The sequence below is a fragment of the Nuphar pumila genome, chromosome 2 (assembly GCF_984573655.1).
Source record: "Nuphar pumila chromosome 2, dmNupPumi1.hap1.1, whole genome shotgun sequence".
Taxonomy (NCBI): Eukaryota; Viridiplantae; Streptophyta; class Magnoliopsida; order Nymphaeales; family Nymphaeaceae; genus Nuphar; species Nuphar pumila.
In genome coordinates, this window is record NC_143250.1 from 101,589,642 (window position 1) to 101,661,730 (window position 72,089).

The 72,089-nt window shown below is 37.6% G+C and overlaps 1 protein-coding gene across 4 annotated transcripts; it reads left to right on the forward strand.

Annotated features, from left to right (window-relative positions):
* The first annotated feature begins 17,516 nt into the window (after positions 1 to 17,516).
* LOC149846419 (E3 ubiquitin-protein ligase MIEL1-like) lies at positions 17,517 to 50,406 on the forward strand. 4 transcript variants are annotated; one of them, XM_089996348.1, is made up of 13 exons: positions 17,517 to 17,578; positions 17,689 to 17,752; positions 17,891 to 17,978; positions 18,152 to 18,208; positions 18,327 to 18,359; positions 18,440 to 18,517; positions 18,681 to 18,724; positions 18,813 to 18,853; positions 23,215 to 23,297; positions 23,496 to 23,587; positions 23,692 to 23,761; positions 49,359 to 49,502; positions 50,169 to 50,406. In XM_089996348.1, the coding sequence occupies exons 2-13, from the start codon at positions 17,718 to 17,720 to the stop codon at positions 50,292 to 50,294; spliced, it is 891 nt and encodes a 296-aa protein (XP_089852474.1). In that variant the 5' UTR covers positions 17,517 to 17,578; positions 17,689 to 17,717; the 3' UTR covers positions 50,295 to 50,406. The 4 variants fall into 4 exon arrangements, with proteins under 4 accessions (XP_089852474.1, XP_089852476.1, XP_089852473.1 ...); XM_089996347.1 differs by having other exon boundaries at positions 17,547 to 17,752; XM_089996349.1 differs by having other exon boundaries at positions 17,559 to 17,752; positions 49,461 to 49,502.
* Positions 50,407 to 72,089: the final 21,683 nt, after the last annotated feature.

Consider the following 72,089-nt stretch of genomic DNA (forward strand, 5'->3'; position numbering starts at 1 on the left):
TCTTGTCGAAGTGATTTCTCCCTAACCGGAGATCATATTTACAATCTGTAAAAAGTGGCATTCTCGTCTACATATCTAGTTTCTTTTGTATGATTTTGGTGATTTTTGAAGTATGTCTGCTATTTATTTTTAACCCGAAATCAGAACATGATTTTCTTGAACTATTATGCATTGGCCAGAATCAAGTGCATCTTGCTGGAATCGTATCTCCCTAACCAGAGATGCTTTTCCCAATCTATAAAAAGAGTTATCTTTATTGAAATGTCTAGTTTGTTTTTGTTAAATTTTATAAATTTTTATTACTATTTGATATCTTATTCTGGTATGACACCGTGATATGTACAGAATATCATGTTTAATATCTTGTTTCTTTTTTTTATTTAATATTTATTTCCAAAATAATCATAAAAATTTATTTTTTGATTGCATGATATTTTTAGGGTTGTTAGCAATGTCCATGTCGATTTTCATGATTTTTAGAGGTCATTTGATATGTTATTTAGTTGTTTCTTAAAAACTGGAATCCCGCAGAGTCTTGTTTTGCTGAAATACGGGAAAATTTAATCTTTTTCATTTATTATTTTCATGACTTCTTTTCATGTTTTTTTATTTTGATCATGTTTTTAATTTTTTCAGGGTGCTCTTCACCCGATTTGGCATCGTTTTGAATCCATTTGGTCTTCAGATTAAGCATATTTCAAAGATCTTTTCTGAAAAAACCCTAATTTTTAATTTTGTTTTGTAATTAGTGTCAATTTTTAGGGTTATTTTGGTCTTTTTTTCCTCAATTCTGAATTTTTTATTTTGTAATCAGTTTTATTCTTATTGTTTATTTAGTCATACATCATCTTTTATTTTATTTATTTTATTTTATTTTATTTTACAGAAGCATGAAAAAATGTTTATTACGGATAAATATCCCTCAATTTCCAGATATTGTTGGATAAATCCAGAAAAGCCTACATTTTTCTACTAACCTGATTGCTGATTTTGCAGAAAAGTTCAAGATTGTATTTTCTTTATTTTTTCCTCTTTCCTTTCTTTATTTTATTATTCAATTATTCAATGTAAATTGTAATCAAATATAAAAAATAGTAGAAATTTCCTTTTCTACATAGATTAGGGTTGTATTTGCATATAGTTTATTTTTCAATATTAATTGCTATAGTGTGACATTCATATGCATATTTTAAATCCTACAATGGTCAACACGAATGACACATGCACTTTCTTCTAAGAAGTTAATAAACTTAGTGGAGTTCGTATTTGTGACCATAGTCAGAATACGAATGAAACTCAGATTTATCATCTTCTTTTAAGTTACAAACAACTTACACTCTTAGGCTATTTTAAAAAATCATTGCATATTTCTAACACTTTTATTTTAAAAACCTTCATTTTAAGATTTAATTGGATATATTCAAAGCATATTCGTGGTCATAGTCAGGAATATGTAGCGAATTTATTTTGTTCAAATTCTATAAGGTACAAAAATCCCTTTTATACAAAATAAATTTCTGAAACAAAGGGAGATTTTTCAATGATTTTTCTCAAGTCTTTTTTCACAAAAAAATGATAAAATAGCATTTATGCATCACTTAGAATAGGGTTGCATCATTTAGACTAAGGCCACACACCCAGTCTTTCTTCAGAAAATCAATTTTCCAAGATGAATTTTCTTTTCAAAGCAATTCCAACAATTTCAAGCATGCATCATGTTTTCAATCAATATTTTCTAAAAAATCATAGCACATGTACGATTCTTTGTACATTCTAGGATTTAGAATAATTTTTCAGACAGTTAAGCAAGACATAATATTTGATCCTTGGTTCAATTACCCCTGGTTATGGTGTCAAAAACGGTTGAACCTTATACCGATAAGCGAGTCTCATTTCCCAAATTTTCCCATATTTTTTAGAACGGAGGTGAGTATTTCAAAATCTTTTTCAAAGGGTCAGTTTGACTTGTAAAAGTAAAAAATTTCAATGATAACAAACCCTATAAAAATTATTTATAGAAATAATAAAACAAATAGGAAAACGTCAGATTTGCCCTTATTTCTACAGAAAAGGGTTCTCTAGAAATCCAGTTTGAGAAAAATAGCCAAATAAAATATCAAATGATTCCCTAAAATTTTAAAAATTGATATGTAGACCCCTAACAACTCTGGAAACATTGTAGAATCAAAGGAAAATTTTTACTGAATATCCAAGAAGAAATATTGAATTAAAAAGTGGAGACCAATTACAATTTTAAAAACATGTTACAGAACAGGATATTCTGCAACCCACCTTGGTTTTGGGTCAAAATAAAATATCAAACATGCATAAAAAATTATCAAAATTCTATAAAATAAACTAGACATGCAGACGGAAAGATCCCTTTTTACAGATCTGAAAAATCATCTTCGGTTAGGGAGATATGACTCTTACAAGTTGAACCTGATAATGAACGTTGTCATAATGATGTAGAAGGACAGGTTCTGGGTTTTGTATAAAATAAAATAGCAAATCGATATAAAAAATTATCAAAATCACCAAAAATAGACTAGACATGTAGACAAAGAGATTCCTTTTTAAAGATTTGAAAAATCATCTTCGGTTGGGGAGATATGATTCTGACAAGTTGACCTAGGTTCTGCACAGTGTTTTGACAGTGTAGAAAACAAGTTTCAAATTTTATTTTTGAAAACACCTCAAACAACATGATAAAAATATGAAATTTGGCAATAATCTTGTAAACATATGCATAAACATCTCCTAAAAATTTCAGCTTGAAATAATAAAGATTAATATACGAAACGTCAATGCTAAGAGGAAGACTAGAATCAAATATCTCAATGCTTGAGTTATTAAACATGATAAACCTAATTTATGCATGCATAAGCAATAAAAATGTGAGATCAAGCATCCTTGATCATCCATGAATGTGCAGATGATGAAAAACAAAATAAACAATGCATAAATAAATAAAATAATACAGCAAAGCATGAATTATATTTGCTATAGCCGATTGAAAGAGGGATTCAACCTATGAGAGGTTGAATCTCCATCTCCTTGTTGGTTGAGGTAAAATCCAGCAACTAAGATCAAAATATATGAAAAAAATATGAAAACAATATGAAAACAAGAGTTTATCTGCAGCTAAATGGATTATTGATGCCACATGAGGATCAAATAAAAAGGAAGAAGAAAAGAGCGAAAGAGAGGGGCGACACCATGGAAAAAAGAAAGAAGACAAGAAAAAAAATAAACAAGAGAGAAAGAGAGATTTTTTTTTTACCTTGGGCTAGAGGAGGAAGGGGGACTGAGAGTTTTAGAGAGAGGAAGAGAGTACGTTGGGGAGAGAGCCTTTTAGATCCTCCTCAGCCTAGCCCCTTCATGCCTTTTTATAAGGCTTGCATTATCAAAGAAAAGAAAGAAAAAGATTGGAAGAAGGAAATAATGGAAGAAGAAGAAAAAGGCAAGTAAGAGAGGAGGAATGAAAAGAGTGAGAGAGAGGAGGTCGACCCCCTTGTGGGTCCCTTCTACCCTCCTGGCTGGCCTAAAATAAATAAAGGAATAAGAGAAAAAAAAAAGAATCTTGGAAATTTTGAAGGTTTAGGAAAAAGAAAGTAAGAAAAATAGAAGAAATTTTTTAGAAAGTTTTGAGAACTTAAAAAAAACAATAGTAAAAGAAGGAAAAGAAAAATGGAAAAAGAAGGGAGGGTTGACCTCCTTAGTGGGGTCCACTTTGAATTATTTTTTATTTTTATTTTTAGTTTAAATAAGATGATATAAAGAAAATGCTAAAATAAAAAATAAAAATTTAAAGCACTTACTAAAATAAAATTATAATACAAGGAAAAAGGAAATTATAAGCTAGAATCCTATAGATGTGGCACCACCTAGGTATGCCCCATCTAGGTTGGATTGGATCTAAGATCCATCTTGGATCCGAGATCCGAATTAATAGGCAGGTTTGGGTATGGACTTAGTACACATAATTTTTTTTTTAAAAAAAGGTATTTGAAATACCAAATCTTGAAATGTGAAAGCACTAGATTTAAAATGTCCTTTTCAATCAATGTTGAATCTAGGTTAAGGATTGGATCGAAAGGAAAATTCGAATTCGGATCTGGATCTGAAGCTTCAAATGACAGATGGATTTGGATCTCAGCCGATGAGCTCGATCCATGCTCGAAAATGGTAGACAGATCCAGGATCAATGATAAACTTGCCAAAATGGATCCTGACATGATAAACAAATGAAATGGATCTTGGATCAAGTGGATCCTGGATCAAAAATAAAATTAGAAAGTGAATCCTGAATATCAAATGATTGGATCATGGATATCTGATGAGATGATCCAGGTTCAGAAAACAAGATTGGACTCTCGATATAGATAACAAAGTGAATTGGATAAAAGATCTAGATCCAAAATAGAAAATGGATAATGGATAGCAGATCCAATACTGGATCGAATCTGATATCAAATATCCAAATTAAAACTTGGTTTGGATCTCGGATATAGACAAAATATCAGATAACAGAAATTGATCCGAGTCCAAGCTAGAAAATACCCCTGGCTTAGAAATGGGCTAAAATGTCCCTCTGAATAGAAATGATTTTTCCCTGTAGGGTGAAGAGTGACACTTGGAAAGTGAGGTTTGAACTGGTTTGAACTGGTTTGAACAGGGTTGAACTGGATTATAAGGTTTCTAAACTTAGGTGAACTAAGAAAATACTGTCTTAAGTGGATTCCCAGACCAGATGATTGAAAACAGACACAATTCTAAGAGAAATTGTGAGAAATTCACTCTTGAGTGAAGTGAGTAACGAGAGTGTACTGGGTTTGAGCTAAAATCAAAGTCACTTGTACTAAGATGAACTAATTCTGGAGCTTAAACAAGCTGAATCTTAGCTAGGGTTAGCTCAAATGAGCTGAATTGAGCTAAAATGAACTCCAAAAATGTGGAAAAGAGGTTTAAACTAAGACTGAACAACTTGAACTCTTGATGAGCTCATGTTAAACACAGAAGAATAGAATCTACTGGAATTGACTAACTCTGAGACAATTAGCTTGAATTTGAGCTAGAAATGAGCTCATTTCATGTGAAATAAATCAAATTTAGCTGAAATAAATAGAGTCTACTCATCGTGAGCTCAGAGGAGCTAGAAATGACTTACATTCTAATTCTTCTGAACTTAAAATGAGCTTGGTTGGGTCTAACTGATAGAGAATCCAGGGTTACCTAGGGGTAACATGATAATTTTACTAGTAAAGAGTTGTGGGTGGGGGAGGGGGGGGGGGTGAAATGACACCTAAACTGAAATGGACCTAGGGGTTAGACCCCTACACTGTGTAACAGGGGTTGGCATCTGTGAAAGGGGGTGTCTAGAAATTAACCTGAAAATTTTGAGGTGTTTACAGATATGAATCAAATCATGCTATATGTGATGAAGATGGTAAAAAAAACTAACTACAATGCATGTCATGATCCTAAACACTACGAAGATGGGGGAGAAGAGGTTTACCTACACTGTTCACCTCCGATGGGCGGGTTGAGTAGAAGAAGTGGCTTTTCCATTGCAATCACATGAACCTCCAATCTCTTCGATGATAGGGGTAAGAAGAACCGACGATGATGAGGTTTAGAAGAAAGAATGAGAAAGAAGAAGAAGAGGAAAGAAAACTGGCTTGAGAAGAGAAAGGGAAAAAAGAGGAGGAAGAAGAGGTAGATAGGAGAGAGAAGGGGGGTGCAACTCTCAAGAGGAAAAAATGCCTCTTCTAGCTCTAACAATCCTTTTTATAATGAGTATTTAGGTCTAATTAGGTTTTTAGAAGATTTTTTAAAAAGAGTTTATAAAAAAATTTAATATTTCAAAAGACTTCTCTTTCTAAAAACTATTTTCTAAAAACTTAATTAGTTTTGCAAGAATACTCAAAAGAGACTCAATTTTCTCAAATTACAATTTGATGAAAAATGATGAGACCCTTAGCAAACCAGCATTTTTAAACATTTATCGCATATGATCATGCATGAAAATGTATGAAATTATGCATGATCAATAGGTTTCACATGCTATTCTCTAGGATTCACTTATGTATTGAATATATTTGTATTGGTGAAGGAGCAGATAGATAGGTGTGTTTTAGAGAACTTAGTTTGTGATTTCTATTTTTGCTAATTACGTGAATTAAATTAGGATTTTGTTATTTGAACTATTATTATTTGGTTTAGTAAAGTAGTTTAGAGTATTGTTGAGCTGTTTATACAAATTACATATTCATCTTAGTGTGTAATTTGTGATTTTTGTTGCACACTTAGATTAGATAGGCTAGAAAAATCACGTATAGTTGGGCTATACATCGGGTTTACTCAGTGTATGCAAGAACGACGAGCTTTAGGAACACCCCTTCATCTGTTTGATCCAGAACTGGAGCACATCTTGAGGAGATCTAGAAGTCAGAATCAAATGGGAGATTAGATGGAGCAACAAAATGAGACCCATCCTTTGAGGGAATACTTTATTCCCAACCAATATATATAGGCATCTATAATCAGAAGACCTAAAATCGGAGTGCCTCAATATGAGATAAAGGTCAACATTATTCAAATGTTATCATCATTCTATGGCCTATCTCATGAAGATCCCTATCGATATCTTGATGAATTTCTCGAAATATGTTCAACGGTCCGAATCAACAACTTCACAGACGATGCCATGAAGATGAAACTTTTTATGTTGTCTTTGAAGAACAAGGCAAATCATTGGTTCAAGACCTTGAACTCTTGACAAATTGAGACATGGGATCAATTGTAGTAGGAGTTCCTGAGGAAGTACTTTCCCATCGACCGCACTAATCAGTTCAGGCGAGCCATCACCAGTTTTGTAGAGATGGAGGGTGAGAAATTCCATGAGAGATGGGAACGTCTGAAGGACTTGCTTAGGAAGTACCCACATCATCAGGTGTCTAGGTGGCAAATGGCTTAGAGCTTTTACGATGGTCTGTTCGAGAGGAACTGACAGATGATTGATTTGTCATGCGGTGACACTTTTATGTTGAAGAGTGAAGATGAGGCATGGAGGTTACTTGACACATTAGCAGAGAACTCCCTTCATCATACGTCATCTTCTTCATCGACTCATGCTAAGAGGGTCACACCGAGTGGCCCAAAGAAGGGTGTGATACTAAAGGTGAGTCCTACTGATGCATTTCAGAGTAAAGTTGATATGCTTACACATAAGTTGGACCAACTTCTAGCAGGACCATCCTACCAGCTGACGATGTGTGCCCTATGCTCTAGTCCAGCACATCATGTCACTGAGTGCCCTTTGGCATCTCAGTATCCTGAATTTGTTGCCAATCAAGTTCAGGCAGCTCAAGGTTTTGGTCGGCCTCAGAATGATCCGTATTCGACTACATACAATCCAGGCTGGCAAAACCATCCAAATTTCTCATGGAAAAATCCACAGCTATACCAATCAAGCCCATCCATGCCGCAAACCAGACTTCATCAACATACACTGACTTTCTAGAGGCCCTCATACCCACAGTCTTCTCCTACGTATACCTCAGCACCTCCTCTAGAGCAATAATATCAGTCATCTTTCGAGGAGAGACTTCTGCGAGTTGTTGAAGACATGAAAGCAGCAAATGACAAGACCTTGCAGAGGTATGATCAAGTCATTAGTTCCCATACATATTCTCTAGCTAGGTTAGAGACTCAAATGGGATAGTTAGTTGAGACCGTGAGTAGAAGACTTGAGGGGACCTTGCCTAGTCAACCTTTGAAGAATCCAAAGGGCAAGGAGCCTGAGATGGGCAGTTTGTTCGTGTCTGATGAGGAAAGTCATCAAGCCAAAGCAATCATGGCCTTACAAAGTGGGCAAGAATATCATGCAGCAGAACCAAGTCAGCCAGAAGAGGAGCCAGAGTAGGATGAGCCATCTATTTAAGCTCCTTCGTCTTTAGTTCCAGCTTGCAGATTGTCCAAGCCGTCATCACATCAGGGAAGAGGTGATAATTCTCAACAGGAGAAGAGTCAGAGTTTGTTCCTAAACCACCCTACCCTGGAGCGTTAAAGACTTCTACAGGTTTAGCAAAGCAGAATGTTAAGATGCAAGACAGTTGGAGACTTTTAGGAATGTTTAGATCAACTTGCCCCTTCAAGATGCCATCAAGCAGGTCCCAACCTATGCAAAAATTTTGAAGGGAATATGCACTCAAAAGAGAAAATCGAGGAGTAAAGTTCCTACCAAAGTCCTTCTCACTAAGCAGGTGAGTCACGCACTTCAGCATCAGACTCCACCTAAACTCAAGGACCCTAGAGCTCCCATCATTTCATGTATCATATGAGATATCCAGATTGAGCACACATTGCTAGATTTAGGTGTGAGTGTTAGTATTTTGTCAGGATACTTCTATGACTCATTTAGTCTAGGTGAGTTGAGATCGACCCCCATAACCCTCCAGCTAGCAAATCGTTCAGTGATGATCCCATAAGGCATTCTTGAGGATATGCTAGTGAAGGTAGATGAGTTTTACTTTCCAATCGATTTTGTGGTCCTAGACATGGAGGGGGTGGATGCGCAGAGGCAGACTCCTATCATTTTGGGCAAGCCATTCTTAGCAACGGTCAACGCTTGCATCAACTGTAGAATCAGAGTAATGGATCTATCATTTGGCAATAAGAAGGTAAAGTTGAACATTTTCAATGCCACAATGGGCCCGGTAGGTGATTCAACGTGTTTTCAAGCGGATTTGATTAAGGAAATCCTTGAGGAGGCGCCAGAAGATTTCTTGATGTCTAAGTTCATTTCATAGTACAATCTAGGAGAAGATAGTGAAGATTTAGAGGTAAATAGATTAGGTAACGGGTTATCTCTAGGTAGCAATTTCCCACGGAGGGGTAATTTCGAAACCCTTTCCCTGTTGGCTGAGAAGTCGACACCTAGTTCCATTGAGTCTCCACCTGACCTTGAGCTTAAGCTTCTGCCTAGCACGCTTAAGAATGCTTTCTTGGGAGCATGTGAGACTCTGTCGGTGATCATTTCTGCGCATCTCTTAGCAAAACAAGAGAAGAAGCTTTTGGAGGTGTTGTGCACAAATAAAGAGGCCATAGGATGGAAAATTACTGATCTTAGAGGGATTGATCCCTCTTTTTGCATGCCCTGTATCCATACCGAAGAGGGATGCGGCCAATTAGAGCACATGCAAAAGAGGCTAAATCCCAACATGAAGAAAGTTGAGAAGAAAGAGGTTGTTAAGTGGCTTGATGTTGGTATTATTTATCTTATTTTTTATAGTCAGTGGGTCAGTCCTGTGCAAGTAGTGCTGAAAAAGTCAGGACTCACTATGGTGAAAAACGAAATAGGAAAAGATATCATGATGCATACTACCACTAGTTGGAGGGTTTGCAGAGATTATAAGAAACTTAATTAGGCAATAAGAAAGGATCACTTTTCGCTTTCTTTCATTGATTAGATCCTCAAGAAATTGATCGGACAAAGTTATTTTTGTTTATTGGATGGCTACTCCGTCTACAACCAAGTGGTGGTCCACCCTGACAACCAAGAAAAGACAACATTTACCTGTCCTTTTGACACCTTTGTGTTTCGTCACATGTCGTTCGGGCTTTGCAATGTCATGATCACTTTTTAGAGGTGCATGATGTCTATATTCTCAGATATGATTAAGGATGTCATGGAGGTATTTATGGATGATTTTTCAGTTTATGGCTCTTTATTTGAAGATTATCTCAAGAAGCTTGTTTGTGTTCTTCAGAGATATAGGGAGACAAATCTTGTCCTCAGTTGGAAGAAGAGCCACTTCATGGTTCGGGAAGGCATTGTGCTCGATCATATTATTTCTGAGTGTGGCATTGAGGTTGATCATGCAAAAGTAGAGTTGATTTCATGATTAACTCCACAGACGATTGTGAAGCAGGTGCAGTCATTTCTAGGGCATGTTGTTTTTTACGGGCAGTTTATTAAGGACTTAAGCAAGATCTCGAGACCGCTATGTGCATTATTGGCAAAAGATCATCCCTTTGTATCTGATGAGAATTGTCTTTATGCATTTGAGACTCTGAAGAAAGCCTTCATTTCCGCTCCTATTCTTCGTTCTCCAGACTGGTCACTACCCTTTGAGATTATGTGTGACACATCCGATTATGCCAGTGGAGCTATTGTGGGGCAACATATAGACAAAAATCCATATGTTATCTATTATGCGAGCATGTCTCTGTTTGATGCTCAACTGAACTATACGACGACAGAGAAAGAGCTTATCATTGTAGTGTTTGCCTTGGAGAGGTTTTGCTCCTATCTATTGGGTTCTAAGGTGATCGTTTACTCAGACCATGCAGTCTTGCGCTATCTTTTGAGTAAAAAGGACACCAAACCCAGACTCATTAAGTGGATTATGTTGTTGCAAGAATTTGATCTTGAAATTCAAGACAAGAAAGGTAGTGAAAATGTAGCGACAGACCATCTGTCGAGGCTAGTCATGGAGACATTTGTTAATCAGTTACTGATTAGTGACTCATTTCCTGATAAGCAAATAATTGTGGTCAGGACATTGAAAGTACCTTGGTTTACAAACATTGTTAATTATTTGGTGACCAAGCAACTTCCTGCGCATTGGTTTAAAAATGAAATGGACAATTTTTTATCGCAAGTAAAACATTATTACTGGGATGAACCACAACTTTTTAAGTATTATGTATATCAGGTCATTTGAAGGTGTGTACCATAAGAAGAGTATGAGTTCTTCCTTTTATTCTGCCATTCTCTGGCCTATGGAGGCCATTTTAGCAGTAGGAAGACTGTGGCCAAAGTCCTACAGTTTGGATTCTTTTGGCCGACCCTCCACAGAGATGCACATGATTTATGTAAGTGTCACATTTGTTGCCAGCAGACAGGGAGCATGTCAAGGCGTGATATGATGCCAATGCTTTCTATTTTAATCGTGAAGATCTTTGACATCTAGGGCATCGATTTCATGGGTTTGTTTCTGCCTTCATTTGACAATGTATATATTTTCGTGGCAGTTGATTATGTATCTAAGTGGGTTGAGGCAGTGACCACCAAAATAAAATGATCATAAAGTGGTGCTTAAGTTCATTAAACACAACATTTTCAGTCGCTTTGGTAAGCCACAAGTGATGATAAGTGTTGACAGAAAGCATTTTTGCAATATACAGGTGGCTTCTCTTCTGAGAAAGTACTATGTGCACCACAAGTAAGCCACTCCTTATAACCCTCAGACCAACGAACAGGTCGAGGTATCAAATAAGGAAATAAAGAGAATTTTGGAGAAGACAGTCTGATGTGATAGGAAAGATTGGTCGCAGCTCCTCGATGATGAGTTATGGACTTATCGAACTGCATTTAAGACTCTCATTGATATGTCTCCTTACCGACTTGTTTTTGGTAAGGCATGCCACCTCCCTGTTGAATTAGAACATAGGGCATACTGGGCAATGAAGAAAATGAATTTCAATTTTGCCCAGGCAAAAGAAGAGAGGTGTTTGCAGTTGTCTGAATTAAAGGAACTTAGGAATGAAGCCTACGAGAGTGCAAGAATTTATAAGGCTCTCACCAAATTATTTCACAATAAACTCATCAATCGGAAGGTGTTTGAGCATGTGCAACAAGTGTGGTTATTTAACTCTCGATTGTAGTTATTTCTAGGGAAGTTGAAGTCCAAGTGGGATGGCCCGTACATGGTGAGAAATGTATTTCCTTTTGGATCAATGGAGATCAAATATTCTCTCACCTGCAAAGTGTTCAAAGTAAATGGGCAAAGATTAAAGCCCTACTTTTTGGGGGAGTCATAGTTGGGAGAGTGTGAAGAAATTGCTTTCATTGAGCATTTGGATTGAGTTGGACATCTCTTTGTATTATAGTTAGAGATAGATTAGTCGGATGATTGTTTTTGTTTATTTCATTATTTTTGTTTTTGTTTTTGTTTTTGTTGTTGTTGTTGTTTAATATTTGCCATTTTATCTAATCCTTGGTGCTAGCATGGTGAGTACTTTTACAAAGCATTGAGATTTATTCAGAAGTTTGATGTGAGCCAGTCAACAGATTGACATGACAATGGTGCTGGAGTATGCATAAAACCTTTCACCTCAGCGTGCATCATGGTGGTGCAGGGCGTAGCATGAAGACTTTGGATCATCTGCCTTCATATCAGGTTGTATTGTTCCTGCCTCTTTATTCTTTTTCTTGTTTTCAGCATGCATGTTTTCCATGTAGTTAGGCTTAAGCATGGGGGATTGCTATTGAGGACAACACCACTTAAGCATGGGGGAGCAGTGAAAACATATTCTGTAGAGCAAGTGTAGTTGTTCTAAATCTTCTAAGTTGTTACTCGAGTAGTGGGGATATATACTAGTTGACGTGCCTCATTTTTGCGAAAAGGGTCCTTAGTAATAGGGTCAGGTACTAGTTGACATGTATGTATTCTACTAAAAGGGCAACGAGGAGGTCGGACACTTTGCCTACGCATCGTCAGTGTGGCCTATTGGGTTCGAGCAAGTAAGCCCGAGGGGTGTTTTACACCTGGTGCCCTAAAGCCAACTGGTTTGGGAGCCATTGGCCTAAAGCTCGCTACATGAAACCAGTAGAAAGCCTAATAGATGATGGCATTGCACACGATATAGGCTACATATACTACAAAAGTCTAGGACTTAGTAACTCAAGCTATTAAGGCTGAAAAATCTTTGTATTTGGTACCTAAGGTCATTTGGCCTAAGAGATACCGCCCTAACACTCGCTACAAGGGTTACAAAGTCTGATGATGGATGTAGAGCTCAAATGAAAGAAAAATATTTAAAAAAAGAGAATATATATATATATATATATATATATATATATATATATATATATATATATATATATATATATATATATATATATATATATATATATATATATATATATATATATAAGAGTTTAAAGGAGAAAATTCACTGTTGGATATGAAAAAGAATTAAACTATGTAGAAATCATACAAGTTATGAGAACAAGATGATGACATGAAGGCGTTTGATTTTTTAAAAGGGACATATAGATGATTGCGAATTTTAGAAAGGTTTGAGGGAGATTTTTTTTTTACCATGGAGTGTGGCTTCTTTTCATATGTCATTTCTTACATTTGCATAAAATGTAAGTTAGAATTGATTAACTAGCTAGTTAGTCTTGATGTTGCTCGAGGACTAGCAACATTCAAGTATGGGGGAATTTGATAATGCATGATAGTCTAGGCATCATATGCATGCATTTATCCCCATGTTTATGTTAATCCAGGGGTTAAGGAGCTATGCTCCAAAATTCGACCAATTTAGCATTAAAAGGGTGAAATTATGATTTTTTTCGTGTAACAAAGCAAATCCAGGGAAGATTCAGATCCAGACCCACCTGAAGCTTATTAAATCATGAATCATGGACCATACTAGAGCACGAAACCAAATCCAAGCTCCAAGACCCATCCTCAACTACCAGGGAGCACCTAGGGTCTGTGAGCAAATTAGAGGAGTATTTAAGGCTCTTTGCAAATAATTTTGTAATAAGAATATTTTTAAAAATAAAATAACATTGAATAAAGAAATAGGGGACGTCCCCTAGACTGAAGCTTTTGTCCAAGGTTAAGAGTCCTTCATTGTCATCTTCTTTCTCAAGCTCATACATTTTTGTCATCGCACCAAGGAGCTTTACAGGTGTTTCCCCCGCCGTGGAGTTTTTCGGGCCTCTTCCATCTCCTTCTCCCTTCCATTTCCTTAGTATTTTGTCTTATTGTTGTGACTAATCTTCACATGGTGATTGTATTTTTTGCAGGAAACCACTAAGCTGTGGGGAGATTTCAATGATGCTGTGGAGTTTTTCAGGTATTTCTCTTTCTTTCTTTCGTCACTTTTTCTTCCACCTTCTCGCTTCTCTAAGGCTGCTGGACGTGCAAGGATACATACATCAAGGTGAAAGACGTTGGAGCATCCTCGAACCGTGGACCATCTTCAGACAGACCTGTAGGTCCGTTTCTTTTATTTTCTTTTCTTTCTCTTTATTTTTAGTTTAGATTGAGTCATATTTTCATTCAATTTTATTTTTTCTAGATTACATAGGTCTGATTTTATGTCATTTGGTGATAGATTATGTGCATATTTGATGTTCTATAATAGGTTTTTGGTAGTATAGCATAATAATTTTTTTTATTTCACATCGTATTTAACATAAAACGAATTTTTTTTTAGATAGAGGGGGCCGTCATCTTCTCCAAGTGGGACGACAACCATTGTTGGGTTTTGGTGAGGTTTGCCATTTTAGTTGAGGGTGTTTGAGACTTTAACATTTTAATATTTGAATTTAGGCATTACTATATTTTATTTCATTTTATGTATTAGTTAAGGTTAGAGTGTACATTGTATTTCATTAGCTCTTCATGTTTTTCTTAATTTGATCATTCATTAGATTAATTTTGATAGCATATAGTTTGTCTAAACTAAGTAATGTATTTTATGCATAGTATAGATTAGGGAAGTTGACTTTTGTGAAGATAATCTGGGTATTTAGGAATTGAGCTAGGGTGTTTTAGAAATTATGTTTAGTTGCTATTTTGGTGGAGTCAAAGTAGGAAAGAGGTGGCATTTTCCTTGGAGACGCCAACCTAGAGAAGGCTTTCTTCTTTTTGACTGGAAGAAGGTGATTTCAATTTAAATCACCTTCCTCATTTGTAACTGTATAGGCTTTAGGAAATAAATTTTTTTTCCTTAATTTTTGAATCTAGCCAACTCTGTGGGCCCCAAGGGCTGACATGTTTTCTAGAAAATCCTATCTCCAAGGATGCGTTGTCATGGGCCCCACTTAGTCAGAGATAAGTGAAATATTAGTTAATTTTTTTTCATTTTAGTTAGGATAATATAGCATATGTGTAATTTAATTTGCATAGAGCATTTTTTTTAATTTAGGAAATAATACTTGCATTGCATGGTAATTATTCAAATTATCCTTTCTTTCTTTTTTTCTTTTTTTTTGTGAGTAGGTCCCACATAGGGGGACGACTTAGGCAAATAGTGCTCTCATTTTTAACCTCTTTTTATAGTTAGTCTTTAAATTATTTTCATTGTCATTGTTTAGATTAAAAGTTAAATTGTTTTTGCTTAGAGTTATTCTCCAACAAGGTAGTTAGTGTTAAATTAATGTTAGATTTGGCCAGTGCTCGATGCATCTATATACGCTGAGCAGTTGATCCAAAGTGATCATTGTCTATGCATGTCCATGTGAAATATTATACTATTACAACACTCGTAAGGGTCGTTGTCCCAGAGTTGGTTGTCCACCCAAAAGGGGTGAAACACTCATAAAGTTTATAGATGTTGAGAGCGAGGTCCTGCATGCATATGAATAAAACATAACGGTAGCTCTTTACCACATGAAAATCGGCCCGTGCTTCAAAAACCTGAGTAGGGTTTGGGGTATATGTTCTCTTGGTATAGAATGCACTGGATTGCCTATGCGACACTCAATGTCTTAATAAGAAAGATTATATTGTCAAGCCCTTTTAAGACTTGCACTCACCGTGGCATGACGATGATGGTACCACCTCGAGTGACCTGTATAATGTTATGGACCAAAGAGTTCAGGTGACCTCCCGTCACTCTGAGGTTATGAGGTCAGGTTATCCTTAAGATCTAGGGATTGAACCCCGCTATTGCAATAAAATAATGCATCCGAACCGGCCTGATTGGGGTCTTTAAGAATGAAAACTGTCGCCCCGCTATGGATAAGCCTCTGGGGTATACAAAATACATAGCATAATGAACCCTTAGAACATTGCGTTGATGTCAAAGTCATACTTCTTCCACGTACTAGGGGTGAACGGTTTATATCAAAATAATGCATTAGTTATAGGTTCAACGATGAATGAATGAATGTACATTATTATTACTCATCCATAACCTTGTAAAATGTATTGATATCAGTACACTGTTGGACTGATCAGGCAAATGACCTAAATTGCACAACTAAACTAAGCTCAAGAAACTCTTGCTTTGATTCGTGGGATACCGATACGCTAAGTCATGGATACATGAGTTACATTATTTTCAATTATTGCCTGAAGAGGCTCCTCATGTTTATAAGCTTTATACTTGCTTGAAATGCTTTTCTACCAGAGCAACAATGGTTTTTACCCTGCTTTATAGGGGATAAAGGTACTAAACCTATGATGTGATATGCAAAACAAGGTGGCATCGAGATTTAGGGTTTCTCCAGACTGTGTTAGACATTTTATTTATAAAACCAGTTTTATAGAATATTGTTTTACCAAGTAGTATTGTTTGTAATAAATAACTCATTTTAGTTTGCGTAAATGAAATACTTTGGTGGTCAATGGGTGTTTGGTCACATACTTGTGACTTGCCCATCATCTTCTAAAACTGACGACTAACTATCGTCTATTTCCGCTGCTAATGATCTTATCTAAATTTTGTTGCAAAGAAAAAAAAATCCTAATTTTTTTTACCAAGTTTTGTTTTAAAAATCTGGGGCATTACAATCTCAACTCTTCTTGAAAAAAGTGGTAATGTTTGCTATACTCATGGATAAGGAGCCTTGTATTGAAAAAAATGTAATATTTTTAATTTTTTCGTCTGACCCTCCAATGTGATTTACATATTAAGTTTAAGTTTAGTAGAAACTTACCTTGGATCATGTTTCTCAGACATATATGTACGGAGATTTTACAAAGGTTGAAAAATCAACGGCCTACCAAATTTTCAAACATCAAAAAAATCTATTTTTACATTGAAAAATTATGACATGAGGGTTGATTATTACTAATTTAACTATGTTGGATACATCCGTGAAGTCAGATCTGGTCGAAAAAGCCTCCCTTGTGAGTTCCTACTAAGGGGTACTTACCCACGTGGGTAGCAAATGCTATCTTATTTTTCAAAATAAGCAGCTTTGTAAAATATAATAATTTTAACAATAAAACAATCTTTTCAGAATATTGGTATATTTGTGAATATGAGCCATAGAAATGTCCCAAAATGAACAAAAAAAAACGATGCCAAACCTTTCCAATGCCACCAACAAGCACATACAGGGTTTAGAATATTGGTATATTTGTGACTATGACCCATAGAAATGTCCCAAAATGAAAAGAAAAAAGGGTGCAAAAACCAAACCAAGACCAAGCTGGGTCCAGGTGGTATAAGCAAACGTTACAGGCAAGATTGCCAAATAGTTAACCCTATGACACAGCACATTCAGACCAAGCAAGCCCAATATGGTAATAGAACCACAGGGTTGGGATTTGATTGGGACGTGGGGAGCCCCCATATTTAGCAAAGAAGGTAGCAGTGTATTTTTGCTATTTTTCAAAAAAAATGCTTTTGTTGGGCACTCGCACCTAGGATGAAGTGGGACCCGCCTTGCTTTTACCAATCTCTATTGGTTGGAAACACGGCACCCCCGCCGATTCCCCCTCTCCATTAGAATCTACACAACGATCCGGATCGCCCGTCCATCCCTTGCCATTTCATATCTTGACCTGTTTCTTGCTCTCTCTCTCTCCTTTGTTGGGTTGGGCTTGGGCTCTCTCTCTCTCTCTCTCATTTGATATCGTTTGCTGCTCTGTTAGGTGCGTCTCTCTCTCTCTCATTTGATATCATTTGTGCTTGCTGCACTGTTAGGTGCTTCTCTCTCTCTGTGTGCCAAGACGATGGAGCGTCTGGACTATGGAAAGATGGAATATGGGTACTTTTTCTTTCTTGTCTTTTGATCTAAACCCATCTTGGTTAGTTTAGTTCTTGTGTCAATAGACTGTTTTTTTTTTTATCTAAACCTATCACTTTGTTCTAGTTTTTCCATTGCTGATTGACTCTCTCTCTACAGATGCAAACATTACAGGAGAAGATGCAAGATAAGAGCCCCTTGTTGTAACGAGGTGTTCCCATGCCGGCACTGCCATAACGAGGCTGTGGTGAAATTCTTATGCCCATCATCTTTTTTTTTTGTTTCAACTTCCATTGTTTTGTGGACTGCTTGGAATTCAATAGTTTTCTTGTGTTTGGTGAAGTTGTCTTTTGTTGGTTTTTATTTGGTAAACCAATTTGGGGTAATTGTTTGTTGTTTTGATTCTGTTATGAATCTTAGAGCCATTGGAGCTATGATGGAGCTCCTCATGAACTTGTTAGACGCGATGTTCAGCGGGTTAGTTTCATCTTTTTGATGATTTCTTCCATGCCGATTCATTTGTGAAGCTTGATTGCGCTCACTTTTCTCTTATTGAATTGTTGGACGGGTTGTTCCATTTTCTTGTGATGTGTAGGTCATTTGTGCAGTTTGCAATACTGAGCAAGAGGTGGGTATTCAGCATTTGAAGTACCCCGTTCATGATTTTCTTTTGATGTGTTTTTCACTTAGATGGATTTTCTTGCTCAGGTTTCCCAAGTATGCATAATTTGTGGGATCAATATGGGGGAGTACTTCTGTAAATTTTGTAAATTCTATGATGATGATGTAGGTTCACTCCCTCTCAGTATTTCGTCTCTGCTGTTCAACAACTTCTTTTGTATTCTGAATTTGTATTATTGTTTAACATTTTAGTATTTCTTCTTTCCTAATTACATGACAATTGTGTATCCAATATTCAAATGACTTTTGAATGTCATCTGTGGTGTAGATTTCTAAGGAACAATTTCATTGCGATGATTGTGGCATTTGCAGGTTAGTTGTTGCAAATCTTGAACTTTTGTCTTTTAACCGTCACTAACTTGTGCTCAGACATTAATCAATATTGTGATGATACACACAGAGTGGGAGGGAGTGAGAAATTTTACCACTGCAGGAAATGTGGTACGTTTTCTTCTGTAGGTTACATCCTGACAGAGTTTTACTGCCTGATTTGCAATGTGAACTTTAACTGGCCTTGAGAAGCTTAACTGGAATGTTTTTCTTCCTGGTAATTGGTGCACAAGCACTACTTCAGGTCTTGTGCTCATACCCTCATTAAAATGTAATATTCTGGCTGATTCTGAGGCAGTTATTACACACCCTGTAGGGACTGAACTAATTGTTCTTCGATGCAGTTGCATAAAATCAGTATGGATCTTTATTACTAAAGTGAAAAAAATTTGGGGAAATCGTGTTACACAGGCTGGGTTTTTGTTGTTTTCTTGAAATTCTGAAGTACAATCCTTTTATTGCTTAAGATAATTGCAAAGTAAAATCAGAATACAGAGTCAAGAAAGAATTACTTATATCAGAAATAAATCACTTGATCTCTTGCAAGTTGCAACAAATCTTCAGTTGTCCCACTAGGATCCTAGGTGCTGATCTATGTCACATAGGTGCGGGTGCGGCAATTTAAAAAAACTTGGGTGGGGGGGTGCAGGAAGGATATATATATATATATATATATATATATAATTTTTAACAGTTTTAAGTTAACACTATGTGTATTTGTGTGCATTTATGTATTTATATATATAATATAGATAAAAATGGACTTGATTAGGGTTAACTGAATCTACTTTTCGATAGAAATGGACCTTAGTGTGGTTGACTTCACCTAACATAAAGGAAGCTGTGTCCAAGTGTCGCACCCGCCTGGGTACGGGTGCGGTGCCCTGTTAGAAGAATCCGTGTGACATAGGTGCTGATGAAAACATTTTTTGACTATTTGGTAAACAGTAACAATATGCTATAGAAAGGAGTCTCAAAATTATAAGAAGTCAGATGGCTAGCATCAAACTTAGATGCGACAAAGGGATGGCTTTTTCCATAAAAGGAGGATATGGCTTCAATAGTTCAGATAAGATTAAGACATTGTGAGCTTTGAGTTTTAACAGTTGATGGAGGAAGTAGGGGTCGCTTCTTTCTTTACAAAATATGTATTGTCAAGTGATGTAAACTGGAAATTCTTTCCATGAGAGTTTGATTGATTCTCAATTGAAACATACTTGTGTTATTGCTATGTGAAGGAATATTCCCATAAATATCTTCATCAAAATATGTCTTTTTACTTTTAGACATGTTATCACCAACATATATCTTTTCTAGCAACAATACTTCTCAGCTATGTCACAGGGATTCGGCCAGCCGGGTGCTGCACCCGTGTCGCGTCGACGCGATGCGGGTGCGGCACCCGGTGCCGTCAAACTGACCCTGGGTGCGGTCAATGCACCCAAGGTCATAAATGTCCAATTTTTAGACTTAAAAAAAAGCGCCCGATGAAATGAGCTGGGAGGGGGATTAGGGAAAAAACTTTTTGCCCTCTCCTCCTGACCCTGACCCTGCAACGCTCTTCTCTGTCTCCCGACCCCGACACTGCGCCTCTCTGTCTCCAACCCAGATTCTGAGGTGAGGATTCCGGCAGGTATGTCTCCATTCTCTCTCTCTCAATCTCTCTCTCTCAATCTGTCTCTCTCTCATTCTGACAGCTCGTAGATGGGTCACTTTTTTTTCAGGGCCGTTGATGCCTTAGATGCACGACATCTATGGCTTCCAAAATGAACCACTGAGTCTTTTAGAGTTTTCAATATTTTGGTTTTGAAACACTGTTTCTATATACGTGCCGGTCATCATCATATTCTTATTCAATCCTTTCCAGTTTCCCCCATTTGTGACAGGCGTTTGTTTGCCCAACCCCATGGTTGCCTGAATTTTGTGGAAATGTAGGGAAGCGGTTTTGGGAAGCACAAAATTCGATTTTTTTTTTATAATTTGAGAGAAAAACTATTTCATCCTCGACTGCATATTGACTGGTTTTTGGTTGCTAAAAACCCTTGAGGTCCCCTGACCACTGAGGAGGACACCCAGCTTCACCCTTTAGGCAAGAGATGCCACCCTTGGGTTTCAAACTTGTGATGCTTTTCTGTTGAAACTTATGGTCCATGTCGCGATGACATGCAGTTTAGAGAGCACACAAACCCGACAAGCAATGACACACTGACACGATCCTGTACACATAAAATCCAAATTATTATTATTTAATATCATTTAATACTTTTTAATAACATTTTGAAGGAAAGTGTATTTTTATATATTAAAGTGTCAATAAGCAATTTTTTCATTAAAAATAACAAAAAAAAATGTTTTGAAAGCAGAACAAATTACCTTTTTCCTTTTGGCTCTTAGTTTACCTAGTTGTATTATTCCTGTGAACACAAGTGAAAGATCCTTTTTTTAGTTTTTGTTTATCATATTTTTAGTATTATTCCTGTGAACAAATTATATAATTTTTTAATATATATATATATAATTATACAACTAGGTATATGGTAAAACTTACTGTTAACTGTTAAAAATTATATTTATATATATATATATATATATATATATATATATATATATATCCTCCTGCACCCCCGCACCCAAGTTTTTTTAAAGTGCTGCATTGCCGCACCCGCACCTATGTGAAATAGCTTCTCAGGAGTATGTGTTGGCTAATTCAGATTGACAGCAAGAACATAATGGTATTACTTGCTTTTTTGCATGTTTATTGTCACAGTCTGTCACCTTTTCATCATTTCGGTTTCCTTTAGTGGACCTCACCTTGAGTTGGACATATGTTTGGATGCATATAATGTGTTATTATTTACTCTTTTATTAGAGACATCTTGGTCTCTTTTCATTTTCCTGAACACATGATTTTATTATCATCTTGTATATTTTGCTTCCCCCTGTAAAGGTGATAGCGACCTAGCCCAAGATGTTCCTGTTGTTCATATGTGTGTATTATTATTTAATGCTTTTTCTTAATTGGATCTAGATGTATCCCTAGTATAAACTGGATCTGCTGATCCATGTGAGTGTATGGGGAATATTGGTTAAGGGATATATCAGTCTTTAACATGTAGGAGGGTCAAGGCGGGTAATTAGGAGTGTTAATAAGGGCACTTCGGGCAAAGAACCATACAAAATGCCAACTCAGGGCATTTTGGTTCATTTTGTATTTCAATGCCCATCTAAGGGTAGTTTAGTTAAAGGAGAAGAAATCTCTCCTCTAGATGTGGAATGGTCAAGAGGGACCAACTTGAATTTGAAATTGACCCATCCCTATAAATATTGTGTCGTCATAATTCAAAGGTATGCAATGTACGAATTCTTGAAAGGTTTCTTACCTTCTTGGCCTATTATCTCCTTTAGTAGGATTGGTCTCCTTCTTAGGAAAGAGAAGGCTCCTTGGATTTCCAAGGAGGGGTTTCCCATTCATCTCCTTACCTTCCTTAATTCCCCTCCTACCTCATTCCTAAAACCTTACTAAATTCATTCACCTATCCTCTTTCTTCTCTTCTCACGTAAAGACCTTCCTTCCATTCATGCCTTAGCCTCATACACTTTCCAAAACCCAACCTTCCTTCCCACCTTTCCTTCCATAATCACCCCCTAGGCCACGCCCTTCTCCCTACCGCTTCCTCTCCACCCTTTCACGCACCCCTCACTTCCTCCCACTTTCCATTTTCCTTTTCCCCCACACCTAGACCTATTTCACGCCGTCACCTGGGTATGTGTACGGGTATGAAGGGTACAACACGACAATTTCAAAAAATGTGGGTATGGTAACACGGTTATATATATATATATATATCGCATAAATACAAAATAAATTCAAAATAAACTGAATAAAATCTAAATATATATGCTATATCTAAAATATATATTATATACTGAAAATATAAAGTTATAAACTGAAAATATAATTATAAATTAAATACAAACTTGTATGTATGAAGAGTAAAATGGCGTGTCCAGGTGTCAACACCGACACAGGGATACACATGTCGACAATGATACGGGGGGGAAAATGGAGTGTCCTGGTACCATAGTTTCACGCATCCCATTCCTTCTGTCTCCCAATCCTTTCCTTTCTTCCCTATCCAGCCTTAACACCTCCCTATCAAAGTGTTTTCTTCCCTTCCACTCATCCCACGACCCCACTCAACCCACAATCATCCTTCCCTGCCTTACCCAATCCCATCTCCTATTACTGTCAACCTTGATCCCTTTCACTACCGTCCCTTCTTCCCCATGCAAAACATCCTCACAGTGGAGCGACTTCATTGGGAGCAGCATCATTGTGAGCTGCTGCTAACACAAGGATTGAAAATCTTGCCAAATTGTATATTGAATTTTTTCTAGGAAAAAGAAACTGGAAAAGTGGTTCTACGTTGCCAGTTTTGCTGTTAACATGCCTACACCAACATTTGTTGCAGGATCTTGTTATTCAGTATCATTACGTGACAACCACTCATGTGTGGAGAATTCGACGAGGCACCATTGCCCAGTTTGTTGTGAGGTGCACATTCAATTACTCCATTTTTATTTTCACAGATTTTGTTTTTGCTTGCCACATTCATTCCATACATGGGCTGCTGGGCCCACTTCTATTTTCCCTCTGATGAAGGGTTTATTCAAATTGCAGTATCTCTTTAGCATTTTTCTTTTGCTCCCTCACATAAAATTTAATTTTAATTTTGTGGCTTTCACATTGCAGTATCTATTTGATTCCTTGCTAGATATAACTGTATTGAAGTGTGGGCACACAATGCATGCAGATTGTCTCGTTGAGATGAGGAAACATGAACAGTAAGTTTTTAGAAACATTTCAAGTTTCCACTTTTTAAGGTTGTGTTGCAATATATTTTCATTTTCTTTTGAAATTTTTATTTATGTATTGATTTTGTTGGTAGATACACATGTCCAATATGCTCCAAGACAGTATTTGACATGTCAAGAGTATGGAAGAAGATTGATGATGAGGTATTCATGACTATGACTGGGCTCAAACTTGTTTTGATGATTCATATATATTCATGATTATCACTAGGCTCAAACTTGTTTTGATGATTCGAAATACAATATCTAACTTATTCTTAATATAATTTTTTTATGATTTCCTTTCTTTTAATTTTCTATGTTAATCTAGTTTATTGCTCTGTTTCTTTTTTATGCCTAACAATGCAAATATAATTTTTTTTTATGCTTTATAAGTAAACTTACAAGGCATTCTCATTTATATGACAATACTGCAATACCACATGGTAACAAGCACTGTTGGCGACTGGCGAATCTTTTGTTTGATCATAGGCAAACTTCCAGCTGAATGACTCTTATCATTGTTAAATTTGATAATTGGTCTTTCAACCATATGCATCACTAGTTGGAACATTAAATGCCTTGTATGACATGAAAGCAGTGCTCATAGGGTCTACCTTAAGTTATGGTGATATTTTCTTCTTCTCTTCAGAAATCACAGGAGTTGCCATAGTTGCCCTGTATGAACTTTTACAATAAACATTAATAAGAATTGTGTACAAGAACCAACTCTTTTTGGAAAGACTCGTTACTCTGGAGTAGTTACTGAAACTAACTGTGAAAGTATTTTTGGAATTAAAATAGTATCCATATTCTAAGAGAGCTACTAACCTACATGGACTAGTTATTTAAATGAAGATCATGAGTTAAATGACAAGAAAAATTCAATGGGTATCCAAAGATTAGAACTTGATAGCATAATCATGAAATATGCAAGATCAAGGAAGCGTATTAAAAGAAAGGGAATTTGAAGACAATCTCAAATAAAACACTAATACAAATTTTTAAGATGCTATATCAAGCAGACTGCAAGCAAGGTGGTTAAGGAGTTCATTAGGAGAACATGGTGGTGAACTCTAGGGGGGGAAGGGGCCATGAAAATGTGAAGAATAGTGTAACAAGAAACAGAAAATGCATTATATCTTAAGACTATCTAGAAGGAAGGTATAAAGGTTATGATATACCTAATTTAAAATTATGGTTAGGCATAAAAGGATGAGGGGCATCTATAAGCTCTACCTAGAAAAAGGAAAATGTTAGGAGACTGAGACCATGTAAGGTGTATAAGGTGCATGATGTCTTTTTGCAATCGTTGTAATTTTGAAAAGATTTTTATATGAAAAACATGTGAAAACCAGACATCAAATAATAAAAACCGGTTCTCACTAGTGGATGAGACCGGGTCGAACTCAGGGAACGAGAATATGTTGTATTCAAACACACAAATCTAAACTACTCTTTATTGCCGAATTATTGAAAGATAAAATGTTCAAAAAAGTAAAAACAACTAGCTATTACAACAAATGAATACCCTTCGCAGAGGGCGTAAAGTGCAATATTTACAAACCCAATTAAATGCCTAATTCTAAACTAAAAAGTAAAAATTCTTCTATTCTTGCACTTCGTGTCACGTAATTTCTTCAGCTCCACTCCCTTGCAATCCTGCACAAATCAAACGAAACACGAGCAGTACCAGAAAAAGAAGAAATAGAATATACTAACTAAATGCTAAGAATACGAAAGAAATCATTAAAGAAATCTAAATGACAATTTTAAATGCAAATGATATATTTTTTATTTTTATTAATTCAAACTAACTAATTGGAAAGTAATTGACAATGCTAATTATCTTTCTTAACTAAACTATTTTTAATATCAAAATGACTAAGTAATCTAACAATGAGTGAATCAATGAACTAAGTAATCTACTATCAACACACTAAGTAATCTAAGTATTAAGTAATATCTAAAAAAAATTCAGCAAAGCATTATCATCCGATAATTCGATATCTCAAACCAGATCCGGATATCCGATCAAACCAATTTAGCAACACGATTATCAGTAAGAGTAACACTTGCCGGAAAATAGTAACAACCGATTAAAACTGCAGAAATTCAATTGACATTCAGGCAGTTGATATTCCAATTCAGATATTCAGATATTCACTCGATGAAATCTAAACAATCACTCAGATTCCAAACAATTGATTGCTGGAAGAATTAGTAAACTGCAATTTGATCAATCGATCAGATTTCAAAGTATTATCCTCTGATGATGTTGATTCTCCTATGCAAAGTGCAATGGATTCAATCAGATGCAAATCATTAACAAAATTCTGATTAGCTGGAATTGCTTCAGTCCTCTGATTTAATTCAATCGTCTTTCAAAACAATAATCGCTGAAAAACATTAACAGTCATAGCAATCAACAATATTCTGATCGGATGGAAATAATAATCCAGAAATCCGATCAATTTTCACAACAGCGGCAATATAAGTTTCGGCGAATGGACAGAGAGCTCAGACAGGAAATGTTGGATTCCTGGTTTTCACAGTGAATTTGAAGGGAATTCTGCTGAAGTAGAATGAAATTCCCACCAGAAGAGGATTTTTGTTTGCTTTTAAACTCCTACCGGATAACAGATGGATTCCGGCCAGCTGAAGGGAACGATCTGTAATTTCACAGGGAATTCCGGCAGGATTACAGCGGAAGAAGGCTCCACCGGAAGAAGCAATGGTGATTCTAGCAGAGCTTACAGATCTGCAACCTCTCAGCAGGCTAAAGATGAATTCTGGCGACTGAAAGTAAATTCCGGCGGCTGAAAGTAATCTCCGGCAACGGCTCATACAAAACACGCTTCAATCATCGGGAGTCCAATGACATTCGATCGAATGATCGATTAAGACTTAGCAGACTCAATTCCATTAAATCAAAACTCTACAGGATTTTTGATCAATTAATCAATCGGATTCTTATATTCGATCGCCGGAAAAATTGAGAATCGATCCAGATGATCGATCAAGATTTTGTAGAAAATTTTGAATTCCGGCGGTAGATTTCAGGTCAGTTCCTGTAGAAAATTTTAAATTCACCGATTGCTGAAACAATTTTTTCGTTTTTACTGTTGTAAAACTGATGTTTTATCAAGATTTCAACTCTAAGAAAACCGAAAAAAACTACAGGTTGATCGATTAAAAAAAACACGTTTGATGTTTTAACATTTTTTATTTTTATTTTTATTGAAACAGAAAAAAATAATACGATCTACACTTAAAATCTATTCTAACAATTACTGAAACAAAAACAAGAAGTTAACTCAATTTTCTTTAAAAAAATTAAAATGAAAATTTCAGAAAAAGAAAAAGAAGAAGAAGAAGAAGAAGAAGAAGAAGAAAAGAAGAAGAAAAACTCACCGTAAATGGAGGGGTTAGAAGAGAGGTTGGAATCCTCTATCTTGCTTCAGCCATTGCCGGAATTCTCCACCGGAAAGAGGATGAGAAAAAGAGGGGAAAATAGGGAGAAGAAGAAGAAGAGGTAAGAAGAGGTGGAGAGGAAGGGGAAGAAGAGAGGGCTTAGGCAAAAGAGAGAAGACAAGCCTCTCTTCCCCCTACGTATCATATTTATAATTTTGAACTTTTCTCCATAAGTCCCTCTTCTTTGTAAAATTTCATTTCAAAAACCTCTCTTCAAAAAGTTATTTACAAAATACCTCAAAATGACTATGTTTTAGAAAATACAAAACTAAGTCTATTTTAACTCTAATTTTTTTATGATTTTCAAAAACTAAACTACTACAATTATGTCAAACACTAAAATAGGCATTAAAATGTAAAATAAAACTATTTTTCATGCATTTTCTATTTTTAAATCATTTTAGCACATTTACTCGAAACTAACATAAAATTGGGTTTTTAAATCATTTTCTCATGAAATCATGCATATTTTTATATGAAAAATCCCTAAAATATATGCATGATCAAATACCCCCATGCTTATGTTTTGCTAGTCCTCGAGCAAATTAGAAAAATGCAAGAAATCAAACTATCACCTAACTCACTTTCGTAGGAATCACGGTTGCATTTAGCTCATGCAACAAGCCCTTTCAACCCTTGGGTTACCCCAGTGGACGAGTAATGTCTCGTGAGGGTTTGCAGTGATGCTACCCACAAACATCTCTGTCATGTATGCATAATATTACACATCCTCACAATCAGTAGATAATCAAAGACTTTATTTTCACAAATATTTCCTGTTATTTCAAAATCGAAATATAATTAGAGTCTTTTATGCACCACCACAGAAAAGAATTTCTTTCACTTTTCTAAAATATCACAATTATTTATGTTTTATTCTTAGAAAATCCAATAAAAACATATTATTATTTACTTATCCTCACTCATATGTTTTCTGCACAGGTTTTCTCAATCACACTTCTAAGCATTGAACTTTTCTTTCTTTTTAAGCTCTTTTCTCTCTTTTTTTTTTTTTCTTTTCACGCTTTTTCTTTTTGCGCACTTATTCTTCTCTTATAGCTTGCGTGTGGTCTGCTTTTATGCCTTGTGCAATGTCAATATCTTCTATACTTTTTCAATACATACCAAAAGATATCAACTAAGACATAAAAGTGACTTCCTTCATTCACCTTTATAACATGAGAATCAAACATTTCAACTTGTATCTGTTCTCAGTTACTTAGGATCACGAAGTTTTCCACTCTCCTTTTCGAAAATGGAATTAAAAGTTTCAACTTACATATAATTTCCATCTACTAAGGATTGTGAAATTATCCAAACAACCTAACGCATGCTATTTTTTCTTTTGAGCTCATTTTTATGCTTTTGTTCATTTGCTTAGTTTTTCAAAAATAGCACTGTGCATATTCATATTTATGATTCAAAATAAATTCTAACATGTATTTATCATCATTTCTTTGAAATCCGCATAAACAACCATAATTTTTTAGATTTATGTCAGAAAAATTTTTCGTGGGGCTTAAAAATCCTCTAAAAACATCAGATTTGAAATAACATTCATATAAGTTTAAACTCTTTCTTTAAAAATCTACTTTTCATGAGAGATGTGTAAACATGTGCAAGAACGTAAACAGAAATATCAAGGTGTGCATTCTACACCCTCCCCCATGCTTGAATGACACTGTCCCAGTGGCACTCCCCCATGCTTGAATGAAACTAAGTGAATGCACATGAGAGAAATAAATGAGGGAAAAGAGTAGAATGACATGACATGAATTAAAAATGCACATTCTATGAATGTAAACATGACAAAACCTGAAACTCATGAAAATAAAACCAAATAAAATCTACAAATCCTAACAAATGTAAAACTGTACAGAATATGGGTTGCCTCCCATAAAGCGCTAAGTTTCACGTCCCCAGCCAGACGGATCCCTGGAAAAAATCCTTCATCGTCCATGAGATCAATGGACATGAAGTCAGACTCAATCGAGTTCTCTATGAAAAATAGTGTCATCAGTGACACTGCGCACTATGTTCCCGTCCTGTTTACCTCTAAATGGCTCAAAGTGCCTGATCCAACTCAACTCACCTATCTGATTTTCACGTAATTCTAGGTGATACTCTTCTAGTGATTCCTTATCCTCCTCATGAGGTGGATCACTCAATAACCAAGCATATTCTGCTTCTACGAGGTCTTGAATGACATCAACCTCGAAAGAAGCCTCCTCAACAGTAGGCCCCATAGCAGCACGAAAAATGTTTAGCCGTATCTTCCTATTTCCGAATGACACATCCATCGCACCAGTGCGGCAATTGATGCATGCATTGGCGGTAGCTAGGAAGGGGCGACCGAGAATAATAGGAGTCTGCTGTGGACTATCAACTCCCTCCATATCTAATATCACGAAGTCGACAGGGAAATAACAATCCTCCACCTTGACTAAAACATCTTCAAGTATCCCTCTTGGGATCTTGATAGATCTATCTGCGAGCTGAAGAGTCATAGGTGTAGGTTTCATCTCTTTCAATCCAAATTGGTCATAAAAGAAACCCGGCAAGATGTTAACACTTGCCCCAAGGTCGAGCAATGCACGCCCAACAGTGATGTTTCCTATGACGCAAGAGATGATAGGAGTCCCTGGGTCCTTGAGCTTAGGTGGGGTTTGATGTTGCAATACTGCGCTCACCTGCCCGGTTAAATAAATCTTTTTCTGCACATGGGACTTCGACTTCCTTTTCTGCGTACAAATTTCTTTGAGGAACTTTGCATATGCAGGGACCTGTTGAATAGCATATAGTAATGGGAGGTTTATCTGAACGTGCTTGAATATCTCAAGCATCTCTTGCATGTTCACTCCGGACTTACCTAATGCTCTCGGCCTTTCTAACGCCTCAGGAAAGGGGGCTTTGGGAATGTAGGATGGTGAAGGCTCAGATGGAAGAACCTTCTCGCTTTCCTGAGGTAATTTATTAGGGACAGACTGCTTTTCGCTTATGTTCTCTCTTTCTTCTGCAGTCTCCCTCGCTTGGTACTGCTTCCCACTCCTAAGGGTTACTGCTTGAGCTTGCTCTTTATGTGAATCAGTCATATGCAAGCTACGCATGGGTTCCTTTCCCTTAGGGTTGACAATAGGCTGGCTAGGTAATGTCCCCTCACTTCGCCTGCTGAGTGCTTCGGCAAGCTGCCCCATTTGAGTCTCTAATTTTGCAATAGACTGGGTATGTGAGCTCAAAGCTTGCAAAATCTTATCCCCAAAAGATTGACTATGCAAAGGCTCATGAGACTGGGGTTGAGTATAAACAGGTTGGACTGGGGGATAACTGGATCTTTGAAATCCAGGTGCATAACCACCTTGACTTGGTTGACTATGGGAAGGGTTGGGGGGTTGGATCTGTGAGTTGCGCCATGAGAAATTGGGATGATTTCGTCAGCCCGGGTTATAAGTGTTGGAAAATGGATTAGGTACGGGCCTAGCGAAGTTTTGAGCCATCTGAGCTTGCTCTTGGACAAACTCAGGATATTGTGGCGCAACTAGGCACTCGAAGACATGGTGTGCAGGACTTGCACACAACGCGCACACCTGCATGGCAGGGGAGGGACCCAACAAGAACTGATCTAATTTCTGGGACAGTTGGTCTACCTTGTTGCTCAATTCAAGGTTCATCCCTAACTCGAAAATACCTGCCTTCTTAGTGCCATCCTGTGCAGGTGCAACCCTATCAAATCGTGAGGTTGTCGCATGGTGCATCGAATTCTCACTCAATGTCTCAAAAAGTGACCATGCGTCATCCTCACTTTTGAGCATAAATGTGCCCCCACACGCGGCATCCACCATTTGACGGTTCTTTTCAGTAAGACCGTCATAGAAATATTGCACTAATTGCCAGCGAGGCACCTGGTGGTGGGGACACTTGCGGAGAAGATCTTTCAATCTCTCCTATGACTCATGAAACTGTTCTCCCTCAATTTGGGAAAAACTGGTTATCGCTTTACGAAACTGGTTCATTTTACCAATTGGGAAATATTTTTTTAAAAATTCTCTTTGCATATGTTCCCAAGTGGTAATTCGAACAGTATCTAATGATTTTAACCAACTCTTCGCTTTGTCCTTTAGAGAGAAGGGGAACAGGGTCAACCTCATCGCGTCATCTCCAAAGTTGTTGATTCGCACTGTCGAGCAAATCTCTACAAATTCATCTAGATGACGATATGGGTCTTCATTACTAAGACCATAAAACGAGGGTAACATTTGGATCACACTGGCCTTTATTTCAAAATGGTTTGCTCCTACATCAGGTCTTGTGATGCAGGAGGCGGGAGTGTACGTGTTGGGCATGAAATACTCCCTCAGAGGACGGGTAATCTGCTGATTCTCAGCCATGGTTGCAGATCTCTGGGCTCTTCTAATAAGGGACTCGGGGTTCTCAATCGGCTCTACCAGCTCAGGGTCAAGTGAGCGTCGCCCTTGCATACACCTTGGAGTAGACCGGTGTAGCTCACGTCCTAACTTTGGGTTTTCTACCTAACTAACGCACTAAGCGGCCAAACCACGTAAACCACAAAGCGAGTAAACTAAAAACAACAAAAACTAAACAAACACCACGCAGTTACACATAACAGAGATTATGCAAAGAAATATAAAATCTATGTGTACGGTACCAATCGTACACAGTCACCTCTAAGGGAATCCTAATAGGTGGGCTGTGCAGAAAAGTAAGCTCTTCTCTAAGATATGCACATACGTGGTTCTAAACCTAAATGCAAAGCAAACACTAGGCAATAAAGTGAATACTAATATTACGCCGTTCCCCGGCAACGGCGCCAAAAATTTGATGTCTTTTTGCAATCGTTGTAATTTTGAAAAGATTTTTATATGAAAAACATGTGAAAACCAGACATCAAATAATAAAAACCGGTTCTCACTAGTGGATGAGACCGGGTCGAACTCAGGGAACGGGAATATGTTGTATTCAAACACACAAATCTAAACTACTCTTTATTGCCGAATTATTGAAAGATAAAATGTTCAGAAAAGTAAAAACAACTAGCTATTACAACAAATGAATACCCTTCGCAGAGGGCGTAAAGTGCAATATTTACAAACCCAATTAAATGCCTAATTCTAAACTAAAAAGTAAAAATTCTTCTATTCTTGCACTTCGTGTCACGTAATTTCTTCAGCTCCACTCCCTTGCAATCCTGCACAAATCAAACGAAACACGAGCAGTACCAGAAAAAGAAGAAATAGAATATACTAACTAAATGCTAAGAATACGAAAGAAATCATTAAAGAAATCTAAATGACAATTTTAAATGCAAATGATATATTTTTTATTTTTATTAATTCAAACTAACTAATTGGAAAGTAATTGACAATGCTAATTATCTTTCTTAACTAAACTATTTTTAATATCAAAATGACTAAGTAATCTAACAATGAGTGAATCAATGAACTAAGTAATCTACTATCAACACACTAAGTAATCTAAGTATTAAGTAATATCTAAAAAAAATTCAGCAAAGCATTATCATCCGATAATTCGATATCTCAAACCAGATCCGGATATCCGATCAAACCAATTTAGCAACACGATTATCAGTAAGAGTAACACTTGCCGGAAAATAGTAACAACCGATTAAAACTGCAGAAATTCAATTGACATTCAGGCAGTTGATATTCCAATTCAGATATTCAGATATTCACTCGATGAAATCTAAACAATCACTCAGATTCCAAACAATTGATTGCTGGAAGAATTAGTAAACTGCAATTTGATCAATCGATCAGATTTCAAAGTATTATCCTCTGATGATGTTGATTCTCCTATGCAAAGTGCAATGGATTCAATCAGATGCAAATCATTAACAAAATTCTGATTAGCTGGAATTGCTTCAGTCCTCTGATTTAATTCAATCGTCTTTCAAAACAATAATCGCTGAAAAACATTAACAGTCATAGCAATCAACAATATTCTGATCGGATGGAAATAATAATCCAGAAATCCGATCAATTTTCACAACAGCGGCAATATAAGTTTCGGCGAATGGACAGAGAGCTCAGACAGGAAATGTTGGATTCCTGGTTTTCACAGTGAATTTGAAGGGAATTCTGCTGAAGTAGAATGAAATTCCCACCAGAAGAGGATTTTTGTTTGCTTTTAAACTCCTACCGGATAACAGATGGATTCCGGCCAGCTGAAGGGAACGATCTGTAATTTCACAGGGAATTCCGGCAGGATTACAGCGGAAGAAGGCTCCACCAGAAGAAGCAATGGTGATTCTAGCAGAGCTTACAGATCTGCAACCTCTCAGCAGGCTAAAGATGAATTCTGGCGACTGAAAGTAAATTCCGGCGGCTGAAAGTAATCTCCGGCAACGGCTCATACAAAACACGCTTCAATCATCGGGAGTCCAATGACATTCGATCGAATGATCGATTAAGACTTAGCAGACTCAATTCCATTAAATCAAAACTCTACAGGATTTTTGATCAATTAATCAATCGGATTCTTATATTCGATCGCCGGAAAAATTGAGAATCGATCCAGATGATCGATCAAGATTTTGTAGAAAATTTTGAATTCCGGCGGTAGATTTCAGGTCAGTTCCTGTAGAAAATTTTAAATTCACCGATTGCTGAAACAATTTTTTCGTTTTTACTGTTGTAAAACTGATGTTTTATCAAGATTTCAACTCTAAGAAAACCGAAAAAAACTACAGGTTGATCGATTAAAAAAAACACGTTTGATGTTTTAACATTTTTTATTTTTATTTTTATTGAAACAGAAAAAAATAATACGATCTACACTTAAAATCTATTCTAACAATTACTGAAACAAAAACAAGAAGTTAACTCAATTTTCTTTAAAAAAATTAAAATGAAAATTTCAGAAAAAGAAAAAGAAGAAGAAGAAGAAGAAGAAGAAGAAGAAGAAGAAGAAAAGAAGAAGAAAAACTCACCGTAAATGGAGGGGTTAGAAGAGAGGTTGGAATCCTCTATCTTGCTTCAGCCATTGCCGGAATTCTCCACCGGAAAGAGGATGAGAAAAAGAGGGGAAAATAGGGAGAAGAAGAAGAAGAGGTAAGAAAAGGTGGAGAGGAAGGGGAAGAAGAGAGGGCTTAGGCAAAAGAGAGAAGACAAGCCTCTCTTCCCCCTACGTATCATATTTATAATTTTGAACTTTTCTCCATAAGTCCCTCTTCTTTGTAAAATTTCATTTCAAAAACCTCTCTTCAAAAAGTTATTTACAAAATACCTCAAAATGACTATGTTTTAGAAAATACAAAACTAAGTCTATTTTAACTCTAATTTTTTTATGATTTTCAAAAACTAAACTACTACAATTATGTCAAACACTAAAATAGGCATTAAAATGTAAAATAAAACTATTTTTCATGCATTTTCTATTTTTAAATCATTTTAGCACATTTACTCGAAACTAACATAAAATTGGGTTTTTAAATCATTTTCTCATGAAATCATGCATATTTTTATATGAAAAATCCCTAAAATATATGCATGATCAGTGCACAAGAATCGAAGGGGTCAAACATAAATGTAGGATTGAAAAATAGATGAAAATAGTATTTTAAAGACATGATAAATGAAGAACAAGTTTAGAAAATTAAGGAGAGTTAAACCACTGAACTAATGATAAATATACTGATTACTGTAACTAGCATGACAATATAAAAAAAGAAAGATTAACACACTGATTTCTATCTATGAGAACAAGGACCATATGAATTTTTAAGCAAATTAGACCATGATCATACGGATGCACCAACTACATAAGTGAAAATATTCTTTCCAACATTCTTGAACAAAAAAAAAAACAGAACACAGTCACATTACCTGTGGGCACATATATATACCCTGTTAATAAAATGCATTGGCTTGATGTCCCTGGCTATGATAACATACGAAATCTAATGTATTTGTTAGATCTACTGTAGCTTTCATCATAGTGGAGGAACTTTGTAGCTCAAATCGATAGCAACCTGCAGCATGAAATCCTTCAAATACCCAAAGATTACAGACGGAACATTCAGGTTTGGGAGAGCATCAAACTGTTGTGCAATCAGAATCTGGCCCTCAAAATTCCATAGATAACTGCAGGGTGGAAGATGCTTTTGCAATATTCTGACCGTCACAAATACTAAGTTGAAAGAGCTCAAAATACAGAACAGTAGGCAAGACGAATGGTGATCTAAAGAACTTTACAGATGGGTGCCGATACTATGATAAATGCCAAATATGATAGGATGGACAAGATACTGATGAAAGCATGAACTAAAAAAAAAGACAGGTTAATAATTGCAATAATGGATGCAGTCTGTTGTTATGAACATTAACAAGTGCTCAATACCAGAAGCGAGCCATACAAGACACACGAATTGAACTGGACATCCCATTTGCTAATAAAACAAAATACATAGATCTTCAATACTTCCCATTCCATTTTTTTTTTTGAAGAAAGCCCATAAATTCAATAACTCACTGCCTGATATGGTCATCGGTTGATGGACACTTATCATCTAAAGGGCTGACAACAAGACACATTGGATGGTGGGCTATATCAAATGGGATTACAAAAAAGAAAAGAAAGAACTTACAAGTCAGTAAATAAAAAAAATAAAAAATAAAAAAAGGGCAACATGCTGAATCGATATCACGAAATAGGGATGAAAAGTGGTGTTGGAAATAAGAACATGAATTACAGAACAATTGCTAGAAATTCAACTATATGATAATCCAAAATAATGACAACAAGTGTAAGTAAACAAATCTACAGCCGAAGCAAGAGAATGATCATCAAACATCATGAAAACAAAAAAAAATCGAATATGTGAGAAATCAAAATCGAAAATAAAAGAGAAAATGGGCTCTGAATACAGGGAAATGCTGAAACAATTGACATTCAGTTTGCTGGAAATAAGGAAGTTTCAAAACAAATTGTTGGAGTTAGATTGCCCCCTTCATTTCGCATAGGGATAGACCGACGTTGCTATAGGCAACACGATGCTATCAATGATGCCTTTGATGAAGAAGATGACAAGAACTGGTAAAATGAATGGGAAAATGGGGAAAATATGAATCGTGAAACGAAATGAATATAGGAAATCAGAGAGGCGAAAATAGATGATTGAAAAGAAAAACATGAGATAAGAGGTAAGCAGGTATTTCAAAACTTGCGAAAATCAGAGGGATTCATGAATGATGAACCAGTTTCTCTTTTTCTTTTTTTTAGTAAATAAATAAAAAAAATGCTGAAGACTTTAAACAAACTGAAGAAAATGAAATTTCAGCAGAAGAAAGAAAAGAATGTTGGAATCGGAGGATTCCCTTGATATCGCACGCAGAGAGATCAATATTGCTATAGGCAATACAATACTACCCATGGTGCTTTCAAATGGGGTCGATTAAACAGGAAAATTAAGAGAAAAATAGGGAAAAACAGAAATTACATGGAGAAGAGGGGAAAGGGTTCTTACCGGATTGCTTGAAGCTCCTGTAGTTGGATCAACTTCTTTCCGTCGGGCGGGGGGGGGGGGGGGGGGGGAAGCAGGCCAGGGAAGATCGGATGGGGCGATGCTCCTTCCCGATCTGCTTGCTGAAGGTGCGGAGGTCTTTCCCGATCCGCCAGGAGAAGAAGTGTGGCTCCATAGAGGTTCTAAAGGAGGAAGGGGATTCTGAGGAAAGGAACCGAGGTCTCTTCGATGGATTTGGGGAGAGAAGGAAGAAGGGGAGATCAGAGAGAAGGTAATGTGTTGAGATGGTAGGGTGAAGGCGGATGAAGCCAAAGGGTCTCCGGAGTGCTCTTTTTAAAGAGAAAAAGAAGGGTTCGAGAAGAAGGGCCGTTGGAGATGAGCGAAGGAGGAAGAGGGTGCGATGGAGGAGGGCTTTCGAGGGAGAGAATACGAGAGAAAGAGGGAGAGAGACACCCATTTTAGGGTTTTTCTCTCTTTTTTTTTCTTTTTTTCAAGCATACCCTTCAATTTTATCAAAATTTCTAAAATGAGGCTCTTTCTTTCAACGTTTTTTCTAAAAAGGGTTTTGAGTAAAACAAAAGGGTTCAAGCTAATACACATTTTTTTATTAAAAACTTATTTTGAGAGAAATTATAAAGATATTTAGAAAATACGAGGAAAACCTGAGGATTTTCAAAGGATGGGATCCAGACGGGGTTTTAAAGTATTTTTTACAAAATATTTGTTTTGAAATTGTAAGTTTTTTCTGAAAATGAGGTTTCTGGGAAATATCGGGTTAAATTTGAAAATTGGGATTCCAGAATGGATCCGAGCCCGATTTGGATTAGAAATTGGGTCAGGAATGAAATTTGATTTTGGATTTCTGCGAATCCGAGAAATGAATGAAATTTTGGTTAAAAATTGACCTAATTATTCAAAAGATGGACCGAGGGGCAAAAAGGAAAATTTTAGATTTTTTTGGAAAATTTGGGGTGTTCACAAGTTCATCATTCATAACATACGGAAATAACAACTACATAACTATTCAATGAGAAGAAAATAAACTAACAAGTACGCTACTGCAAAGTTAGAGTAGTCGATCACGTCCTGCTTGCACTAGTGTGCCTGAAACCTACAGTTGCAATTATAAAGGGGGGTGAGTCTACAACTCAGTAAATAATAATTATAAGCAAATAATGACTTTAACTTACAACTGTAGTGTGCTCTAAGCCCCTAGTCTGAGTTTGGTTTTCGATACACCACACATGGTTTGTATGTTTTAATTTACCCCCTTAACTCTCTCAATCAAACACTCACTCACACCAAACTATAATACTGGGTTGGCTATACCGGTCATAGACGTCTATGGGCGTAGCAACCCGCGTAGAACACCCAAATTCTACAATGTTGGCCAGACTATGAACTACACTCCTAGTAATCTCCGGATCACCAAGCACTGCAATAAAACAATAAGGGGGGACCCCACCGGTAGCTAGCTAGGAGGTCAGGCTCAAACTTAACCTCAACATGGTTCATGGTACATCCTAACCACAATGACTTTCAATCATCCATGATTGTCTAAAGTCTCAAATACTTTATGAATATAACCCTAAGTCATATTTTAAGTTTATTACATTGAACCTTACTCTCAAGCTCGTGTTTCACTCATTCTTTCACGAGTAATATCGTGAAATAATTATGACGGATCTCACTCTCAATCTCAGAATGACATTAGGGTTCACACCTTATATCATACTAATCATGCAACGAAGTAGAGTCTCTACGTCGTCAAATCACTAACGACCCACTGTCTATGGTAGCTGCACTCTAGCAGTGAACCAGGTAGCCCTTTCCACAGGTCGTCACTTTCGGGATTTAAGGGATTATGCATGCTCATCTCAATGTAAAATTCACATGACATGACTAGATTCAATGGACTCAAGGCTAATCACAATCCCATTGCTCAAGGCTAGTCACAATCTCATCACAATGCATGTTATTTGCAGATTATAACATAGATATGTTATTACAAAAACAATCTTTTTAATATTCATGACATATCACGACTAACATGTGCATATAATCATCTCATTGCAATAATCTCATGCATGGTCATTTTATGCCTATCATGTTAACACTCAAGAGCCACATTTCTAAACATGCTAATGTGCAACGTTAATCATAACATGCAACACAATATGGTTTGTTCATAACTAAGATTACTTATAATATCCCTTAACTTGAATACGAATGTTGTACTCTGGTCACAATCGAGTCTCAAGAGGCTCTAACAATATGATCTGATCATCACACAAGCATGCTCATATTAATACACATAACTTCTTTATATTTTGATAAAATTATCAAAATACCTATCTTGAGTTGACTCGTCAGACCTCGATTTTTATGCTCATGATTTGACCAAAATCAGAAGACAAAGATATTTTTCTCTAGGATACGAGTCCAACGCACCAAACCTCACTCAATTATGAGTTCAGAGTGCAAAGTTATGCCTATTTTACTTAATCAAATATTGGGTACACACGGGGGTAATTTGGTTATTTCAACTCTTATGATTTGACCTTACTCATCCTAGGTCAAAACAAGTTTGGTCTGAGTTTAGAGTACTAGGTTTACTGAACCTAGTCTCCACCCATCTAGGTTTGGTTAAAAAACACTCAATTGGATTATCAAAATTCATACTAATCACAAACTGGATCTGGATCCAGTTTTGATCTGGATCCAAAACTGTTAGACGGGATTTCGACCCAGTTCTGATCTAGATCCAGAACTGTCAGACTGGATTCAAACCCAATTTTGATCTGGATCTAGAACAGATTTAAACCAGATCGAGTTCTGTTCTGGATCCAATACTGATTCGAACTATATCTAGTTCTGATATGGATCCAAATCTGTCAGACAGGATCTAAACCCAGATTTGTCTGGATCCTGTTCAATTTGGATCGGTCCAGACTAACTGGATCGAACTGGACCCAGATTTAGTCTGGTCCAGATCAGACCATATCCAAATAGAAAACCGAAACCTAGTTGGACCCAACTCGGTCTGGTTCATACCTAGACCGAACCGGTCTGACTAAGTCAGTTTGATTCAGTATGACCGAGTCAGAACAGTTCAATCTGGATCGGTTTGGTTCGGTACAGATTTTTTTTGTTTACCTGGTTCGGTCGGGGTGCAACCTAGACCGACCCAAGTCGGTTATCAAGGTAAAAAGGGGCGGAAGGGGCACGACCCCTTCCTTTTCCCCCTTTTCTGAACTAGAGGGGCTGGTAACCAGAGTCAGCCCTCTCTCTCTCTTGGCAATAAGGTCGGTAGCCATGGCTGTCTGCTTGGTTGCCTCTATATTTGTTTTTTGCAACTCGCCAACAGCCATGATTGTCGGCCCTCTAATCACTCAGAAAAAAAGCAAGGAGAAGACATACCTGCTGGTCGCTGCTGACGGTTCCGGTAAGTTCCTCCCCCTCTCTTTGCAACTCTTTCTGGTTTTCTATTTTTTTTTTCTTCCTCACTCTCTCGCTATCGAGGGGTGGAGGCTCACCATGCGGGCTCTTTATAGGGCCCTCATGGTGGATGAGGATAAACCTCACCCCACCCGTCGATCGTGGGAGGTGAGGTTTATGTTGGACCATGGTTGCCAGTCGAGGAAGCAAGAGCGGGAAGCGAGGCACTTTCAAAAATTTAGGAAGCGGGAAGCGTGAGACTACTTAGAAGCGAATCACGAACCATCTCGGAAGTGACCTAGGAAGCGAACCGAAAGTGACCTAGGAAGTGAAAAAAAAAGAAATAAAAAATGAAAAATAAAAAATAAAATGGAAAAAAGAGGGAAGCAAAGGGGAAGCGTGGGAGAAGCGTGGGGAAGCACGCTTCCCATAAATGGGAAGCACATTTCCCATAAAAGGGAAACACGCTTCCCCAAAAAAAGGGGATGCTTCCCCACGTGTTTCGGAAGCGCGACGTTTTGCGCTTCCGAAATGCGTATCGGGGAAGCGCGCTTCCCCAACTGTAGGGGCGCTTCTGGTAACTCTGTGTTGGACATTTCAGTTTGGGTCCAACCCTAAGTATGACTCGGTTTGACACTAATGAAGGGGTTAGTGGGGAAGGGGTTACGTGAATGTGAGAGGGTTCACATTCTGTAACCCCCCACTTTCCTCCCACTATAAATAGAGGCATGGCTGCTTGATGAGAGTAGCCAAAGTGTCCTCATTTTTCTCATTGGGTTCAGGGTCCTGTTGATCATCGACTTGAAGGCTTGGGCTTATCGTGGGCGTCGATAGGCTGAGAAGAACGCTAAGCACCTGTACTTCGCTTTGTCCATGACATCTACCAATATGTATCATTTTCATATTTCGGTTATGTTTTAAAGATACACCAACATTGGGTTATGAGCCCACACCGCTCATTCCACTCTGCATGTGGGTGCGTCGGCGGCGTTCATTCGACGCTCACCGAATCTATTATCGATGTTTTTTCTCCTTAAAGATTTTTCACATTTTCTCCAATTCGTCGTCGTTGTTTGCTTGCTTTCAGCAAGCGCAGCCTCGTCGGATGACTGGCTTGGGCCAGAGAACCTATTCTGCTACTTGAGCTATGTGGCACAAGGGTTGAAGGACTCGCACGTGGTAGAGTCCTCATGGAGAGGCCTTCGCCTCTTCTAGTGTCGCTGACAGAGGGAGATCGATGACAGGGAGTCTCCGTCACCAACAACATTTCGTGCCAGTCGCCGGTGCCAATAATGGCGAGTAGTAGGAATGGGGACCGACATGCAGAAATCCCCGTCTGCTACCGGTTTGTATTTTTTGCCAGTACAAATAGACGATGGGTTCGCCGGCACCATCGCCTATCGTCGTTGGTTGGGTAGGCGACAACAAGCCGCTGATGGCAACAGCAGCCCCGACGACAGTGTATATAAAAAAAATTGTTACAAACCCTTACCTGTGGCAATTTGGCTGCTGTCGTAGAGGAGGGGTGCCGATCGCCATCGCCGACGAGGCCTACCCGATCTTCGTCGCCGACGGCCTTGCCAATCGCTTTCGTCGGAGCCGTCCTCTGCAACTAGGGAGGGCGACTGCTTTTGTTTACAACAATGCTGGTGGGGGGCACATAAGCCTCGATCGTTGCCGCCGGCGAGGCATACGCTGGGGATGGAAGGGGGAGCCAAGAATCGAATGCCATCGCCGATGAGACCTTGCCGATCGCCGTTGCCGACGGTTTCGACGTTTGCATACTCTGAGAAACTGGAGGGTGAGGGGCTTTTGCCCTTTCAGTTTCTGAGAAACCGATCGTTTCAGTTTCTTAGAAACCGAATTTTTCATTTTTAATTGCCCCCTGGTCCGGGCGGATTGGGCCCAGATCCGGACTCAGCATATGGACCCGATCTGAGGGTTCAGACCAGACCCAGATCCATTTGGGATCCCGGGTCTAGGTTAGACCCGAATCCTTGGATCAGACCCAGACCCATTTGGGTTTCGGGTCTGGGTCTAATCTGAATAGCAAGTTGATGATCGGATCCAACCCGGTTGGATTTGACCCGGACCCATTTGGGTCTCGAGTCTTGTCTGATCCGGATAGATCAGGTCACAATCCGGATCCATCTGGATTCGGGTCTGGTCCGATCCGGTTAGACCGAGTCGAGATCTAGATCCAACCGGATCTGGGTCTGGACCGGGTATGGTTTCTAAACCCGATCGGATCATTGGAGCCAATCCAGGACTTAGATATTATGGGTTTGGATCCAGGCTGAGGGATCCAATCCAGAATCCATTGGAACTGGATCTAGATCTGGATTGGATCGGATCAGATCAGATCCGAAAAGGGGTTGTTTACTATTTACACCTGAACCGGTTCTGTGATCGATACGGTGCTTTTCGGGATCAGTTTGGAGCTATTTTTTATCGGTTCTTATCAATTTTCACCGGTTCTGGGATGTAGAGACCCTATTTTCATGAATCCTTGAGATAACATGGATTTTCTCATTCGGTTATAGGGTTTTATGAGCTTTTGTTTATGTTTTAGACCGGTTCATAAGTTCTGTAACCGGTTCAGACCCTTAGATTACCGATTCATAGTACTTTTAGATCGGTTTCATCTTGAGGACCCCGGGTTTTACCCATAAGAGTATGTTTTTGTTATTTTTCATCCTTTAAAAGTGTTTAATGTTAAGGAAGCATGACTTATGCATGTAGTATATATGTGTTTTATGTTATTTAAAGTTATGTATAATGTTTTAAGCATGAATTATGACTAAATTCATGACATTTGTGATGTGTTTTCATCAAAATTAGTTTATGCATATAAGTTGAAGTATGAACCCGTAATTTTTATAGTATAATACATATTTTATCATGAATATACATGCATTATTATGTGTACATGGACATGCTTCATAATACGAATATGTTTTCGATAAAAGATCTTCATTGACTGACTCATGCAATTACCAAAGTGATCTGAGTTGTGTTGATTGAGGATTCTTTGAACTGTATTAAGATTCAACATTATGATTGTGTATGACTTTATAAAATAACGATTCTACCCAAAGGTAGGTCATTGTGTTCTAAATTTATGCAGGGTGTAACAGTAGATGTGTATATCAGCCCATGAAGCATGTTTGTACCTAAAGGTACAGTGCTGAATTGCCTTTAATTACATTATTTACTAGTTTCACCAATTCAAGTCAATTCCTTGTGAATTGAGAAGACAAAGTAACTATGGGTATTATCGTTTCCACCAAAGTAGAACGATAATGGCCCAATAATGCTTGTCTCGGAAAAGGTAAATAATAAAGGGTCTCAGTTTTTACCTTTTGTAATAGTAGATGTGTATATCAGCCCATGAAGCATGTTCGTACCTAAAGCTACAATGCTAAATTGCCTCTAATTACATTATGTGCTAGTTTCACCAATTGAAGTCAATTCCTTGTGAATTGAGAAGACAAAGTAACTATGGGTATTATCGTTTCCATCAAAGTAGAACGATAATGACCCAATAATGCTTGTCTCGGAAAAAGGTAAATAATAAAGGGTCTCAGTTTTTACCTTTTCAACACGAGTCTCATTTGAGCAATAATAAGGTCTTTTCTTTCGTTACTTATAGTATCAGGTTCTTTCTCATCGACGGTTCTAGTAACATCTTGTTAGACGGATCAATTTTTTCGGATTGAAAAGAATTAGTGTTGTTCACTTTTGGCTACATGGATCTGGATTTGGCCCTTAGGACTGACAAACCTCTCGCTCTTACAGAGCAGAGTACCACCAAACAGATGGCTACCTCTGAGAAGTGGGAGCGCTCAAATAGACTTAGCCTGTTGATTTTACAAGGCGGCCTCCCTCACTGTAGAACACTGAAGGAATTTCTAGGAGCCATTGAGTTTCAATTCATCAGTTCTAATAAGTCAATGGCCACTATACTGATGTCCAAATTGGTGTCTATGAAATATTTCGGTGAGAGTCACATCCGATAGCACATCTTGGAGATAAAAAAACATTGCATCTCAGCTGAATGATGTAAAATTTGTCATTTTTTGACTCTTTCTTGGTCTATCTGATTTTGTTCTCATTGCCTACTAAATATGGACCCTTCAAAATCTCCTACAATACGCATAACGATGAGTGGTCTTTTAATTTCCTCTTGACCAAGTGTGTTGAAGAAGAAGAAAGACTAAGGGGTGAGAGGGTGCCAAGTGCACATATGACCTCTTATAAGGAAAAACATAGGCTGGGATTTAAGAAAAGTTCCTTCAAGAAGAAGAACAAAAAGAAAACCTCTGTGGAGAGTTCAAACTCTCAAGCAAAAGTCAAATATCAGGCAAGAGGTTCTTCTATAAAGTGTTTCTTTTGCAAGAAAAAGGGACATAAGAAGGTGGACTGCCTGAAACATAAGAAATGACTCGAGAATAAAAGTAATAAGTCATTCGTTTCTTATGAGTGCAATTTGATCCATGTTCTATTGCATAGTTGGTGGATTGATTTTGGTGTCATGGTGCACATTGCCAACTCTTTGCAGGCATTTCTAAACAAAAGGGAACCAACAGAGCATGAAAGAAGCATCTTCTCAGGAAATAAAATGCGTTCGCTTGTCAAGAACGTTGGGACCTATAGAGTTGTGTTGGAATTGGGATTCATTTTAGATTTGGTTAATACATTTTATGTTTCATCTTATAGCCAGAACCTGATTTTAATTTTAAAACTTGATAAGTTTGGTTTTATTTTTAAATTTGAAAACTTCAAGTTTATTATTATTAAAAATCCTATTAATATAGGTTTTGCATGTGTGTGATGGTTTGTATCATTTAAAAACCAAATTCCAAATTCAAGAATCTCACTCTCTTGAGAACACAATGATTGACAATAAACGTGACTTAAAGGAGGATCAATCCTATTTTCTTTGGCATCGAAGGTTATGAAAGAAGGAATTCTTGGATCTCTTGATTTCACAAATACCTAACCATCTGTTGACTGCATAAAGGCTAAGCAGTCTAACACGTATAAGAAAGATGTCAAACGGAACAATGAAAAGTTGGAGATAGTGCATACGGATATTTGTGGGACTTTTTCACCATGTTATACGGGTGAAAAGTATTTTGTCACCTTTATAGACGATTACTCACGGTGTATGTATTTCTACTTATTATTTGAAAAATCAAAAGTCTTTCACGTTTTTAAGGACTTTAAGAAAGAAGTAGAAAAATAAACCAGTGAAGTTATTAAAGTGGTTAGGTTTGATAATGGTGGCGAATATTATGACTGTTTCACTGAGATGAGTTAAAAGGAAGGGCCATTAACACTGTTTTTAAAAGCGAAAGGTATTATATCTCAGTATACCATGCCTAGTAGTGTTTATCAGAATGGTGTAGCTGAAAGAAGAAATCGTATGCTTAAAAAAAATGGTTCGAGCGATGTTAAATCACTCAAACTTTTCATTGACCTTGTGGGGTGAAGTTCTTAGGACATCAGTGTTTATTTTAAATAAGGTTCCTATGAAGGTTGTCCAAAAGACTCCTTACGAGTTATGGACTGGTAAAAACCTTTTTTGTTATATATGCGCATATGGGGATGTCCAGCTAAAGCTAAATTGTATAACCCATATATAAAAGTCTTTGATCCTAGGACGACTAGTGGATTTTTCATTGGTTATCCAAAAAGATCAAAGGGCTTTAGGTTTTATTATCCATCTCATACACTACAAATAGTGAAAACATATAAAGTAGATTTCTTAAAAATGGTTCTATTAAGATAGATGCATCTCAAAGTATTGAATTTGAGAAAATGCAGGATTCAGGTTTCATACATGCGAAGGATAAAGACCCAGTTTTTTCTATCGTTGTCTATTTGGATAATGTCAGGAAAAATCCGGTCAATGAACATCAATCCCAAATAGAACAAGTTGTTGATGAAGATATACAACAAGATACAAAAGTTTATTTTGAACCACCTGTAGCACCTGTATGGAGGTCTACGAGGACCAGAAAATTTACTATTCATCCATATTATGTGGTGTATTTGCAAGAGCCTAATGATTTCATAGACGCTAATGATGATCCCTTCACCTTTACAGAAGCCATTGAAAGTGAAAGATCAACACATTGGATCAATGCCATGAAAGAAGAGTTTGACTCTATGGCAAAGAATCAAGTGTAGGATCTTGTACCTCGACCTGATTTAGTCAGACCTATTGGTTGTAAGTGGGTCTTTAAGACTAAGACAGACTCCAAAGGTCAAGTAGAGAGGTACAAGGCTAAGCTCATTGCAAAGGGTTTTACACAGATAGAGGGCATTGATTATAATGAGACTTTTTCTCCTGTCTCAACTAAGGAATCAATGAAGGTAATCATGGCCCTCGTAGCTCATTTTGATTTAGAGCTAATCAAATGGATGTGAAAATTGCTTTCTTGAATGAGGATTTGGAAGAGGAGGTATACATGCAACAACCTCATGGTTTCAGGGTAGATGAATCAAATCATCTAGTGTACAAATTGAAGAAGTTAATTAATAACAAGCCTCCCGCCAGTGGTATAAAAAGTTCAATCAAGTAATTATGAACTTTGGATTCACTGAAAACATTGTTGATCAATGCGTATACCTTAAGGCTAGTTGGAGTAAGTTCATAATTTTGGTTTTATATGTTGATTTTTTTCTTGCAGCTAATTATTTGAGCCTACTACATGAGGCAAAAGATTTTCTTTTCTCTCATTTTGATATGAAGGACATGGGTGATGCCACATATATCCTTAGAATTGAGATCCGTCGTGATAGAACAAAGGGTGTCCTTGGCCTCTCTAAAAAATCCTATATCCTTAAGGTTCTTAAAAGATATGGGATAGAGAATTGTTCTCCTGGTTTGGCACCTATAGTAAAATGGGATAAATTGAGCCTAAAGGATTGTTCTCATGATGATAATGAAAAGGCTTTGATGGCAATTGTCTTATATGCTTCAACGATTGAGAGTTTACGGTACGCGCAAACTTGCATACGACCTGATATCACATTTATTGTGGGAATGCTTGGAAAGTCAAATCCAGACATCGCGCATTGGAAGGCAGCAAAGAAAGTCATGCGCTATTTGTAAGGAACGAATGACTATAAGTCATTGGATACTCTGATGCAAATTTGGGAGGATGTCTCGACAGTAGAAAGTCCACTACTGGACACATCTTTTTACTAAGAGGTGGTGATGTCTCATGAAGAAGTGAAAAACAATCTACAACTGTTGCTCATACCATGGAAGTGGAATTCACTTCTTTATACGAGACTTCATCTCAAGCCATTTGGATAAAAAACTTTATTATAGGTCTTGGGATTGTAGACTCTATTGAGAGACTACTAAAGATCTTTTATTATAATGAACTAGTCATGTCCCTCTCAAATAACAAGAGCTCAACCTCGTGTTAACATATGGAGTTAAAGCACTTTGTTGTTAAAGAAATGATCGAGAATCATCTGATATGTATTGATATAATACGAATGAAATGACTACGGATCCCCTTACTAAAGGGCTAGCACTGGGATTGTATTTCCGACATTTAAAGGGGATGAGTTTGTTTGATTCCTTCTGATGTATGATAATACATTATGGTTATATGTGATCACATTTGTGAAACTAAATTTATTTTCTATGACTTTGTGTATTGTTGATTTTGCATAAAGGATCTCTCATTTGGTTAGAGAGAATAGAAGAATAACAATATTAAAGGACCAATAGAATGGGTTAGAGACCAACATATTCATAAATGTAATCTTAACATCCTAAAGCACTGAAAATGAATTATATTGTAGTACATGGAAATATGACATTTCATAAAGAGTTGTTCATCTTCATGACTTATATGATTCATTTTTGTGATACCAGATAGCATGTGAACCCATATGAAGAACAAAGTCGAGATAACAGTATAAACCTCGATTTTGTGCCTTTTCGTGTCAATGGTTCAAGTGGGAGGATGTTGAACATTTCGGTTTGGGTCCAACCCTAAGTATGATCCGGTTTGACACTAATGAAGGGGTTAGTGGGCAATTAGTGGGAAAGGGGTTACATGAATGTGAAAGGGTTCACGTTCTGTAACCCCCCACTTTCCTCCCACTACAAATAGAGGCATGGCTATGACCGCTTGATGATAGTAGCCAAGGTGTCTTTGTTTTTCTCATTGGGTTCAGGGTCCTGCTCACCATAGACTTGAAGGCCTGGGCTCATCGTGGGTGTCGATAGGCTGAGGAGAACACCGAGCACCCGCACTTCGCTTCGTCCATGGCGTTTACCGGTATGTATCATTTTCACATTCTGGTTCTTTTTTAAAGATATGCCACCAGTTTATCCTCATCCCCCCTGCGATAATGGGGAAGGCGGTTCTTGCAAATGCGGGAACCGTCTTCCCCTGATTTTTTTTAACTTCCCCACCCGACGCTTTCGTCTGGTAGTTTTACAGTAGAACATTAAAAAAATTATTCATGTCATGCATTGTAATGCATAGTAAAATGGTGACCGAGAGAAGTGCTTAAAAATCAGCTCCACAGTTTCGTAGTGTCAACTGTCCAAATTTTTGGACCTTTTGAAAAAAAAACTGTACAAATTTTTGGAATTAAATAAAAGTAAAGTAGATTCTGGGAAATTTTTTCACTTTATTTGTGGCAGAAGGCAGCCTTTTCAGGTACTGGATTTCCTATAATTGCCACCATGACCTTTTCCTAATGGCAGGATGTTCAAGGCCCACAACTTGACATGTTGACCTTGAGAAGGACATACTGTCCCACAACCTGTCATGTTTGCTTGATAAGATGTGTATGCATTTAGTATTGCACCTCTATAGCCACTTGAAGCTTTTTGCCTACACTTCAAGAGAATGTACCATGATCAGTGTTGTAGTTTGCCTTCTTAAAGTCCATGAATGTTGCTTATGTGAAAACTTCTGAATAGCTGATGACTGGATGATTGGAGGTGCTTCAAGCAATGAGCACAGAAGACGATATGCTTTTAATGGCTTAATGTCTTTATCCAGTAGTATTTCAGTTATTGGAAGCCAGGAGTGATTTTTCTGTACTCTATCTTTTCATCATCATGCCTTCTGAGGTATTTCTCCATTGGATTTATGTCAAATTAAAAACATTTGTGTCATATGATCATTTAGCTTTTTTTATTTCTTATGCTTTTTAACACTATTTTTTTTTTAAAATTGCATGATTTTTCTTGCTATTAAGGAGATTTTTAGTTACCGACATTTGCAGCATTGAGCAAAAGGGATTAACGATAATAGGATCTGGTGGTTGTTTAATTAGTGTTTCTTTTCATTTTATATATTCCTACAGTTTTTCCTCCTAGATAATGTATCACAGAGAGGCAGACTTGAAGTAGGTTTTTGGGATCACATGCTTTCTATGGCCATGACATTGAGCAATACTTGTTTACAGATTGCTGCAACGATCATGCCTGAGGATTATCAGAACAAGAAGGTGAAAATCCATCCTTTATGATTTATGTTATGCCTGCTAGGGATGGTAAACAAACAGAGTAGATCAGTTTATTACCAGTCCCATGCTTATGAGGGCCAGTAAACAAGCCAGTTCATTTCAACTCAATGCCAGCTTGAGCTCAGGGTTAGGTTTGCCACAAGCTTGACCCAAGCTCGAGAAAGCCTCAGCTACCCTGAGCTCAATGTGAGACCAAACTGATCTGTTTTTTTTTTTAATTTATAACCCGAAGAAATCACACCTGGCGTGAAGACCTGGTCGTGCTGGCTCAGCCTGCCATACCTACGGTCATCGTGCCAGCAGTGTAAAACTCCGAGGCTAGGACCCCTGCCCTTGGGGCCTATGCTACCAAGCTGGCCTGTTTGAATTTAAAAATGATAATTATTAATTTAGTAAGATCAGTGGAGAGAATTAAACCCTTGGCCTCAGTAGGCACACCATATAAGTTTTTAATACTATGTTATGTGAAAAATGAAAATAACAGCCCTTGTTAGGATTGCTTGTTAACCATGACGAGCTCATATTCAACTCAGAGTGTCTAGTTTATGAGCTTGAACATGCTCGTTACACAACAGAGTTACAAGCAGCTCAGTTTATTTGCCAGCCTTGTGCTTATATGATGGATCGTAAATTTATGATGTGTTGCAGGTTTGGATCCTTTGTAATGACTGCAGTACCACCAATGAAGTTTTCTTCCATGTAATTGGGCATAAATGTGACAACTGTAATTCCTATAATACACGGATAATAGCAACACCGTTTGTCGATCAGTGATGCAGTTTAGTACTATATTGTTAGCTAAAGATACCTCCGTGACAGTTTAGAGCCATTTGATACTGCATGATTGTTAATTATTTTATAGATCAGTTTGTATTCTTTGAAGCCATTTGGTGGGAACCAATAGTTCAAGTGTAACAAAAATTCCTCTTATGGTTACATTTGGAAAGTTCTTTAGAGGATCTAAATTATGCACGTATTAGCATATCAAAGGAGATTAAGTTGATATAAAGAACTGTGTAGCATGCCTGCATCTGTGAAGATAAGATGTAAACGCTGCATGCATCCTAAAGGTTCCCTTGTTGGGTTCAACTCTCTCTCTCTCTCTCTCTCTCACACACACACACACACACACACACACATTGTCCATGCTTCTATAAGTTGTAAATTCATGATTGGCATGGAATGGCACTGGTTGTGTTCAGATTCCAATTTTATGCAACCTGCAGCGAAAGCCCAAAAAACAAAGATGCAATAGGTCTATGCTGGTCGATCATGATGGTGCTATGCTTGAAAATTGATAATACCATAAGATATTTCCTAAAGAAAAATTATGTCAAGGATTTAACAGTGCCATCAACATGGTAGAGTAGACCTTTACCTGAAATTTCAAGGCAGCTACCAGTTACTTTATGGAGTTTTACTTTGGTAACTGTGGAGGAAAGCCAGAAAGTTTGAAATATGGGAAATCCCTGCTATATACTATTTGACAGGATGCAAATAAACTATATCATAAAATAGAGTAAATTGCACTATCATAATGCGTTGGCTCGACTGCCATGTTCTGTTGAAGCAACCTATTCAAAAAATATATATTTCAGATTGCAAACAATGATTAACAAAGAGAAATGAATGAAATATTCTTGCATTTTCTTAATTTTTGTCCACATCATCTTCATGAGCAGTAATTTAGTTGATGCGCTCATCAGTAATAAACTCACCAAGGGGCTAATAAGATAGTGGACTGGTTAGAATCCCAGTATCTTAACTTTCAGATTGTGTCACATCAAGAAAAGAAAATAAAGTTAGCCCTATAGTCCACAGAACCGCAATCATAGCTAGAATACAAAGAGGGGCACATTTGCTTTGGTCACAGGTGCAATGGGCAATTACACCAGAGAATCCAAAAGCTACGACTGTCCTAAACAAGGTCAGTCTTGTGATCAACTTTCACAAGATTCAAGGGAGAACCATTCTAAGTGAGAATCACAATCACGACTTGCACTTTCTTGTGTTTTTATAAATTTGAGAAAGTGTTGGGGTTGTCATTTGCAATCGGACGAAGCTGAGAAAATCCAGGGATCACGGGGTATTCAAACATGCACTTCAGGATAAGGAACAAAATTATTCTGTATATTTCAATATTGAAAATAAGATTTTTGAGATTGACACTAATAGGATGAACTAGAAAGTTTATTTTCTAGTTATCTAATCTAAATAGTGGGTCTAAGAGTTACAATCGTGATTATGGTCACGTAAAGTCATAGTTGGAAGAATCACATTAATAGTTGCAATTGACAGTTATATTTGTTCTAAAACATAGTTGCATTTCAAACAGTAGCAACAATTTCAGCAACAAATACATTTATAATTACATTTGTAGCGATAGTGAAAGGGGTAGTGACCATGGGAGCTCTAATCTAAAAACTAGTGTGAGTAATTTCGAAAGACAGTGATTTAGATAGATGTAACACTTAGATCCAGGACCTCTCGAGTCCAGGTTCATAAGTATTACTTTAAAGAGGGAAGAGTACAAGGTGAGCACAGTAGAATCATGGCAATTTTTTTTTCTAAACTCAGATCATATGAAACTCAAAGCCCTCACAAGCTACATCATTCATCCATATCATAAGTTCAATAAAATAAAAACATAAAATAAAGTTTCATCTCCATTTAGCCACCTAAGGACACCTATTGGAATAGTGGCGACTATGGTCAGTCACTTGAAACTTATAGTTATAATTCTAAAAAGGAATATGAGTCTACAACTCAGTAAAAAATATTTATAAACAATTGAAGACTTTAACTTACAACAGTAATGAGCTCTAAACCCATTGTCTTAGTTTAATTTTATACCACATAATACACATATTTGTTTCTTTTTAAATACTCCCATTAATCTTCTCAAATTAACACCCACTCAATGCTAACTTTTATACTAAATTGACTATACCGGTAATAACCCACTTTGGGCGTAGCAACCCGTGTAGAATATCCCAATTATATGATGTTGACCAAACTATAAACTACTCTTTGTGATCCTATGGGAGTTACGAGACACTACAGTGAAAGAGGACACACCAGTAGTTAGCCAGAGAGTCAGACTAGAGAGCTATACATGCTCTCCAAGGTTCGTGGTTCATGCTGCATCCTAGTCTGCCTAGAGTCCCAATTGTTGTGTGAAATATACTCCCTAGGATACATTTAACTACTCATTGCTTTCCCATATAAACTACCTTGAATTCACTATTTTCTTTGTAACTTAGCTAAGTTTCTCAAGTTCTTCCTAGGGTTCTGATATTTACCAAAAATATATAAGCATGTAGATGATGTAGTGATACTACATCAATAAATCACTGGCGGGCCACACTTATGGTGGCCCTCATTCTGATGGCCATCAGGTAGCCCTTTCCATCTATCACCTCTTTCGAGATTTATGGGGGTAAGTCTAGCATGCTAACTTGATATAAGCTTCAAGTAAATTAACTGAAAGAAGGGACTCCAAAGACTTTATTCAAGTACTCAATTTCGCTCTCATGCATATAGCAATATATTTTCTATGCGTATTTTTGTCTAAAATACCATAGCGCTTTAACATGCAATTCATATTAAGAACTTATAAATACATGAAATCATTCTTGGCATTACAACAAACTCATATGTATTCATTTTATCTCTCATATAACATAAAACATATTCTAGAATGCAACTATATCAAATACAAGATACAACTATGTTCTCATACATATATAATTTCATGTAAGCTAACTCATACAATTAACAAACATATTGTGTGTTATTAACTAAACATGTTTATAATATCCTTTACCTCGAAATGCAAATCCTAAACTTCTAACCTGCAATTGAATCACTCATTGAGGTATTAAGATCTATTCAGTACATAAAACTTACTTAATTCTCAAGCTGATATTTCTCATACTTTATAAAATTATCAAGCTACCCTTCTCAAGAATGGTCTATCAATACTCATTTTTTTATGTTGTGTGTTTGACTATGAAAATAGGACAGTTAGATTCATCTATGTGCCTCGAATCCAGCACACCAAAATATCTCTGATTTCGAGCTCAAAGTGAAGGGTTCCCTGTTTTACCAAAATAGGTAGAACAAGGGCAAAATAGTCATTTCAATCCTAGAACGGGTCTGGATCCTCCAAATCTTAAACTTCTCATTGACCTATCCCAACACTAGTCTAGTCTAAGTGTAATCTGAACCGAACCTTTCTGATTCAGTACTGGATTCCTAAACTTGGATCCAGATCCAAATCTATTCTACTGTGAATCCCAAACTAGATAGACATCTAGTCTCTATTTTATATACTGGATCCAAATCCAGTAAAATCGATCTGAACCCTGATTCACTTCAGGTTTGATACAAAAATGAAACCAGACCGATCTAGTTTGGGTTTTGGTCTGAACTAAATCCAAACATGCTCCATTCTGGTTTGATCCTATTGGATACAAATCTGATAATTGGATCCAAACCTGACCCAGTCTCAATTTGGTCTAATAGGATCCAAACTTAATCTGGTATGACTTGGTCCTACTAGATCCAAATCTGCTAATTGGATTCAATTCTGAACCCAGTCTCGATTTGGTCTAATAGGATCCAAACTTAATTTGGTCTGACTTGGTCCTACTAGATCCAAATATGCTAACTGGATTCAATCCTGACCCGGTCTGGCCTAACTTGGCTCTTATTGGATCCAGGTCCTACTATCGATACTCTTTTTTCTGTGTTATGTGTTTGACTATGAAAACAATACAGTCAGATTCATCTGTGTCTTGAATCCAACACACCAAAATATCTCTTATTCCGAGCTCAAAGTAAAGGATTATCCCTATTTTAATGAAATATGTAGAACAAGGGCAAAATAGTTATTTTAATCCTCGAACGGGTCTCGATCCTCCAAATCTTAAACTTCTCATTGACCCATCCCAACACTAGTCTAGCCTAGGTGTAATCTGAACCAAACCTTCCTGATTCAGTTCTGGATTCCTCAACTTGGATCCAAATCCATAATAATAAGGATCCCAAACTGGATAGAGATCCATTCTTTGTTTTGTATACTAGATCCAGATCCGGTACAATCGATCTGAACCCTGGTTGACTTCAGGTTTGACACAAAAATGGAAGCAGACTGATCTAGTTTCAGTTTGGGTCTGAACTAAATCCAAACTTGCTCCATTCTGGATTGATCCTATTGAATCCAAATCTAATAATTGGATCCAAAGCTGACCCAATCTCAATTTGGTCTAATAGGATCCAAACTTAATTTGGTCAGACTTGGTCCTACTAGATCCAAATATGCTAACTAGATTCAATCCTGACTCGATCTAGTATGACTTGGCCCTTACTGGATCCGCGTTATGGTAGAAAATCGATACACCCCTTATCTCAATTTTCTCTATAATTATGTGTGTTAATATATATGTATATATATATATATATATTTTCTTTTTTTTCTTAAACATGCAATGGGTCTTTTAACTCACCCAGGCCGAGTTGGCCTGGGTGTGGACTTCACTGACCTGGCCTAGGCTGCATCTAGGCCGGTTCCCCATAAAGTTAGTCTGGTCAAGCTTGAACCGAGTTAGACAATATATCATTTTTTTTATATTCTTTTTTTTTTCAACATTGAGATCTGTCTCATTTAACTTTATGACCAGGATCAGTTTGGGTACCCCAAACCGAGTCGGTCTCCTAGACTCGGCTAAGACAGTAAACTTCTTGTTCACTTTCTCAATTTTCATAAAGAAAATTGACTCAGTTTGGGTACTCCCGGATTGAGTCGCTCCTGTAACAAATAGGACAGAGCATCCTAACTCTCTGTCTCTCTCTTTTTTTCAAGACTAACAGGGTTTGGTCAAATTGAGTTGGTCTTGAACTTCCTACATATGGGTTGATCATGCCGCTTACCAGAGCCAGCTCGGTCTCGTTGAACCCAAACCGAGTTGGTCTGTGTGCTTTTCACTATACCGAGGCAGAGAGGAGATCTCCTCTCTATCCCCACAGACTGAGTCAGTCTATGCATTTTACACAAAACCAAGATAGAAAGGAAACTTCCTATGTCCCCCTCATACCATAGTGAATGAAAGGAAAAAAACATGCAGAGAGCTAAGCTCTCTGACCTGTTCACTCTCGTTGCAAACCGACCTGATCTGGGTAATACCAGACCGAGTCAAGTCTGGTATGGTAGAGACAGAGAGGAATTTCCCTTTTTGTCTCGATCAAGTGAATTACACGTGTGCAAACTGAGTCGGTTGGATAAAGTCTGGCTGAACCAAGGCGGAGGGCCCGCTGGTGTTGACAACTACTATGGTTGTTGGTCTTAAAGGATTTGTCACCGACACCGACAACCACCATGGTTGTCGATGCCATGAACTTAAAAAAAATGAAAAGAAACATGGGAGAGAAGACTTACCTCTTTGCCAAAATCACGTCGGAGCTTTAGCGATCTCCTTCCCTCATCTCTCTCTCTCTCTCTCTCTCTCTCTCTCTGCAAAAAGAGGGGTGCTTGAGGGAGGAGACCCATGAGATTTTATAGGCTCATGGGAAATGAGGGTTTCATCTCCTCATTATTCCCCCAAATAACGAGGGACCTCTCCCTCTCCCCTAGTACTCCATGCATGGGGGAGGGAAAGGTCTCCTCATTAACAGGATTAATATTTGGGGGGGCCTTTTCCTTCCCCACTTCTCAAATACGTGGGAGGGGAAAGGCACCCCTTAATACCCCTTTAATGACCCAGTTGGGACAGGTGGGCTTGAGCCCACTTGGTTGGTTGGGTCAAGCATTACAATTCTAAAAAGAAGATTCGTCCTGATTCTTACTTGAAAACAAATATAGGAACTATGCATGAATGTCTATTTCACACTCCCAAGTAGCCTCATTTTTATTGTGATGCATCCATCTGACTAAAACCATCGGGATATCCTTTTTCCTTAGCCTATGTTCTTTAAATTCCAAAATCTTGTTTGACTCATCACTAATACTTAAGTCTTCATGAATGTCCAATATTGAATAGGCCATATCTAATATGTGTGAAGGATCTGATATATATTTTCATAGCATCGATACATGAAACATGTTGTGCATTCTTGACAATGATGAGGGTAATGCATGTCTATAGGCAATGGGTCCCACTCTCTGTAAAATTTCAAAGGGCCCAATGTACCTTGAACTCAATTTTCCCTTCTTTCCAAACCTCATTACTCCTTTGAAATGTGGTATTTTCAAGAAAACATTATCACCTTATGCAAATTTCAACTCTCGTCACCTTTGATCTGCATAACTTTTCTAGCGACTCTGAGTTGTTAGCAGTTTTTTATGAATAAATTTGACTTGTTTTTTTATCTGTTGAACTAGTTTCGGCCCCAACAGCTTCCTCTCGCCTACATGATCCCAGCATAGAGGTGTTCTGCAACGTCTGTTGTAAGGAGCCTCACAGGGAGTCGTACAAATACTAACTTGAAAGTTGTTGTATGCAAACTTCATTAGTGGCAATATCTTATGCCATGAGTCGTGATACTCTAATGTATAAGCTCAAAACATATCCTCCAGTGTTTGTATAGTCCTCTTCGACTGCCCATCAGTCAAAGGATTAAAAGCGATACTCATCTTCAACTGTCCCCATTGCCTCTTGAAAACTTTGTCAGAACTTGAAGGTAAATTTTAAATCTTTGTCAAAGATGGAATTTGGCACTCTGTGCAATCTTACTATCTCATGAATAAAGAGACAAGCCAGTTGTTCAAATAAACAAGTTATCTTGCATGAGAGGAAATGTGGAGATTGTATCAACATATCTACAATAACCCAAACTGCATTCAATCCCTTAGTCTTTGGGAATCTAGTGACAAAATCTACCGTGACATCCGTCCATTTTCATACTAGAATGGGCAGCTGTTGCAACAATCCTCCAAGTCTTTCATGTTTGATATTTAGTTGTTGACATATCAAGCATCTATTGACAAACTAACATCTTTCTTCATTCCATTATACTAAAATTTTTCTCTAAAATTCCTGTACATCTTTGTACTGCTAAGGTGGATAGAATACCTGGAATGATGTGCCTTCTCCAATAACAATTTCTTAAGTCCCTCGTCCTTAGGAATGCAAGCACGATTTCAAAATCTCAAAATTTCTTGATTGTCCATCTTACAATCTAAAATTTCCCTCTCTAAGATTCCTATTATAATCTTTTTCAACTTAGGATCTGAGAGTTCCTTCTCCTTAATTTGATCCTATAATTCAGATCTTAAGGTGGTTTGCACGAACAATATTTGGCCTCAAAGGTACTATGCTTATGCTTTCTGGTGAACCACTGAGGAAAATAAATCTCATCTTTCTAATCTGGATAATACTTCTGACTTTCTGCTGAGGGCATCAATCACCACATTCGCTTTTTCTAGGTGATACTTTATCTCGAAATCATAATCTTTTAGAAACTAAAGTCATCTTTGCTATCTCAAATTCAATTCCTTTTGTGAAAATAAATACTTTAAGCTTTGATGGTCGATGAAAACTTCTTCAAACTGTTCGCCATATAGATAATGCCTCCATATTTCTAGAGAAAATACCACAACAACTAATTCCAAGTCATGTGTGGGGTAGTTTACCTCATGTGTTTTCAGTTGGTGAGATGCATAAGCTATCACCTTACCATGATACATCAGAACACACCCTAATCCGTGGTGTGAAGCATCACTATAAATGGTGAAACTGCTTGTCCCATAAGGTAAAGCCAAGACAGGAGCGGTGGTCAACCGTTTCTTAATTTTCTTAAAGCTCTACTCACACTCATCAGTCCACTCAAAGTTAATTTTTTTTGGTGAGCTTAATCATTGAGGCTACGAGTATGGAGAAACCTTCGATGAATCGCTAATAGTATCCGACCAGTCCCAAGAAACCTAAGACCTCTTAGAAAAAGTCTAGGCACGGAGGTGATTACCAGCAAAAGTTCAGGAAGTTACAAGAAAGTCAAAGCAACAAGACAAGACGGTAGGCGAACAACTGGCAAAGAGACAAAGTTCATGAGATCAGACCCATCCAGTAGATAAGTGCAAAACTTGTGGCCAGAAAAAGCATGAGGGTCCCCGTGATGTTAAGAATGTCAAGTGCTATAATTGCAATCAGGTGGGTCATTATGCCAATGCAGTCTAACCGTAGGGATAACGCGACCAAGATGCAGAAACAAGCAACACCAGGCCGAGTGTATGTTGCCACACTTCAAGAAGTTCGTGACAACACCGATGTGGTGGACGGTACACTTTCTATTTTAGGAGTTTTAGCACATGTGTTGGTTGATTTAGGAGCCATACACAGTTTCACTACCCCATCTTTCAAATATTTGTTACCGATTGCACCATTACAGTTAGACATTCCTTATCGAGTAGAAACACCTATAGGGGATTCCATTATAGTAAATACGAGAGTATAAAAATAGTGTGGTGTGTATAGACAACCATGAGTTACTAGTAAACCTTTTGCAATTAAAATTCAAGGATTTAGATGTGGTCGTAGGCATGGACTAGTTGTCCAACCACCATGCCACTATCAATTGCATAAGAAAGTGCTTAGTTTTTAAAACCCCTATGCCTTAACTTTTATATTTCAGGGCATTAGGAAACTAACCAAGCCAGTTGTCATATCTCGTCTTAAGGCCGACAAATACATTCGAAGAGGATGTCTTGAATTTTTAGCCTATATGAATATAGAAGAAAAGGAAAACCTCACAATAGAGGATGTGTAGATAGTGCGAGAGTATGCAGATGTATTTTTGGAGGAGCTTCCAGGTCTTCCCCCTTACCAAGAGATTGATTTTTAGATCAATTTTGTTCCAGATAAAATGCTCATGTCCAAAGTCCCTTACAGAATGGGACCTGTGGAACTGAAGGAACTCAATGAGCAACTTGAAGAACTATTGGAGAACGATTTCATACGCCCGTTTATATCGTCGTGGGGCACTTCAATACTATTTATTAAGAAGAATGATAAATCACTGTGAATGTGTATTGATTATCGACAGTTAAACACAATGACCATCAACAACAAATACCTATTATCATGAATAGATGATATATTTGATCAACTGTAAGACATGGTATATTTCTCAAAATTGGATTTGCGTTTGGGATCACCAACTAAAGATCAAAGAAGAGGATGTAGCTAAGACAACTTTTTATTCAAGATATGTCCATTATGAGTTCTCGGTCATACCTTTTGGGCTAACTAATGTACCAACTGCATTCATGGATCTAATGAATAAAATCTTTAGGCTATACTTGGATAAGTTCATGGTGGTGTTTGTCTATGACATCCTTATATGTTCGGCTACGAAGAAGCAACATGAAGAACACATAAAAATAGTCTTGCAGACACTTAGAGTACATCAGTTATATGCCAAGTTATCAAAGTGTACCTTTTGGTTAGAATATGTATCTTTTCTCGAGCATATCATCTCCACTTATTTTTTATTGTCGAGATTTTGTAAAAAATTGCGAGATTTATGATTTTTTTTTAATTTCTCACAAGTTTTTGAAAAATGAGATTTTGCCAAAAAAATTGTTTGTCACTATAGTTGTTGGTCCTTGGTTTCTCCTCCGTCTTAGAATTCTCCTTTGTTCTCTTGTCCCAAAACTCATACCTAGAAGCTTGATCCACAAGCCAATTGTACTTTTTTATTTCTAGCGGCCTCACCAACCTCAAGATTTCAAGCCTTAATCCCCTCTCATAGTGTCTGCATTTCTCCTTCTTGATCGCCAGCAAATACTTTGCAAAGTGGGTGAGAGAGTTAAAACACGTCGTGTACTAGGCCATGACCATGTTACCTTGTGGTAGCTTTCTAAATTCTTCTTCCTTTTCTATTTTCTCGGTCCTCGAGAAAGACTGTTGATAGAACTTCTTTACGAACTTGAACCAAGACAAGTGTCTGATTCCAAGGTATCACGGATGAATCTCCACCAATGTTCTGCGTCCTCTGATAGATTTGATACAACTACCCAAACCCTCTGGTCTTCTGGGCACTGGATGGCATCTAGGGGTTTCTCTACCCGCATTTGTCCATTTTTCTTTACCATGGGATGCAGGGTACCATCATACAAAGAGAGTTGTATACTTGTTAACCTTTTGGCCCAAGAAGTGACACCCAAGATGATGGTTTGTGGTTGTCCATGTTGTGCTTGAGTGGTTTGTAGTAGTTCATACAAGATCTGATCCATGGTGTACTCCAGAGGTATTCATGTATTCCGTTCTACAAAAATGTCTATTGGAGTCAATGTTGGAACTTCTTGACTTTGTACTTCCTGTCTTAGTGGAGTACAACTATCTAGGGTATGAGATGATCTCCTGGATGATGCACCTCCTCACTCTCTACTCCCATGCACGACCTCCAATTGTTTCACATCATGCCTTGAAGCATGAGTCTCTCTTGATATGTAAGAAGTTCCTCTACGTGTAGTCATAATGTACTGCATGGTAATATGTTACACGAGTAATTTATTATTTACTCAATTATGTTTATTCTAGACGAGTTATATAACCCACAACATAACAAACTTTTTTTTAACAAGCATTTTATTTATATCAATACAATACATCTATGACAACATTACATGTGCTAAGTAAAAGGACATCTACTATGCTTTTCATCACATATCACTGTCATCACTAGATATAGGGTGATAAGGGGGTGTTGTAGGAGTGTAGTTAGGTGAATCCAAGTTGTATAAGGGTGAAGCCAAAGAATAGTTGGGGGACTCGGAGGAAGACTCTGGGGTATAGGAGGGTTCGTCATCGCCTTGATAGTCTGACAAGATACCTTGGAAAGTGGACACCCTAGACAAAACTAGATCATTTTCTATGGCTGCAGTAGCCACTACTTCTTTGTAGCTTGCAAAAGACATATAACATCCTCGTGCACTCCTCATGGCCTCTCTAGTTCTATGTATAACTCCTCCCAGGACAGGTAACCAATATCTGATCATCCTACCATGAACCGCTCGCACGCCTTGCTCGTAAAATTAGCTCCTCCTTAGAGCATCGGGTTGTGGTTGCCCTCCTTGTGCCGGAAGTGGTACTGGTGGACCTTCCAACTGGTCTTGCACCATATCTCAAACCACTTCCCCCAAGTCAAACATTGTCAGGGCTATGCATGCAACCACAATGAGATCTAGTTGGTTATGATTTTTAATTCCTAACAGCAAAATGACCTTGGTTAATAAGTTTCTATCTATTGGAGATATAGTATTTTATTGAACCCAATATGAATGATGTAGTTTTTATGCCAACCTAGTTCTATACCAATTCATAATACCCCGATCTGAGACCTCTCGAGTCTGGGTTCGTAGGTATTACTTCCCAGAGAGAAGAGTACAAAGTGAGTAGAGTAGAACCATGGCAATTTTTTTTTCTAAACTCACAATAGTTTTATAAACTCAAAGCCCTCACAGGCTATATTATTCATCCATATCATAAGTTCAATAAAATAAAAATATAAAATAAAGTCTAATCTCCATCTAGCCACTTAAGGACACTTAATGGAACAATGACGACTCTAGTCAGTCACCTGAAACTTACAGTTGTAATTATAAAAAGGAGGGTGAGCCTACAACTCAGTAAACAATATTTATAAACAACTGAAGACTTTAACGTACAACTGTAGTGGGCTCTAAGTCCCTAGTCTTAGTTTAGTTTTATAACACATAACACACATATTTGTTTCTTTTCAAATCCCCCCATTAATCTTTTCAAAACTCATAAGTTAGCACCCACTCGATGCTAATTGTTGTAATAAATTGATTATACTGGTAATAGCCTACTTTGGGCATAGCAACCCGTGTAGAATATCCCAATTCTATGCTGTTGACCAAACTATGAACCAGTCTTTGTGATCCCACAGGAGTTACGAGACACTGCAGTAAAAGATGACACGTCAATAGCTAGACAAAGAGTCAGACTAGAGAGCTATACCTGCTCTCCAAGGTTCATGGTTCATGCTATATCTTGGTCTTCCTAGAGTCCCAATTGTTGTGTGAAATATACTCCCTAGGATGTATTTAACTACTCATTGTTTTCCCACATGAACAACCTCGAGTTCACTATTTTCTTTGTAACTTTGCTAAGTTTCTCAAGTTCTTCCTAAAGATCTGGTATTCACCAAAATATATAAGCATCTAAACGATGTAGTGGCACTACATCAATAAATCACTGGCGGCCCACGCTTATGGTGGCTCTCATTCTGATGGCCATCAGGTAGCCCTTTCTATCTGTCACCTCTTCAAGGATTTATGGGGGTAAGTCTAGCATGCTAAGTTAATATAAGCTTTGAGTAAACTAACTGAAAGAAGGGACTCCAAAGACTTTATTCAACTACTCAATTTCGCTCGCATGCATATAATAATATATTTTCTATATGTATTTTTGTCTAAAATACCATAGCTCTTTAACATGCAATTCATATTAAGAACTTATAAATACATGAAATCATTCTTGGTATTACAACAAACTCATACACATTCATTTTATCTCTCATATAACATAAAACATATTCTAGAATGCAACTATATCAAATACAAGATACAACTATGTTCTCAAACATATATGATTTCATGTAAGCTAAATCATACAAGTAACAAACATATTGTGTGTTATTAACTAAACATGTTTATAATATCCTTTACCTCGAAATGCAAGCACTGAACTTCTAACCTGTAGTTGAATCACTCGTTGAGGCATTAAGATAATATGTTCAGTATATAAAACTTACTTAATTGTCAAACCGACATTTCTCATACTTTGTAAAATTATCAAGCTACCCTTCCCAAGAATGGTCTATCGATACTCATTTTTCTATGTTGTGTGTTTGACTGAAAGTAGGACAGTTAGATTCATCTCTATGTCTCGAATACAACACACCAAAATATATTTGATTCTGAGCTTAGAGTGAAGGGTTATCCCCGTTTTACCAAAATATGTAGAACAAGGGTAAAATAGTCATTTTACTCCTCGAACGGGTCTGGATCCTCCAAATCTTAAACTTCTGATTGACCTATCCCAACACTAGTGTGGTCTAGGTGTAATCCAAAATGAACCTAGCTTCCTGATTCAGTTCTAGATTCCTCAACTTGGATCCAGATCCAAATCAATTCTACTGCGGATCCCAAACTAGATAGATATCCAGTCTTTGTTTCATATACTGGATCCAGATCCGGTATAATCGATTCAAACCCTGATGCACTTTAGTTTTGATACAAAACTAGAACTAGACTGATCTAGTTTGGGTTTTTGTCTGAACTAAATCCAAACCTATTTTATTCTAGTTTGATCCTATTGGATAAAAACCTAACCCAGTCTCGATTTGGTCTAATAGGATCCAACTTTAATCTGGTCTGACTTGGTCCTAATGGATCCAAATTCGCTAACTGGATTCAATCCTGACCCGGTCTGGCCTAACATGGGTCTTATTGGATTCATGTTATGGTAGAAAATCGAAATACTCCTTATCTTGGTTTTCTCCATAATTATGTGTGTTAATACATACATACATACAAACATATATATATATATATATATATATATATATATATATATATATATTCGTTTCTTTTTCTTAAACATGCAATGGGTCTGAAAACTCACCCAGACCACTTGGTCTGGGTGTGGACCTCACTGACCCAGCTTGGGCTGCATCTAGGCCGATTTTCCATAGACTCGGTCCGGTCAAGCTTGAACCGAGTTAAACAGTATATCATTTTTTATATTCTTTTTTTTTCAACACCGAGACAGAGTCGTGCTCTGTCTCTTTCAACTTTCTGACCAAACTCGGTTTGGGGTCTGGGTACCCCAAACCGAGTAGGTCTGCTAGACCTAATTGTTCTCAGTCTCAGTTTTCACAAAGAAAACATACTCGGCCTGGGTTCTCCCAGACCGAGTCGATCCTGTAACGAATGGGACAAGGCGCCCTAGCTCTCTGTCTCTTTTTTTTTCTTCAGAACTAACTTGGTCTGGTTAGACTGAGTCAATCCCGAACTTCCTTCATATGGGCCAATCATGCCCCTTACCAGACGTAGCTCGGTCTAGTTGAACCCTGACAGAGTCGGTCTGTGCATTTTACACAAAACCGAGACCGAAAGGAAAATTCTTCTCTGTCACCCTCATACCAAACCCGACTCGATATGGTATTGCCAAACCGAGTCGATCTGGATGTAATTCACTTGACCGAGACAGATAGGGGAATTCCTCTCTGTCTCCACCATACCAGACCCAACTCGGTCTGGTATTACCCTGACCGAGTCAGACTGTGACAAGAGCGAATAGGACATAGAGCTTATCTCTCTGCCTATTTTTTTTCTTCATTCACTAACTGTAGTTGGGCTCAGTCTAGGTTCAACCAGACTGAGTCAACTGGATAAAGTTTGGCTGAACCAAGGCAAAGGGCCTGCTGGTGCCAGTAACCATTATGGTTGTCAGTCTTAAAGGATTTGTCATTGGTGCTGGCAACCACCTTGGTTGTCAATTCCATGAAATAAACAAAATGAAAAGAAACATAGGAGAGAAGACTTACCTCTTGGCCGAAATCATGCCAGAGCGTAAGCTCTCTCTCTCTCTCTCTCTACAAAAAGAGGGGTGCTTGTGGGAGGGGACCCATGGGAGATTGGGGCTTTATCTCCTTATTTCTCCCCCAAATAATGAGTAACATTTATGGCTTTAATGTGAAAATTGTCATGGATTAAATTATAAGAAATTTTTAGTTCAAAAATAAATATTTATAAACAATGTGGATACCACTTGAAACTGAGTAGTTAAGATAGAATCAAATTTTTGATGGCATAATCATTGAGGTAAAGTAAGGACCTAAAGGATTGAATGCAATGATAAACTGACAAGTAAATCCTGTGAGTTTCAATGCATTCCTTCTGAAGGGGATTCATTATTTGGGAATTAGACTACCCAATAATTTTACATTTATGTTGTATTTGAATGGCTAGTTGAAGATGTAGAGGAAAGAATGAAATCAAAGAGGGTTGATCTTTACTAGGAACTTGAGCAAATAGTAGATCCTTGTGAGGGTTTTTCTAGAGAAAATTTTGGAAATTAGAACTCCCTTATTTGGTATAACTACTTGCAAGATGAGAGGAAACCTTTACATCCTATTTTTAAGAGGGGGGGGGGGTGGGGGGGGGGGTAGGATGCTTTCATTAGACATAGCATTGTTGACTACAACTAATCAAGAGTGTGCAACAAGGTTTGATCTTACTACAAAAAATTTGCCTCACTGGAGTGGTAGAACCTTTGTCTTATGTGACTAATGTGGCTAATGCCTTTCAAGAGATTGGTACAGTAGTCCCTTGGGGCCTCAACAGCCATGGATTCAACTTATAATAGATCTAATCATAGTAACAAATATCCCTATTTTCAAAACCCAATATAATCCTGATTTTTTTAACATTTTCAAAATATCATGATTTTATCGATGATATTATTGCATTCTTAAAGAAATATTAACTTTTTAGTATGCTTATATATTTTTACAACAACAACTACGCCTTCATCCCAAAACAATTGGGGTCGGCGATATGAACCAAAAAAGAAACATTCTGGATCTTCCACATGAATCGTTCTCCTCCAATCATTTCTATCCAATGCCATGTCCTTGGTGATGTTTAAAGCATTCATATCCTTTCCTATCATCTCCATGCAAGTCTTCTTATGCCTACCCCGACCTCTTTTAACTATTATATTTTTTCATTTCTCCATCATTCTAACTGGAGCATCATTAGGCCTTCGCCAAATATGTCCAAACCACCGTAAACGATTCTCTCTCATCTTATTTTCAATGGATGCAACACCTACCTTCTTACGTATCTCCTCGCTTCGAATCTTATCTTTTATTGTATTTTCACACATCCATCTATTCATATGCATCTCAGCTACACTCATTTTTTGAATATGATGTCTCTTGGCAGCCCAACATTCCGTACCATATAGTAAAGCATGCTTAATTGTCGTCCTATAAAACTTTTCCTTCAACTACAACGGCATTTTACGATCGCACAACACTCCAGTTGCACGTTTCCATTTTATCCACCCAACCTTTATCCTATGATTTACATCTCCATCAATTTCTCCATACTTTTGAATGATAGATCCCAAATATTTGAAATAGTCATCCACCAATATTTCTTGCTCACCAAGCTTTACTACACTCCCATCACTACTTCGTTGCTTACTAAACCGACATTCCATATATTCTGTCTTACTCTTACTCAACTTAAAACCTCTTGTTTCCGATGTCTGTCTTACTCTTACTTTATTGTTGTTGTTGTATATATTTTTAATATTTTTTATTCTATTTTTATATATTTCTTATACATTTGTAAATTTTAAATATACTTATATTTCCCAAGACTTTTTTGGGAAAAAAAGTTTAAATGTTGCAAGATTAGCCCTTGCCAAGAAAATCTTAAAACTGAGATTTGTGACTTGATCTAATAAGCCTTTGTAATGTTTGGTTGCATTCAAATGTAATTTGAAATCTCATGCAAATGAGAGGAATCTCATTTTTCACAACTAACCATGAGAGAATGAATCTTATTTGCACGGATAACCAAACACATAATTTTGGAATCTCGTGCAAATAAGAAACTGGATGTGATTTGAAATCACATTTGAAGTTGTCAGGACACCTAATGTGAAGCCTCCTGAACCGTTAGGATCCTCCAAGATCCAGTCTGAATTGAAAATACCAAATCACAAGGAAATAACTCCAAATAACAAGGCTCACGATAGTCTTGCCTTATGTGCAACCGGATCTCTTTCCAAACCTATGCATATTGCTAAACAATAGTCAAGAAATCTGTTGATGGAAAGATTGTTGGAATATGATTTAGGTCCAACCTGATGTGACTGGGTTTGACATGGGTAGTGCATGACTCATGAGAGTTTCAACGCATGCATGTCACCCACTCCTCCTACGGCAGGCCTCTCTTAGATTAGAAGGCTATAAGAAGTGTCTGGTTACACGATGAGAACAATCCCTCTTCTTTCTATATTGGGTTCAGGGTCCTCGCCATCGAAATAACAGTGCGGACAGGCTGAGGAGAATGCCGAGCGAGCACCTGCACATCGCATCAACCATGTGCTAATCCGGTTTGATTTTGCGAATATGCCAACATTACGTTATGGGCCCACAACATGCAATCTGCAGCGCATGTGGGGTGTTCTTACTGTACTCACCGGATTTTAGTTTACCGGTTGAGTCCCTCTTTGGCACTACGGCAATCGGCTATTTTCTGTCGGAGCGACAGTGCTGACGACCGTATAGTTGCTTGCACTTTTGCAGGAACAAGAGACCTTGTCGTCGCCCTTGTTTTCCTATTTCTGCAGATGCTGCCGGCATTGAGCGGCTGTTGCCTGTAGCATACATGAACCACTGTGGCGGTCACTATGCAGTTTTCAGGCCTTTGCATCCTCTGACTTCCGCCCAGACATAGTCTATCGGCGGAGGGTAGTTGAAGCTGGCGTTTGGATGTTGAAGAGATCTGGGTCTGGCTACGAGAGGCAGTCCGCGGTTGGTCTTCCATAACTACAGTGGCCGACAGCGATGCCAAGACCCGCCTCCTCCACGAGTGCGTGGACCTTCCTCTTCCAGAGGACTAAGATCGAGCGGCAGATCGCCGAGCTCACGAAATCCACCGATATTCTAGAGATCGTGAGGGCAGACGTCGAAATGTGCTCTCGAGCATCCTATCCACCTGGACCTCGCCGATCAGGTTAGCGGCAAGGTCCGAGGGTCAGATCGACGATCGCCTCCGGATCAACTCAGTATTCGGCGGCTCTGGGTTCTTAGAGTACATGGAGCCCCCCATCGCCGGACCACGATCGAAACCCCCGGGAATGAGAGTCTCTGGAACGGTGGCGACCGTTTTAGGACGTGGTGATCGGTGCCCAGGGGTGGAAGTCGATGACTGGTCGCCATCCACCGACCGTCGCCGATGCAACTCAAGCCGGCCGCCGGTGGCGACTGCAGCCCTGACGACCCTCTGTATAAAAAAAAATAGAGTTTAACCCCTTTTGGTTTCCCTTTTACAGGGCACCGGTGGGAAGGATTCGCCGGGGGTGTCGCCACAGACGTCGCCAGGGGGTGACCTTCGCCGGAGTGCCGTCGTCAGTCCGGCAACGTGCGGCATCTGGGGCATCGTGCCCCTTTTCTGTTTTCCCCTCTACCGTCGGGCGGGAGGGGGTCGCCGTCGCTGGAGACCGTCGGGCACGTTGGGGGTCGACGTCGCCGGATACCGTCGGGCGCGGTGGGGGTCGCCAGTGCCGGTGACCGCTGGTCGCCGTGGGGCAACGTGGGTCACCGTTGGGCGATGTGGGCATTGCGGTTTCTGAGAAACCGAATGCATAGCTTTATCGACTGTATGTTCCGGAGCGGGTCGGATACGTACCCGGTTGAACTAGATCCGACCAGAACCATTTGTGGTTCCGAATATGGGTCTGATCCAGATAAACCGAACACCAGATCCATTATGGATCGGGTCTGTATCTGGACCAGGATGTAGATCCGGATATGAACCAGACCCATTTAAGGTTTCGAGTCTGGGTCAAACCGAGACGGACCGGGTTGTGGTTTGAACCTGACTCAGGTCCTGTTTTGGACCGGATCTGTTTCTGGACCGTGTCAGATTCTTGGAACCGACCCGGGTCCTGTTTGGACCGGGTCCGGATTTGTAATGGGTCAGATTGATGGGGTCCGATCTGGGTCCATCATGGACCGGATCTGAATCGGCATCAGATACATATCTATATCTGGATCGATCTTGGATCAGACCAAACCCATTTGGTTTTTGGGTCTAGGCCTAATCTAGAAAGATCGGGTATGGTTTTTTAACTGGACTCGTATCTTGTTTTGGACCGAATCTTGGTTCAGATCAGGTTTTGGATCATTGGATCCAATTCGAGACTTGATCATTATGGGTCTAGATCCAGACCAAGGGGTATCCGATTCAGGATCCATTTTAACTGGATCTGGATTCAGATTGAATCAGATCAGATCCAAAAACATGTCTATATACTATTTAAACCTGAACCAATCCTGTGATCGATACAACCATTTTCGGGACCGGTTCAACAACATTTTTTACTGATTTCTTTTGATTTTTCACCGGTTTTGAGACGTAGGGATCCTGTTTTCATGAATCCATGAAAAACAAGGATTTTCTCATTCGGTTAAAGGGTTTTATGAGTTTTTATTCATGTTTTATACCGGTTCATTAGGTTCAGAACCGATTCAAACCCTTAGATGACTGGTTCAAAGTCATTTCAGATCGATTCAGGGTATTTTTAGACCGGTTCCAGCTTGAGGAGCCCAAATTTTACCTATACGAGTATGTTTTATTTTTTATTTTTCATGTTTTATAATTGTTTAATGTTAATAAAACATGACTTATGCATGTCTAAAACATGTGTTTTATGTTATTTAAGTTATGTATAAAGTTTTTAAGCATGAATTATAACTAAATTCATGACATTTTATCATCAAAATTAGTTTATGCATATAAGTTGAAGCATGAACTTGTATTTTGACGATATAATGTATATTTCGTCATGAATATACATGCATTAACATGTGTGCATGGGCATACTCCATAATATGAATATAATTTAGGTAAAAGTTCTTAATTGACAGACTCATGCAATCACCAAAGTGATATGAGTTGCGTTGATTGAGAATTTTTTGGATCGTATTAAGATTCATTATTATGATTGTGTGCGATTTTATGAAATAATGATTCTACTCAAAGGTAGGTCATTAATTTTCAAATTCACACAAGGTATAATAGTAAATGTGTATTTCAGCCCATGAAGCATGTTCGTAACCAAATGTATAATGCTGAATTGCCTTTAGTTACATGATCTGCTAGTTTTACTAACTGAAGTCAATTCCTTGTGAATTGAGGAGATGATGCAACTATGACAATTGTCATTCCACCAAAGTGAAATGATAATGGCTTAATTATGTTTGTCTCAGAAAAGTTGAATGATAAAGAGTCTCACGTATATCTTTTCAATATGAATCTCGTATAAAGCGATTTATCTCCCACTCATACTGAAAATAAAATAGTCATTCTAAAGGATGTCTATGAGAAGTGGGAGCGCTTAAAAGGATGTCCATGAGAAGCGAATGTTCGAATAATCTTAGCTTATTGCTTTTGTAATCACGAGTGACTCAAAATATTTGAGGTGTCATCTCTCACTGCAGGACAGTGAAGGAATTTCTGAAATCCATTGGGATATAAATTATTGATTTTATACGAGATTTTATCTCAGGCCATATGGATTATAAGCTTCATTATGGATTTTGATATAATAGACTCTATTGAGAGACTACTAAAGATCTTTTGTGATAATGAAACAATTGTGTCCTTTTCAAATAATAACAAGAGTTCAACCTCGTATCGACACATAGAGTTAAAGTACTTTGTTGTTAAAGAAATGACTGAGAATCATCTGTTATGTATTTATACAATTGGTACGAAGAAAATAACTGTGAATTCCCTTACTAAAAGGTTAGCATCAAGATTATATTTCCAACGTGTAAAGGGGATGAGTTTGTTTGATTCCTTCTGATGTATGACAATACATTATATATGATAACATTTGCAAAACTAGATTGATTCTCTATAATTTTGTGTATTGTTGATTCTGTATAAAGAATCTCTCATTCGGTAAGAGATAATAGTAGAATAATGATGCATCTTTTTCAATAGAGTATTTTTGAGATATATTTTCAGTAAAAACATTTATGCAAATCATGCATCAAATCATAAAAATCGGTTTACACTAGTAGTGAAGTCCGGGTAGAACTCATGGAATGAGATAAGTACTTTTGTACTCTATATAGAACTACTTTTGTTGCCTTGAAAATGAAAATTAATTAATTAAATAATTAAATAAAAGAGTATTGCCTTCTACAGAAGACTTACAAAAAATAATTAAATGGTTTTATTACAGACCCAATGAATTAAATAAATAAAATAAAATAAAATAAATCCTAATCTAAAAATAAAAGAAAAGGTCTTCAGTGCTCTGAGCTTTTAGTCCCGTTTTATCTTCACTGCTTCCCTTCTTTGTTTCTTTATCATTGGTTTTTAGTCTTTTTGTGGAAGGGCTCCCTGTGGGGCCTTTTGAGGGGACCTTTTAGGGACTTCAGAGGGCTCTTCGGAGGTACTTTCGAAGGCTCATTGCACGTCTAAATGCTTCACTGCAAGTATCAAAAGACAACACACAAAAACTCACAAAAATTCAATGTTAGTTTCAGCCAAAAATCACAAAATCATGAATTAAACTAGCATGAAATAAACTAACTACATGAAACTGCTATGAATTAACTTATAACAAACTAAATAGCTAAAAGATAAAATAATAAAACTAACTAACTATCAATCAAGAACTAAATTGTAACAACCTAATAATTAACTAATTCTTGAAACACACTAAAACGTGGATCTAATTGAATATACAAGAAAATAAAGCACTATTTTTTATTCAATAAAAT

What these genes read in the sequence shown, in the direction of transcription:
- LOC149846419 (XM_089996348.1), top strand. Translation starts at nt 17,718, where the DNA reads ATGGAGCGTCTGGACTATGGAAAGATGGAATATGG. An exon ending in ACTGCCATAACGAGGCTGTG is followed by an intron (nt 17,979 to 18,151) that starts GTGAAATTCTTA and finishes TATGAATCTTAG; the next exon opens with AGCCATTGGAGCTATGATGG. An exon ending in ATTGCCCAGTTTGTTGTGAG is followed by an intron (nt 23,298 to 23,495) that starts GTGCACATTCAA and finishes TTCACATTGCAG; the next exon opens with TATCTATTTGATTCCTTGCT.